Genomic DNA, 72,089 nt, shown 5'->3' with positions numbered 1-72,089 from the left:
CTTTTAATAAAGCATTAAAATGGATTAGGTACCCGATAACTAACAAACGTGACCTTCTTAAAAGGACTCATAAAGCTAATATTTATTACAAGTTGATATGAAATCAGGATTTTGGCAAAGACAAATTGTAGAAACAGATAAATATAAAATAATCTTCAATGTTTCTTTTGGACAATATGAATGAAATATAATGCCTTTTGGACTTAAAAAGGCTCCATCTGAATTTCAGAATATTATGAATAATTTATTCAATCAATATAGTCATATATATATATATATAGTGTATATAGATGATGTTTTAATATTTTTCGAGGATATTGATCAACACTTTAAACATCTCCAAACCTTTTTAAAACTTATCAAACAAAACGGACTAGTAGTCAGTGATAAAAAGATTAAATTACTCCAAACCTCTATTAGATTTATTGGTCATGATTTATATCAAGGAACCTATAAACCCATCTGTAGATCCATAGAGTTCTCCTCTAAGTTTCTAGATGAATTAACTGATAAAACCTTGCTTCAAAGATTCTTAAGAAGTCTCAATTATGTTACAGATTTTATTCCTAATATTAGACAGGTTTGTAAGCCCCTTTATTAGCATCTTAAGAAAAACTCAGTACCTTGGGGAATAGAGCAAAATAATACAGTTTAAAAAATTAAATCAATAGTTCAAAAACTTCAATGTCTAGGGATACCTCATCCAGAGGCTCTTATGATTGTAGAAACTGATGCCTCAGCATAGGATATGGAGACATCTTTAAATAAAGGATTTCTAGAGAGTCTACTGAATAATTAGTAAGATTCACGTCAGAAATCTGGAATGATGCTAAAAAACTAGAGTACTATTAAAAATGAAATGTTGTCTATAGTACTATGTATTACTAAATTGTAAGATGATTTAATAAACAAAGAATTTTTACAAAGAGTGGACTGCAAAAACACCAAAGATGTTCTACAAAAGGATGCTAACAATTTAATTTCTAAATGGTTATTTTTCCAGATCGCAAGCTTTATTATCTAGTTTTGATTTACAAATAAAATTTATAAAGGGAGAAAACTATTCTCTCCCGATTTCAACAATTCTCTCAAGATTTCTTGACTAGAAAATTTCTACAGGGAAATACTGAGACCTAAAAATATAAAAACAAGATCGTTGAAGCCCCCATTTCAACCTGAATATTAAGAGATATTCAATATTGGCAGAATTTCCATCTCTGCAAAAGAATCCATCACTAGTTACTACTATTTAAATAAGATTTTACCAATAAAAATGTTTCCACCCAGAAATGTTTTACAAAAATTAATAACTTTGCCAAATTAAAGACTTTAAATGGTAGGATTTAGAAACCCTTTTGAAGCCATAAATATCCCTATTATAAGATTCTGTTAGATCTACTAGTATCTTTTAGATAACTAAACTTTCTAGTTTTCTAATATATAAAATTGTATTTTGCAATGAAAAGAATTGATGAATAATTACTTTTGCATTTATCTATTCGGTATGAATTACACAGATAATAATGTAATTTTGAAAAGTTTCGCACAGAATATCTCTACACCATCAAGATATCAAATATTTTTCATATATTATTAGTCCATTTTCAAAGTCAAAATTAAAGGATAAACACCATCAGATAAATCTACACCAAGTTTTTCCTCGCGAAAAGAATCCCTCCTTTCAAAGCAGATAATGAAGTTAACAGATACTGCGCTAACAACAGAGACATGGAGAATAAAGAAAAAGAAGAGACAACACTTCTTATAGATTTAAAATGATAATACACAACATAAGGTGGACCTTTTGATATCTACCCAAAAAATCATGCAATAGAAGGACGAAACAACACAAACCTTCATGTCACAAAAGGACAAGGACAAGGACAAGGACACAAAAAATAGCAAGAAGCATAAATCTTCATAGCACAAGAAGACAAAGACTTTTGGCAGAAATCTTAATAGAAGAAAAAGGCCAAAAATCCTTTCAAAAATATTCAAAAGAGACATCTCAGCAAAGGCACGATCAAGATAAGGTTCAAAGACATTTGAGGAGCAGATATATAAATTGGTGTAAAATAAATAGCATACATTAGTGTATGAACAAATGTAAAAAAGAAGAGTGTTTGTTAGATATTAGTTAGCACTTTTGAGGCCTATTTAAGGATTTCAACTTGTAATAGCGGAGGGCATTCTGAATTTTTCATAACTCAGATAAACTCTCCACTATTTCCATATTCCCCATCTCCCTCTATAGTCTTTATAAATTTCCCTATTCAACAAATTTTTTTTTGTAATTATAAATTTTTCTCTTTCTATACTGTTTTAATTAATTTTGTTTTGCATTACTTTGTTCTTAATTTGTTGTTTTAAACCTTATTTCAGAGTTTAAATTAATTGTAAAGTATAAATTACTTTAAAATATTATTTGGCTGCCCGTTTTACTGATCCGTCCTCCAAATAGTATTGGAGACAAGTTGCCTGGGAGGGAGTGTGAGTAGAGCAGGAGCGGCTAGAGCGTTATGCTGTCCTAGAGCCGATCAAAATTAGTGTTACTCTTGGAATAATTATTGTTTTATTAGTACTTACTGTTGTTCTTCCTCTATGTTCCTAGTTTTATTCCTTAAGTTGGGTAGCCATTTAATAGCGGTTTAGATATTGGCAAACCTGAAATTTTCTGTTAGATTAGCTTTGAGTATGTGGTAAAAATAGAGCCAGACCCGGAGGGTGTTCCCGTCGCTAAGCCTATAGGAATAAAATAAAGGAATTTTAGAAGAAGAAAATTAGTAATTACTGCACTCAAAAATAATTATTGTAGAAGTAACATCTAAAGTAGATTTTGGTCCTAGGATAGTGTTTTCTCTCTCGTCTGCAAAAATCCTAATGAATACTCCAACCAACCAAAACACAATAAATAGTGTTAATATTTCTGATATCTTTAGTAAAATAACTAAAATAGAAAGTGATTTACAAAATTTAAATATTTCAAAAGAAAGTTTTAATAGTCTATAAAACTGGATACTTTGATTTTGTAAGAAATTATAATAATAAAACTTTCGAATCCACTGTTGCAATTAATAGAAATATTGAGACTATTAAATTATAAGCAGTTGAAGATATTAATAGATATAGAAAAAATTACAAGTTCCTTTACATAGGTCTTGTTCAATTGATAGTTAAACCATTATATAGATTAGGATTAGATGTTCCTATATGTCCACTTTTAAGAGATAATAGGTTATTAAATTTTGATGATTCATTATTAGAATTATTACAGAGTAACCTCGCTAATGGACCAATATACTTTTACTTTTATCCTAATTTTTCTTTAGATATTAATGATCTAAATGTTATGGATACATAAACCTTAAATGTTAAAATAAAAGACATGAATAGTAAGGTAAATACTAGAAAAATAGCAATAATGTATAGAGTATATTATAGATTAATGAAAACAACCTTAGCCCCTAAGGTTAAAATAGTTAGTAATAAAGGAGCTACAATGCTTATGGAAGCTAATCATAATTACAATAATACCTTTGTCCCAAAAATGATAAAATAGGATGATTATTAAAAATAGATAATTGGCATTTCAACCCCATAATGGAGCCAGAAATAGTAGAAGAAAATTCAAATATTAAACAAGTAGTATAATATCCAGATGGATCTATAGGTTTAAAATTCCTCAGATCACAATTGTCCTGACCCGAATCTAGGCCTTGGCAGTGACGAAAATACCGAACCATGAAAGCCAGAGAGACCCCTTAGCATGTAATCATAAGCATAACTCATATGATTTAAATGTGCAAAAGATGAACTAAAAATTTAAGGAAAATTTATTATACAAATTGTATCAACAAAATATGAAAATACGTCACTCAAATACCATCTAAAAAGCCTCTACTGAATACTAACTCTGTAGGTTGGGACAAGGTCCTCGGCTGGACTATAAACTTAATTAGACAAACATATGAATAATCATGCTTTCCGAAAGATGGATGGCTCACCAACTCTGTCATTATCCCATATGATCAACTGATGTGATGGACCCTGGGACTGAACCTCAGAACCTATAGATAGGGTGACAATACTCGAAAATACTGGTACATAGAACAACCCAATAACAAAATATATTTTAATACAAAATAAGTGAGAGCATTTCATAAAAACATGTCTGCATAAAACATTTGAAAATACATAGGCATAATTTGATAAACTTTAAAACATTTGACTTGGAATCATGACTCTACTCTTTATTTTACTTCTGAGCTAGATGGAACACTCTACAATCTGTATTTCCATGGGCTATATGGAATCCTCTCTTGACTTGTCGACCGAAGCCCCAACCCAAGTTTTCCACAAGATTTGGTATCTCTACATTTCTACTACGCCACAGGGTCGTTACCAGGGTACAATTCCTATTTTAGGGCAATATGAACCCGTGTCGGCAAATCACAATTTTGGGTAGTGATTTATCTGAACTCGTTCCTTCTTCGGGTAATCATCTAACTCTCTTAAGCCCAATTTGAGACTCTTAAAAATATGTCTTCTTCTTATAATTTGTTTCTTTCTTATTCTGTTTAGGGCATAGCATACTAGGGTATTGTCATACCCAGACTTGCAAGTCCTTCATTTCATACCATAACATCTGTACTACCTTTCTTATTTCAAAACGTATTATTAACCACCTAAAAGATTTAAAAGTCAGGCGTAAGTTCATACTTTGAGAACACATGAAAACAAAACACTTTCTCTCTTTATTACTTTATCTACGGTGGTTAGTTCTTTTATCAATTACATGAAATTTTCAATTGGCAATATGAGAATTTATAAGTCAAAGAAACACCCCTTTCAAATTCTTTCATAAAATATTAACAATCCGCAAACGTTGGCAAGACACTTAAACTCAACTTTCAACCATGTATGTAAACAATCCACGACATTGTCAAATAATAGATTTCATAACAAGAGAGGAAATTTACATAAACATTGCTCTCATACAACTTTCAAATTAATAACACGTGCATACATGAAAACAAACTAAGTTTGGGGAAACAACCTCATAATTTATGCAAGATTTCATCATAAAATGGATTTATTACACATATTCTTCACCCAATTAAAAATACACTTCATGTAGAAAACAATATACATTTAAAGTTTGTTTGAACAATAAATTTTTTATGCTCACGAAGTCTCGAATATCCCCAAGTACCTTAAATTGACGGAAACATTGAGAAACTTTGACTCTTGAGGCTAAATCTCTCAACCCTGGGTTGTTTCCATCCTCTTGTGCTTAAGGAAGATGAACTAGGGATTTGTGGGTGTTAAAACATGAATAATGACCCTAAGGAACCTATTGCTCTTAAAATAACATAAAAAATGGAGCACTTTTGGCATGTGCAATAACCCAGTCGATGCCCAACAGATCGCTCAAGCTAAGATGGGCGTTACATGGACAATCTCCTAGCCCTTAAGTCGGCATCGCATAACCAATCACACACCCTTTCCAGTGGCCTTTTGTGATTTGTCAGGTGATGCACGACCCTTTGCATGGCCATACTATTTTGTTCGGGTATCGAATTAAGGCAAAATTGGTATCGTTGGAAAGATAATTCAATTATCTATAATTTTGTGTGTCTTAAGATGAAAATTTCCATATATGAAAAAAGTTATACACATTCAAAGCTGACACATGTAAAATCATTAACTAAAAGTCAATTGATAGGAAAATGCTCAACTTAGCATTTGCGCTAGGAGATTCTTACAACGTATATTCATATCCAAGGATTTTCCACATTAAGTAAATGTTAATCAAACTTATTTCTAACTAGAAACCATTAGATTTGGTTCTATATACATCAAAAAGATGGTTCAACTTTAGCCCAAAAGTGCGGGATGTAACATTTTATCCCCCTTAGGATCATTCGTCCCCGAATGATGGGTAGGAACTTGTTGAAGTTTTAAAAGTATGGAATAAATATGTAATTTCGCATTGAACATTCCTCCTTAACTGAATATGCAAAGGCATTAAAAGAGCTTCATGATAATCCCTAGTGAAACATGTAAGCACAAAGCATGAGATAATAAGAATTAACATAGAAGTGACCTCGCACATGAGTTCTAGGGTCATGATCATCACAATATTTGGTATGAGTTTATTGGTGATCACGGGCCTGATTTACACTAGTACTAATCATGAAATAAGATTTTGTGGAAGATAGGAATAGAAGCATTCTCCACGTTACAAGTTGAAACAAATAGACCTTACACTTAGAGATACTACTTGTCTATGCCTCAAACATAAATAACATACTTCATCAATCCCAACTTACAATTCTCCCATAATACACCTAACTACAAGAATTTGAGTCCCACTACATGATGAGTGGCAAGTTTACCACTCATTCACACTCATTTTATGTGCATTACCTTGTTTTAAATGAATACATAAGACAACAACTATGGGTGGACTCACTAATATGCACTCTTTATAGGCATAAAGTTGAGAAGACCAAAAGAAGTGGATTGGAGCAGAAAATGATAAGAAAAGAACAAGAAACAGTGCAGCTAAAGACCTAGACTACATCAGCCTCAGTTACTACAACCGCGGTCCTTTATCCACGATCGCGGTCAGTCAAGATAGTCAAAGCAATGCAATTGCAGTACGAAACTGAAGTCACGAGGTCGTGGTCGCAGATAGATGTTTGATATCGTGGTTACGTGGGAATAGGCCCAGGGGATGATCTGTAAAAGTACTTAGACGCATCCCAAGTCATATTTAAGAAAAAACCCCTTTGTTTTTAGCATAGCTTAGCTCATAAGATATCTTGGAATCCAAGACTTGAAACCCTAATATTGGGGAAAGTGTGTAATTAATTTTGGAGGATCAATTTGTTAGTTTCTTGTTAAGGAATGGATACTTTGAATGATTCATATGGTATATCTCTCTTTACTTTCTTTATGAGTAAATAAATAATTTAGTCTTGGGATTATATTGAATTAGTATGTGATTGTGTGTGAGTATTGTTGTATTTGTATGGATTTTAGTTGTGGAGTATGGGTTTCACCATTGCTTGAGCTTATGAGTTGGGATTTGATGGGTGAAAACTTTAAATTTCTAAATGGGTTTGATGGGTGAAAGCTCCAGGATCTAGAAACCCTTTTTCATCCTTGAAAGAGAGACTTAGGTCAATATTAGGTAACCCATAATATCCTCAAAAAAAGGGTTATTGGGGGACAAGGCAATGGTGAGCAACTAAGCCTATGGGTTACTACCTTTTGCAATCTTAGAAATAAGTGTTTAGGGATTGTAATTCATGTCAAGAGCATCATCCTAGAAATAGGGATGCTTGGTTGAGGTTTTGGATGGTTGTACAAATTCCACACTTGTTAGGTGCTCGAAAGAGTCAATGAGTGAAATCGTTGGGGTTTTATTGAAAGATTGAGCTCAGTGACCTTCGACTTAGCCTATCCATTAATTAAACACTCAATTCCATACAAAACCAACACTATTCCACATGCTTCACCTCGAAGGATAAATGACCCCAAGATTCCTCCAAACCTTGAATTCAATTCAAAAATATCATTTACTGATCACTTGGTAAAGGTAGTAGTAAAAAAGGTTCCCAAACAAACCCTCTATTTAATTATACATGGCTTTTCATTTAGTATTCCAGATGACCTTATAGTGATTGTAATACCCATAGGCCTGAAGTCTATAGAATTCACTCCTCGAGATTCGACCCTAATTTATATTGGGTTACTTGACGACGACGGCCTCACCCTTCAATTATGGGATTGAGTTGGGCGTTATCAATACCCCATGAGTCATATAACATAAGTTTGGAATCAATGAAGTCAATGATTGAGACAAGAATTGATACCTGAAGTTATTGCCTCTCATATTCAGAGTGAGATAGTCATGAGTTTGAATGAACCTTATCACTTTGGCTAATCATGACATAAAATGAATTGGTAACGCAGAGAAAGCATAGTTTCTTAGACCCAAGCATTATGTGAGACATGGATTTTATTGATCATGAGAAACATAACATAGAGCTTGGATACTTGGAATATTGGATCACTGAGGGACATTATTGATTCTTGTTCGGAGGTCGGAACATGACATACGTTACATAGAGATCTCAAACCTTAGACATGGGTAGGACTTGAATTCATAAGAAATTGGTAGATGTCCATTCAAATTAAAGGAGGAGGAGATTGCTTGAATAGGAATTGATTAATTGTGATTCTTACTTGAAACTTGATGCCACAAGAAAATTCGGGAACTACCTTAATTCATTATCTCCCCCTTATCATGATTCATCTGAAAATGCTACTCTTAACTTTCGCTAGCCTCTATAGCCATCACCCTATAACTCACTCTCATGAGTATACATATCCATACCCCTTATCACATAACAATTTATTCTCCATCACTTAACATACTCATATTAAACCTCTAATTGCATAACTTACAACTTAACTAAATTTGTAAATTTATACCAAAGGCACATATGGACGACCTATATTTTCTCAATTCAACTCTAAAGAACACCATACAACAACTCCCCATACTTCTCCATACTATAAAATTCAAGAACATGAACTAGGTACACATTACACTTCTACATATAAAACCTTATCTAACAACATGTTACCCGGGGGTTTAACTTATCCTTATATACTTACGCCCTTATCCACTTAATGACTCAACCACAATTCATCATGTTTAACACTAGTCCTCATGACTATATACTTATCACACTTATCCACTCCTTAATTCGCAAGTTGCCAACTTAGGCTATTTCAAACATTACACCAAGCCAACTAATTCATTGCCACAAAACATGCATTATCAATCTTGAGATACTATTCTTACCACTACACTCTACATCTAATATTCAAACCTATTTTGTAACAACACTAATCATATGGATCATGCCATATACTATACAAATCAATCGAATAGAAATGTTAACCGAAGTCTCTTATTTTACTTAACTATGGCCCATAAGTTCATCCTCTCCACGACATTACTACTACACTTCAAAATCTACTACATACCTTCTCACATATAGTACTATACTAGCTTACAATGACTAGAGAAAAGACAATCAACGTGGTAAAGTCACATAATAGGGATAGTCCATCTTAAGCTTATATTACTACCCATTATGATCTTATCAGCATATTCCACTTTCTCACATTATATTTACTTACCCATGCATAATTCCCATTATCTTCAAATTCCATAACACCAATGAGTCTCTACCTATAACCTATTGACTAATACACTCTTTTTTATTTACCATCAATAAATGATTTCTACAACCACCAAAACTATCCACTCTAGGCTCTTTTCCTATTTTGAATAAATAACAACATAGCCAATCACTTTCTTAATAGACTACCACACAATCTATAAATCTTGCTACAACATTAGTCAATTATTATAAAAAGGCAACTCATCCCTCAAGCAATAGTTATACAACTAAAACCAACTTCTTTATTCAAAAATCACCCTCACTCTAAATTCTAAACTTGTGACTTTATATCACTAACTTCTGGACTATCTTACTACCAACAAGTCATGACATATTAATATATACTACTACTCAGGTGGAAACACTGTTCCAACATTCTACTACAATCTCTTCCATTAAACATGACATCTGCAATAAGGATTCTGAAAGGAACTGAATACACTTCGTACTTTAGGCTGAAAAACACAATTTCATTTGGATAGAGGTATACACTCAAATCAATACACTTTGAGTAAGGAAAGAATTTGGATAACTTTTGTATGGACGACGCTATAGCATGAACTAGAGTATGAAAGAATGAGAAACAACTCCTCGATGCTCGGTAGCCTCCTAATTATAAGTGTGGTGTAAAACACATTCATAAATAAGACTATACTAGACATGACTTCGTAGACACCCCGAGACCATGAACCATGCTCTGATACCATGTTTTTCACAACCCAAATCAAGGCCCTGGCCATGATGAGAATCCCAAACCATGAAGGTCCGAGAAACCCCTTAGCATATAATCATAAGCATAACTCATATGATATAAATGTGTGGAAGATAAACTAAAAATTATAGGAAAATTTATAATAAAAATTGTATCAACAAAATCTGATAATACATCACTCAAATACTATCTACAAAGCCTCTACTAAATACCAACTATCTAGGATGGGAAAAGGCCACCAACTGGACTATAAACTTAATTAGGCAAACATATGAATAATCATGCCTTTTGGAAGATGGATAGCTCACAAACTCTGTCATTATCCCATATGATCAACAGATGTGATAGACCCCAGGACTGAACTTCAAAACCTATAGATAAGGGGGCCAATACTCGAAAGTACTGGTACGTAGAAAAATTCAAAAAAAATATATTTTTATACAACATAAGTGAAAGCATTTCATAAGAACATGTTAGCATAAAACATTTGAAAATACATGGGCATAGTTTGATAAACTTCAAAACATTTTCTTGGAATCATGACTCTACTCTTTATTTCACTTCTGAGCTAGATGGTACACCCTATAATCTGTAATTCCATGGGCTATATTGAATCCTCCCTTAACTCAGTGACTAAGCTCCCATGCCAAGTTTGCCACAAGGGTTGGATTCTCTACATCTCTACTACGCCATAGGGTCATCGCTAGCGTACAATCCTTATTTCAGGGAAACATAAACCCGTGTTGGCAAATCACAATTTTGGGCAATGAGTTATTAGAAATTGTGCCTTCTTTGGGTAATTATCTAGCTCTCTTAATCCTAATTTTAGACTCTTATAAACATGTCTTCTTCTTATAAACCATTTCTTTCTTATTCCTTTTAGGGAACATCATAACAGGGTATCATCATACCCAGAATTGCAAGTCCTTTATTTTATACCACAACATCTCTACCGCCCTTCGTATTTCAATACGTATTATTGACCATCCAAAATATTTAAAAGTCAGGCGTGAGTTCATACTTTGAAAACACATGAAAACAAACCATTTTCTCTCTTTAATACTTTTGTCTATGGTGGTTATCTCTTTTATCAATTACATGTTATTCTCAATGAGAAACATGAGCAGTTATAGGTCAAAGAAAAAGCCCTTTCAATTCTTTAATATAGCAGTAACAATCCGCAAATATTAGGAAAACACTTAAACTCAACTTTCAACCATGTATGTAAATAATCCATGACATTGTCAAACAATAGATTTTGTAACAAGAGGGGGAATTTACATAAACATTGCTCTTATACAGCTTTCAAATCAATAACACATGTATACAAGAAAAAAACTAAGTTATGGGAAATAACCTCATAATTTATGTAAGATTTCACCATAAAACAAATTTACAATACATGTTCTTCACCCAATTAAAAATCCACTTTGTGTAGAAAAAAATATACATTTTAAGTTTGTTTGAACAACACATTTTTTATACCCATGAAGTTAGGAAAGCCCCACTTCCCTTAGATTGATGGAAATGTTGCGAAACTTTGACTCTTGAGGCTAAATCTCTCAACCCTAGGTTGTTTTTCTCCTCTTGTGCTTAAGGAAGATGAACTAGGGATTTATAGGTGTTAAAATATGAATAATAACCCTAATTTCATCTATAGATCTTTAGGGGCAGTTATGGAATGCATAAGGACCCTATTTCCTTTAAAATAACACAAAAACAAAGCACTTTTGGCATGTGTAATGACCAAGGAGATGCCCAGCCAATCGCCCATCCCTTAAGTGGGCATTGTATAACCAATCACACACCCTTTCCAGTGGCCCTCTGTGATTTGTTAGGAGACGCACGACCCTTTGAATGGCCATGACTTTTTGTTTGGGTATCGGATTGAGGCAAAATTGGTATCGTTGGAAAGATAATTCAATTATCAATAATTTGGTGGGTGTGTTAAGGTGAAAATTTTCACATATGTAAAAATTTATACACGTTCAAAGATGACCTATGTAAAATTGTCAACTAAAAATCAATCGATAGGAAAGTGCTCAGCTTAACATTTGAGCTAGGAGATTCTTTCAACGTATATTCATCTCCAAGGATTTTCCACACTAAGTAAATGTTAATAAAACTTATTTCTAACTAGAAAACATTAGATTTGGGTCTATATACATCAAAAAGATGGTTCAACTTTAGCCCAAAAGTGGAGGGTGTAACAACAATCCTTTAATCAAGTATCTTCAAGTAAAAGAATGTCCTTTTCTAGACCTTCAATCTCCAAATCTGTAGCAGAAAGAAAAGTAACATTAGAAGATATTGAAAGGAAATTAAAAGTAGTTGATTACTTAAAAACAATTCCAAAGTAGAATATGAATCTACAAATTTAAAAACTACAAAATCAATAAGTCCCATTGCTATGCTAAGAGTAAGAGATTCCCTATGCATGATTAGGTCAGATGTAATATTTGAACCTAACTTTGAATATTAAGATAAATTATAGAATAGCCTAGAAAATTCTATTTAAAAGGAATAGTATAAACAAAAATATTCATTAAAAGAAAGATATAAAAAGATTTAGATGTAATATTAAAATTTTTAAATGTTTTGAAATCACAGGAAAGTTAGATGATCAAAAGGATTCGTTAAACATGATTGTTAGTAAAAGGTATAGTACTAGTAATAAAGTTGTAGAATCAGTAATTCCTCCATTAGAAGAAATTAGTCTACCAGTAAATGGTAGAGTTGTTACTGCCTCATCTTTTAAATTAGATATAGTAGATACTAAACGTCATCCTACAAATAAGGATATAAATAAGATACTCCAAATAAAAAATTATACAAATCAACTATTACATGTTGTATCGAAATAGATTCTTGAAGCCGAGAATAAATCAACTTTTAAAGATAAACCAAGTTCTTCTCATCAAGATAAAAAGTTAACAACTCATCTAATTTTTAAATAACCAGAATTCTCAAAAGATAAATTTTCTAAATTTGAAGAAAAATTTGAAGTAACAAATGATATTTTAGGAGAAATTAATGAAAAATTAACATCTAAATTAAAGGTCACAAATGACAAGGTTGTAAGAACTCTATCGGAAAAGAATGATAATGAAATTAACAAATTAAGATCTAAATATTTGATAAAAATGAATTATTATAAAAAAAACCCACATTTTTGGACATCCAGTATAAAGAAAATAAATTTTTATGTCATACTTCACATTCTGGAAAAGAAATTGTTGAATGGAATATAGATGGATTAGCAAAACATCAAATATATGATAAACTACATGAAATGGGAATGACCATTGTGGCCTATAAAATTGCTAGTGATAAACAGGAAACATTTATGATTATATCAGGTTTTAGAGGTACTATAAAATATTGGTGGGATAATTACCTCACTGATAATAATAGACAAAGTAGTCTAAATACTACAACTATTACTCAAACTATTAACACAGAGTCAACAGGACAAACAGTTGAAAACAAAGTTTTAGAAGATGCCACCGCCACTTTAATTTACAGTATAGCTAAACATTTTATAGGAGAATCTAAACTTTTTCATGATTGAAGTTTAGAAATATTATCAAATTTATCATGTCCAAAATTAGACAATTTTAGATGGTATAAAGATGTTTTCCTCAACAAAGTCATGGTTAGAGAAGATTGTAATCATGGTTATTGGAAAGAAAAATTTAAAACTGGTTTACCAACTTTATTTGCAGAAAGGTAGAACAAAATTAAAAGATAGATTTGAGGGAAAAATTCCTTATAGTAATTTAACTTATAATGATAGTATAAGTTTTATAAATGTCACATGACTTGAATTATGTACAGATATTAAGCTTAAAATTAACTAAAATGAGATAATAAAATAACTCGAAATGACATAGGAAGCTTTTGTCAAGATTTTGGATATATAAACTTATCAGCCCTTTCAAAAGAAGCTACCAAGAAGATTAAAAGGCAACAAAAAAATTATAAAGATAAATCTAAAAAATATCATTATTATAAAAGACGATTTAAACGATCTAAAAAAGCTTCTAAAAGTGAATACAAAGCCAATTAACCATAAATATGTTAGAATTAGGAAATGAAGTTAAAGATAAAGTATTTTCAATTCTTGATGAAAATGAAAATAATTCTTCACTTGAAGAAGATCTTAGTCATGATAATCAACTTAATGTAGCATACAGTTCAGATAGTTGAAAATTAACCGACCATTGTAATTGTAGCGGTGCATTTGCACTTGCGACAATCATTCTATAAATGTTGTCACCAATAATAATAAAGAAAAGAAGGCCTAATTTGATATGATAGATCATCTAGATTATCCAACTCTTAGGAGAAAATATTTAATAGCCTTAAAAGATATTGTTCTTAATCAACAAGTTGATAATATAGAGACTATTGAACCCTTTAATATGAAAATGTATTAAATAAATTTAAAGAACATAAGTCTAAAACAACAATACAAGATCTTCAGACAGAATTATTATACATAAAAAAAAAAACTTAGGAAAGTTACACAAAGACTTAACAATCTAGAAAAAGAAGCACTTGCTAATAAAATATTAAAGGATTTAACTTCTAACCAAGACCCCAATTCACATTAGCTTGATCTTTGTGAAACATCGGGACTAAAAGGTACCAATAAGGATATAGAGTCTCTAGAAATATAATCTCAAGAAAAACCTCCTACAAACAAATCAGGAATTAATACAATTACTATAGTTAAACCATAAAGTTACCACATACCAATTACTATATTTATCATAAAGATTATAAAATTCATAAGATTGCATTATTTGATACAAGTGTTGATGAAAACTGCATTTTATAAGGATTAATTCCTATAGAGTACCCAAAAAAAGGTGCTACGCGATGATTCTCCGCAATAGGAGAAAGATTAAAAATAAATTATAAACTCTCCAAAGCATATATTTGCAACGGTGAAGGTTGTTTCATTAAATATTTTATAATGACTAAAGATAATAATGAAGAAATAATATTAGGTATTCATTTTATAACTCAAATTAAACCTTATATTGCCGAATTAGATGGCATCCACATCACCATTTTAGGAAAAAGAATTATTTTCCCTTACAAAATAGTATATCAAAAGAAGAAAGTGTTTTATAAAAGATAAAACTATCTTTTGGATAAACTATCTAAAAAGTCAAATAAACATTAAAGAATTAGCATTTTCGAAAAAGGTCATACAACGAGAGGTTTGTTCCTAAGAAACTCAGTCCGAAAGAGTTCTAGGAATTTTCAACTATGTTGTAGATTTTATATTCTTATTATTAAATAGGTTTGTAGGGTTCATCTCAAGAAAAATTCAATTTTGTAAAAATTAGAAAATATCGATTTACAATTAAAAGGAAATTTTATGATATTATGAGTTATCAAATTTCAAAATTCCTTAAAAAATAGCCAAAACTATTTTACAAAATATGTCAACATTTTAATTTTAGGGAGAAATTTCCTACCAATAATTTTAACAAAAATTTTTCTACAGGGAAATTATGAGATTCAAAACACCAAGAATAAGGCTAAGACCTTCATTTTAGCCTTTTCATCCAGTAGAAAAAATGAAAAGACCCTTCAATGAAGATGATAAAAAGTTTGAAAATAGATTTTCAGTCCTGACAGAATTTCTATCCCTGCCAAAACCTACCATTCCCCTACTATCAAAAGAATCCATTACTAGTTTACCCAGAATGCAACCTCTTAAACAAATTTTTAAAGAAGAATACTCCTCAGCAAATAAGAATATCGCTATCCAAACCAAAGATAGTTATGCGATGAAACCACCGGAGACATATTCACAAGCAGTCTCCCTAGCCACTCTGCAAAAGAAGGAAGAATAAAATATTCCTGATAAAACATAATTTGAGATAGTAAATATTCAGGTAGTGTCAATAATGACACTTGATAAAAAATATGAAGGTTTTTTAGTACAAAAGTTGTTAAAACCTTGTTATACAAATTGGGAATAGGTGGACATAGAATATCCCCTCAAGACCCAAAGATATTATGAGTTCATAGTAACAGATTCTGATTCAGTAGAAATTGAGAATAAGTTAGAAGATACAAATTTTCTCAATAGTATTCAATACTCAAAAGTTTACAATTAAAAGGATATTAAGTTCATTTGAATGGTATGTAGATCATCTACATACACCTATACCTCTGTCAAGAAATTATCGACCTCAAACATATAATTGGTATGAATTTAAGGCATCCGGGTACAATTTTATGTATGGTAGGCCTAAAACTCACTCATGGTTCATTAAATACTCAGACCAAAAGAATACTACCATAATTACCTTATGGTTCTATGATTGGTGGAGCCAATTTGGAGGAAATTAACATGTAATGTCAACTCAATTTCAAAAGTAGTTTGAAAATTTTCAGATAAAACAAAATATTTCTACACTACTGGAGAATGTTAAATGGTGTAAAATTTTATTGCAATTTTTTTATATATTATTTATTGGTCCTTTGATATTCACAAAATTGAGAGGATCAAATACTTAAGTAAGACCATCAAGATTAAGGGATGGAGTCCAGTAGAGAAACCAACGACAAGTTCATCCTCACAAAAGGAATCACACCCTTTTAAAGAAGAATTAAAGAGAAGACTCAAAGAAGCCTTGTCACATTTAGATAATGAGAATAATTCAAAGCAGATAATGGAATTATTAGATACTGCATGTTCACATGCTTGTGAACCTAGAAATAGTGACATGATGGATTCATAAGGGATAGCACAAGCATACCTCCTCAATTAAAAGAAAGCTTCCCGCACCCCTTTAAAATTTGAAAAGCTACTTGATGGACCCCATAGAAAAAATAAAGACTAGAAGACAAATGACTTGAAGAAAAATCCAAAATCTTCTCAAAATTATCAAAAGACACATGTTCAAGATAAAAGACAGTCAGAGATACATGCAGAACAAATAAATAGGCATCGGCTACTCCTAAATAGGTGTAGAATAAATATTATATGAACAAATGTAAAATAGATCATGTTTGTTAGATATTAGTCAACACTTTTGAGGCCTATTTAAGGATTTCAACTTGTAATAGGAGAGCATTCTAAAATTTTCACAACTCAAAAAAACTCTCCACCACTTTCATATTTCCCATCTCTCTCCGTAATCTCTCTACATTTCCCTAATCAATAATTTGTTTCTGTAAATATAAATTTCTCTCGTTCTCTCCTGTTTTAATTAATTTTTCTTTGTATTTATTTTGTTCTTAATTTGTTGTTTTAAACCTTATTTTAGACTTTAAAATACTTTTAAATTATAAATTACTTTAAACTATTATTTTGCTCCCTGTTTTCTTGATCCGCCCCCCCAAAACTACTATTAAACGGTTACCCAACTTATAGAATAAAACTAGGAAAATAGATGAAGAGCAAGAATCATCAAAATTTAATAACCCATTATCTCTTAAAAGTAGACATATAGGAACATCTACATCGACTATTAAATATATTCTCCTAAGAGTTGGATCATCTAGATGATCTATCATATCAAATAAGGCCTCTTTTTCTTTATTATTATTGGTGAAAACATTTATAAAATGACTGTCACAAGGGTAAATTGCACCACTACAATTACAATGGTCTGTTAATTCACTACTATCTAAATTGTATGCTATATTAAGTTGATTATCATCACTAAGATCTTCTAAAAGTAAAGAACTATTTTCATTTTCATCAATAATTGAATATAGTTTATTTTTAACTTCATTTCCTAATTCCACCATATTTATCTTATCTTTCTTTTTATAGTAATCCGACAATCTTCATCCCTATGACCAGTTCTTCTATAGTTCCAACATATGTCATTATTGTCTTTGTATTCACTTTTAGAAGCAGTTTTAGATCTTTTAAATCGTCTTTCATAATAATGAGATTTTTCAGATTTATCTTTATAATTTTTTTGTTGTCTTTTAATCTTTTTGGTAGCTTCTTTTGAAGGGTCTGATAACTTTATATTTCCAAAATCGTGACAACAAACTTCCTAGATCATTTTGGGTTATTTTATTATCTCTTTTTAGTTGATTTTTAATTTTAATATCTGTACATAATTAAAGTCTTATGACATTTACAAAACTTATAATATCACCATAAGTTAAATTATTATAAGGAATTTTCCCTCAAATCTATCTTTTAGTTTTGTTCTAACATTTTCTGTAAATAAAGTTGGTAAACGACTTATAAATTTTATTTGCAATAAACATGATTACAATCTTCTTTAACCATCACTCCTCAGCCAATAATAATATTGCTATCTAAACCAAAGATAGTTATGCGATGAAACCACTTATTTTGCTTCTCGTTTTTCCGAATTGTCCCCCAAATGGTATCAGAGCAAAGTTTTCCGGGAAGGAATGTGAGTATGAGTAGGAGTAGCTAGAGCATTATGCTATCCTAGAGCTGATCGAAATTAGTGTTACTCTTGGAATAATCATTTTTTGGTTAGTAGTTACTGTTGTTCTTCCTCTATGTTCCTAGTTTTATTCATTAAGTTGGGTAGCCATTTAATAGCGGTTTAGATGTTGGCAAACCTGGAATTTTCGTTGGATTAGCTCTGAGTATGTGGTAAAAATAGAGACGGATCCAGAGGGTGTTTCCGTTGCCAAGCCTATAGGAAAAAAATAAAAGAATTTTAGAAGAAGAAATTAGTAATTACTGCACTCAAAAATAATTATTGTAGAAGTAACATCTAAAGTAGATTTTGGTCCTAGGATAGTGTTTTCTCTGTCATCTACAAAAATCCAAATGAACACTCCAACCAACCAAAACGTAATAAATAGTGTTAATATTTCTGCTATCTCTAGTAAAATTGCTAAAAGAGAAAGTGATTTATATTCTAAAAGAAAGTTTTAATAAAGTCTATAAAATTGGACACTTGTAAATTATAATATTAAAACTTCTGAATCTACTGTTGCAATTAATAGAAATATTGAGACTATTAAATTATTAGCATCTGAAGATATTAATAGATATAGAAAAAATTACAAGTTCGTTCACATAGGTCTTGTTCAATTAACAGTTAAACCATTATATAGATTAGGTTTAGATGTTCCTATATGTCTACTTTTATGATATAATAGGTTATTAAATTTTGATGATTCATTATTAGCAGTATTACAAAATAACCTCGCTAATTGCCCAGTATACTTCAATTGTTATCCTAATTTTTCTATAGATATTAATGATATAAATGTTATGGATACATTAACTTTAAATGTTAAAACAAAAAACATGAATAGTAAGGTAAATACTAGAGAAATAACAATAATATATAAAGTATATTATAGATTAATGAAAACAATCTTAGCCCCTAAGACTAAAATAGCTAGTAATAAAGGAGCTACCATGCTTATGGAAGCTAATCATAATCAAAATAATACCTTTGTCCCAAAAATGATCAAATGGGATGATGTATTAATAAAAGATAATTGGCATTTTGACTTCATAATGGAGCCAGAAATAAAAAAAAAATTCAAATATTGAACAAGTAGTACAATATCCAGATGGATCTACAGATTTAAAATTTCTAAGATCGTAATCCTTTAATCAAGCATCTTCAAGTAAAAGTATGTCCATTTCTATACCTTCAATCTCCAAATCTGTAGAAGAAAGGGAAGTAACATTAGAAGATATAGTAAGAAAATTAAAAGGAGTTGATTTCGAATAAACAATTCCCAAAGTAGAATATGAATCTACAAATTTAAAAACTAAAAAAATCAGTAAGTCTCACTGCTAGTGAAATGCTAGGGCCAAGAGATTCCTTATACATGATTAGATCAAATATAATATTCGAACCTGACTTTGAATATCTAGATAAATTATGGAATAGCCCAGAAAATTCTATTAAAAAGGAATGGTATAAACAAAGATATTCATTAAAACAAAGACATTCTTTTAGAGAAAAATGGTGCAATGATATGAAAAGATTAAGATGTTATATTGAATTTTTAAAATGGTTTGAAATCATAGAAAAATTAGATGATCAAAAGGATTCGTTAAATATGATTGTTAATAAATGGTATACTACTAGTAATAAAGTCGTAGAATTAGTAATTCCTTCGTTAGAAGAAATTAGTCTACCAGTAGATGGTAGAGTTGTTACTGCCTTACTTTTTAAATTTTCATTTGGTAGATACCAAAGGTGATCTTACAAATAAGGATATAAATAAGATACTCCAACAAAATAATTCTGCAAATCAATTATTACATGTAGTATCTAAACAAATTTTGAAAGCCGAGAATAAATCAACTTTTAAAGACAAACCAAGTTCTTCTTACCAGGATAAAAGGTTGAAAACTCACCCAACATTTAAATGATAAGAATTGTCCAAGGATGAAATTCCTATATTTAAGAAGATTCTAAAGTCACCTATGACATTATAGAAGAAAATAATAAAAAAACTAGAATCTCAATCAAAATCTACTAATAATATAGATAATAATGGTACATGTTGGGACTATGAAAAAATAAGACACAAAAGGCAAAACTAAAGATTTTAGAATCCTAAATAAAAAGAAAGACATGATAAATCTCTTAGAACTAAGAGAAGAAATGAATAATGATTTATGTTGTACCTTTAAAGAAAATGAAAATAATTCATCTTCAAAAGAAAATATTAATAGCGTTTGCGGTAATAAATTAGCTAACCATTATAAATGTACCAGTACATGTTGCACTTGCAATAGTCATTCTATAAATGTTATTACTAATAGAAATAAGGAGAAAGAAGTCTTATTTGATATAATCAATCACTTAGAAGATCCAATCCAGAGAAGAAAATATTTAATAGCCTTAAAAAATATTATTCTTAATCAACAGTTTAATAAAAAATTAATTAAACTCTCTAACATGATGGATATGTCAAATAAATTTAAAGAACAAAAATAGAAACAACTACACATGACCTTCAAATAGAGTTACGATACTTAAAAAGGGAAGCCAAAAAAATTAAGCAGGGATTTAACAATAAATCACTTGCTTATACTAATAATTTAACTTTTAATTAAAAAATCAGAACCACATCAATTAGAGCTTGGAGAGACCTCAAAAATAAAAAAAGAATGATAAAGATATTAGGTCTCACGAAAATCAATTAAAAATTGACAAAATTACAAAGGATAAAGCACAAAGTTATCATTTATACATTACATTAGTTATAAATAAAAATTACACATTTCACAAATTGACATTATTAGATACAGGAGGCGATCGAACCTACATCATTGAAGGAATGATCCCTACTAAGTATCTTGAAAATTGTACTACAAAATTATTCTCTGCAACAGGCGAAAGATTAAAAATAAATTATAAACTACACAATGCACACATCTGTAATGATGGAATTTGTTTCATAAATGACTTTGTGATAACCAAAGATATAATTTTAGGTCTATCTTTTATAAATCAAATAAAACCTTATACTACCAAATTAGACGACATCCACACCACAATTTCGGGGAAAAAGATTATTTTCCCTAATCTAAATAGTTTATCAAAAGAAGAAAGTGACCATAATAAAAATAAAATGGTCTTTAAAATCAATTTTATTTCGCAACAGATAAATTATTTAAAAGATGAAATAAAAAAATTGAATTCTATTTTAAAAACTCGAAAGTAGAAGCAAAGATTAAAAATCTACAAGAAGTCATAGAGTGAGAGGTTTGCTCGGATTTTCCCAATGACTTTTGGAAAAGAAAAAGGCTTATTGTTGAATTACCCTATATTGAGGGATTTGACGAAAGGATTATTCCAACAAAAGCAAGACCCATTCAAATGAACTATGAATTAATGGAATACAGTAAAAATGAAATTAATAATTTATTAGATAAAAAAATTATTTGGCCTTTTAAATTGCCTCGAAGTTGTTTAGCCTTTTATGTCAATAATAGTGCTGAAAAAAAGAGAGGTGCCCCGAGACTAGTATCATTATAAGCCTCTTAATAAAACATTAAAATGTATTAGGTACTCGATACCTAATAGATGTGACCTTCTTAAAAGAACTTATAAAGCGAATATTTATAACAAGTTTGATATGAAATAAGAATTTTGGCAAATAGAAATTGCAGAAAAAGTTAAATATAAAACAACCTTCAATGTTCCTTTTGGACAATATGAATGTAATGTAATGCCTTTTGGACTAAAAAATGCTCCATCTGAATTTAGAATATTATGAATATTATATTCAATCATTATAGTCATATATCTATAGTGTATATAGAGGATGTTTTAATATTTTCCGAGGATATTGATCAACACTTTAAACATCTCCAAACCTTTTTAAAAATTGTCAAACAAAATGGACTAGGATTAAATTATTCAAACCTCTATTAGATTTCTTGGTCATGATTTAAATCATGGAACCTATAAACCCATTTGTAGAGCCATATAATTCTCCTCTAAGTTTCCAAATGAATTAACTGATAAAACCCAGCTTCAAAGATTGTAAGGAAGTCTAAAAAATATTGTGGATTTTATTTCTAATATTAGAAAAGTTTGTAAGTCCCTTTATCAACGTCTTAAGAAAAACCCAGTACCTTGGGGAATAGAGGACACTAATATAGTTCAAAAAATTAAATCAATAGTTTCAAAAACTTCCATGTCTAGGGATACCACATCAAGCAGCTTTCATGATTGTAGAAACCGATGCCTCAGACATAGGATATGGAGGCATCCATAAGCAAAGAATTTTCATAGAGTCTACTGAACAATTAGTAAGATTCACGTTGGGAATCTGGAATGATACTCAAAAAATTATAGTACTATTAAAAAAGAAATTTTGGCTATAACACTATGTATTACTAAATTTTAAGATGATTTAATAAAAAAAGAATTTTTACTAAGCGTGGACTGCAAAGCAACCAAAGATGTAAGGAATTTTTACTAAGAGTGGACTACAAAGTAGCCAATAATGTGTCACGACCCGAGGCTACCCCTAGTCGTGAAACGGTGCTTACGGTCAAAAGTGACCACAAGCTAACCCATGAGTGGGTACCTGCTGTGAGCATTAAATAAAATAGTAAAATGGATATATGCAGAAAACAATTGAGAAAGCCATAAGGTCTAAATACTGAAAATATGATCAAATCACAAGTCTAAACATCTTATAAAAATATTGAAACACAATTGATAAGACTGATCAACTGACTAGCTGTCTAACTGACTGTCTAAAATCTTCTAAACTGACTGAGATATTGATAGGACAGGCCCCAACTAAATCTAACTAACTAACTGAAAATATATGGAAATAACTAAATAAACATAGTAGGTCCTCAAGATATAAGGACTCACCACTGCTACTATTACTGAAGCCCAAGACTATCTAAGTACGATCTGGAAACTGAGCTTTCAAACCTATGATATAAGACATCATAGCACAAAGAAGAGTATACGGTCAGTACTTTAAATGTACTAGTATATGAGATGAGGTTAAGCTGAAATGCAAGGGTTAACTATGCAGGAAATTATGACTAATTGAATAGCATAAGATAATTGAGTATGCATGAAAAATGAAATATCTGAGAATACAAGACCAAGCATATATATACATTTCTGAAATAATCCATAAATAGAAATACTAAAATCTGACAACTGAATACCTAAGAGTATGTATGCAATGGTCAAGCAAACCTGAACTAAGATTATACTAAATACTATACTGAGACTGTGGAAGGCATCTTCTAATTGACATACCCGAATATGAGCTAATCGAGGTCCAACCTGTAACCCCAATTGGAAGGGTGTCAGTACCGTGCCACGGGTACTAACACTGGCTGTGTCGATATAGTAAACTGTAGTCCACAAGGACTGAAGAGTCACCCTATAATGGCAGGAAACTCATATGATATGTGTCAACCCTAAATTGGCAGGAAGATATCTCAAACCTACGCTGGCTATGTTGTTCTATAACTCAGGGATTGCTACTAAGGGTCAAACCCTAAATTGGCAAGAATGCCCCCATCCTTTGGTTCGCTCGGTGCTGAATCCTACTCCCAACTGAATGACACTATTTACTAGACTGAACTAAGATTAACGAAGCGAGCAACTGATCATAATAACTAACTAAATGACAATGCTCATGGTTTACCTGAAATTATTCTATAGATACTGAAATTACGTAAACAACTAGGTATCTGATATTCATAACCTACCAACACTGAAAGGAAATAACAATAAGGACATATATAAGATTTGAAAAACTACGATAGGGAATCATTATTCAAAATCCATAACTTTGGCATTTCATCAAACACATGGAGATTAAGACTTTAACATGGGGATGCTTTTAAACATGATGAGGTAGCATAATTACATGACAAAAAACAAAAATTAGGGGTTTATCTTGAATCGCATGAACATGATATGGGAACTACAACATTTAAAACATACTATAATCCATCCTACTTGAAAACAGTTATAATCTTAACTTAAAAATTGAAATAGCAAGATATTCATGGAGATAGTTCAACATAATCATGTAAAAATTTATAATTTAATATTAAAAAGAGTTTTTGGACTCCTTGGGTGAAAAGGGCCCATCGATGAACATCACACATACCTTAAACCCTTAAGCTTGAAAGAGAAGCACCAATCTTGATGATTTCTTGAAGGTTCTTGGATTGGGAACTTGAATTCTTGGTTTTCTTGGTGTAAAAGTAATGGAATTTGATGATCTTGGGGGAGTACAGGGTTTGTTATTGAGAGGAAATTAGAGAAGATAGGTAAATAATGCCCTAACTGGTGTTATAATTCGTGATTTGATAAATTAGGTTGAGGGTAATTGACCCTCAGGAAATTATATTTGTAATTGGATTGCGGTTACATCAACACCGTGATGCGGTAGGTTTCCGATCACGATTAGCACCGTGATGCGATGCTATCGCGCTGAGCTGTTGGAATCATGATCCAAACATGACCCAATCCTCATCCGAAAAATCTAAAACTTCTCCAAGACATATACCTTACAACCCTGAACATGAATTAACTCAAGACCAATATCTCTGGGTTGGGAAGACCGATTTAAAAAAGCTTAAAGTTAAGAGGCCTTAAAAATGACCAAGTCCCCAACACTTGGTAAAATTTTTAGGCTTTAAGCCTCTCATGCATGCTACTAGGAGCTGAGCTGCGCTAAGGACAATACGAGGTATTACAATATATCCACTTGTTAACATTCATCTTCGAATTAGACTGATTAAGTTGAGTTCTAAACTAAGGCAACTGAGATCACATACTGAACATGCATAGCTGAAATCAAGATTGCATGACTGAGTTTGAAGTATGATACATGAATTAAAATAAATTTGTGAATGCATACAATGACATGAGAATGATTACGTAGCTGGAACTGAGAATGGAAAACAAACAATCTAGGGAAAACTCTTACCTTAAGTTGAGTCTGAGTTTGCAGAGAAAAGATGAGGGTACTTGGTACACATATCTGCTTCTGCTTCCCAAGTGGCTCCCTCAATGGACTGATTTAATCAAAGAACTTTGACCAAGGGAACTTCTTTGTTCCTTAGTCTACGAATCTGACAATCAAGGATCTCGACTGGGATTTCTTTGTAAGAAAGGCTATCCTGAATATCCGTGCTTTCTAGAGGAACTACAACAGCTGGATCACCAATACACTTCTTTAATAAGGGAACATGAAATATCAGATGCACTGATGCCAAATATGCAAGAAAATCAAGCTCATAAGCTACCTTCCAAAAATGGCTTAAGATTCTTTAAGGGATAATATATCGGGGACTAAGCTCCACCCTTTTGCCAAATTTCTTCACTCTCTTCATGGGTGAGATTTTCAAATAAACCAAATCCCTAACTTCGAACTCACGATCTCTCCTCCTCACATTTACGTGAGATATCTGATGACTTTGGGCTATGCCTCTCCCTGATTAATTAAACTTTCTCCATTGAATCAAACACTGAATCTGGCCCTATCAACGCAGCCTCACCTACTTTAAACCTACCACCATGAGATCTACATCTTCGTCCATAGAGAGCCTCAAATAGAGCCATATGAATACTGGAGTGATAACTGTTATTGTAGGCAAATTAAATCAAAGGTAAGTGGTCATCCCAAATTCCTTTAAAATCAAGAACACATGCCCTAAACATGTCCTCCAGGTTCTGAATGGTCCATTCTGCCTGACATTTATCTGAGGATGAAAAGTCATACTAAGATGAACTTGGGTACCAAGACCCTTCTGAAAAGCTCCCCAAAAGTGAGAGGTAAACTGAGTACCTCTATATGATATGATAGACAACAGGACTCCATGCAACCAAACCAACTTCTAATATAAAACTTGACGTAGTCCTTGGCTGAATAAGAAGTATGAACTGGCAAGAAATGATCTGATTTAGTCATTCTGTCAACAATCACCCATATCGAATCATACTAACGATGTATAAGAGGTAAACCTATCACAAAATCTATGTTCACCTCTTCCCACTTCCAAGTGGGAATGCTGAACTTATGCAATGTGCTACTAGGCCTCTGGTGTTCAACCTTGACTTACTGATAGTTAGAACACTTTGCTACTAACTCTGTGTCACAACCCAAAAATGAGGGCCATGATGGCACTTGTTGCGTTGCACCTTGACAAGTAAGCCTATCACCCAAACTGATACGAAAAGAGGAAAATATAGAAATACCCTAAGATAAGGACTCTAGAACGAAGCTAAACAATATAAGTAATCATAATAATGCGAAAAGATCTTATCCAAAATACCAATCATGTCAAAAACTAGGTGTCAATAGTGTAAGAATTACGAATACAATCCAAGAGTCAAATACATCGGAAAAATAACCACAAAGGAATAATATCTATATCCAAAGACTAATAAAGATATAACTACTGTAGAAAGATAGAGGTGAACTTTGGATGCATGAATGTCCAACTGCTACCATAGAAGCTCTAACAATCAGCCGAGTCAATCAAGCTGAGGCGTACTCGAGCTAAGAACTACACTGAAAGGGCGCAGTAGGAATAAGTAGGTCTACTTGTACTCAGTACGTATCATAGTCTGACCAAAAAAAGTAGTAAATAAAACAAACAGAATAACACTAAGGGGACATCACCTGCAATTAAAAAATGTCCCACAATGATAGCCTACACCTCTTGGACTAATAGTTCTAATATATCTCACATATATTGCAATATCACACCAAGATAGAACATATAAGAAGAACAAGGGGGAACATGCATATACTAGATCATCAAATACAAGTAAAAGAAGATACGATAAACACATAGATGACAAGTCAATGTGGCAATACAACACAACATAACACGATAAATTAACTACAATGTATATGATGATGAAGATAATGATGATGATGCACGAGGTCATCACACTACCTCCGGGATCATCCCACAATCTCCGTATACACCTACAGAGGCAAGCCTCCCACCACAAGAACCATGGGGGTTCGACAATCCGTATACAATCCACATATCTCATATCTCCTTTCTAACACATCCCTCAAAAAAGGTTTTATAAGGTGTTATAATATTTTCTCCCCGGCACATCTCTTAGGGAGGGTTTTTAAAAAGGTGTTGCTAGTGTTTCTCATATGTTGCCATGGTGGTACCAATGTTTCATGAATGAGTATGATATGAGGATGTAATGCTCACAACTAATCATAATGAGTATTTTCACAAACAACCACAATGTTACATTTTCCACAACCATGTGAGCCAATATCCACTCATTGTTTCAGTTTCATCTATGAATTTCAACGTCTCCTATGTCAAATAAAGTATGAATACAATCACAATACACCAATGGTACCATATTAAGCATCTTAACAACATAATATAATTATTCACATCTATTTAAGGCTATTAATATCACATAGGACCCCATAGGGTCACACATATCACATAATAACTCAATTTCGACAATTACATCACATATAGACCCCTACACGGGTACAACACATCAATAGCCATTTTTTATGATTAGTTCTCACCCTTAGCATGCATTTTGTATCATCATTTACTATCCAACCCAGTCTGAAAGAGTTAAGTCATAAACTACCTCAAAAGCCGAAACCGGTCCATTACACTTTGAATCCACGACCTTACTTTTCACAAAAAATATCAAACTCTACTAAAAGCATCAAATATGAAATATTCACATCAAAAAACACCAATGACACCCATATTGACTACCTTTGATTCGGGGTCAAAATGGATACCCAAAACGAGTTTCCAAAAAGAAGGGAAAAATCAGAACTTTACTTCAAAAATATGTTCCTCATATGTTAAGGAACCTATAGCTGAAACCCTAAGTTAAATCAAGTCAAAAATGAGTTTCAAATCGAAGAAATACCATTTTTGAGCTTTACCGGTTAAAATCTTTGAAATTCGAGTTAAAATCAAGAATCAAAGTTATTTTGATGGTTAAATTGATGAAAAAATAGTAATTATAAGATAAAAACATTATTCAAGTGAAAAAGAGTGAAATTGAAGTTTAAAATCAAGCCCTAAGATTTTTTGGGTTTTGAAAATTTATCAAGAAATGACTCAGAAAATGGTGAATTCTTATTTTAAATCCGTAATAAAATCAAGAAATAAGTGTTAATCTAGCTTCCCAAGCTCCCACTAGCTTCACTTTTAAGCTCTCTTACTATTTTAGGGTTTAACTCTAAAGAGACAAGATGAAAAATTAGGAAAATGGGCAAAAAGAGGATAAAATCAGCAATATACAGCTGAAAATCTGCTATGACAATAGTTTTTTCTTTTAAAGTCCAACTTGGACTTCTATGGGGTGCTCGGGATTCATTCATAGTCTGATATATGCAAACAAACTATGCAAGCATGCTCGGGATTCATTCATTCATTCGATGTTCCGGACGCATTGGAGAAGTCAAATTTTTGAGAAAACATCATTTTACAATGTTAACCCAAGAAACCCGAAATCATAATTTTCTAAACTGAGGATCGAAATGAGATTTAAAGGTTGTAAAATCATACCAAACATTCTAACACCCTCAAATCGACATTTTGGATCTACTGGCGAAGTCATATTTTCCATCTGAGGTCGTTTCGATCAAATATGGGTCCCACACCTATGTTTTAATTTTTTAACTTTCCGATCAATAGGTCGAAATGAGCTCAGGTGCATCGGGACCCAAACCAAAGGTCTACCTAGCATAAAATTGATATTCCAAAGCTGCTGGCGTAGTCCGTTCGTCCATCCATCGTACGGATCAAAATATATCCTCATAAGTCTAAAATAAGGCTTTCGAAGCCATCAAAAATCACAATATCGCATAAATGATACCAAAATGTATTGAAAATTATGCCAATCACTCCTATACCACAGAAATACCGTAATGCAATTATGAGGAGGGGTAAAATAGTCAAATCACATAAAACCACAAATTTTACTTATTTCATCAAATTTTTAGGCTGTTACATCATCCACCACTAAAAATCTAGTTCATCCTCGAACTAAGGCAAAGAAATACCTGAATCAATAAAAAGCTAAGGATAAGAACTACGCATATCAGACTCGACTTCTCAAGTAGCTTCATCTACAGGTCGATGTCACCACTGGAACTTAGCCACAGGGATCAATCAAGGGCACAATTGCCTAACATCCCTAGCTAAAATGGAAACCAGCTCCTCAACAAAAGACACCCGCTCATCTAACTAAACCTACTACCAATAAATGACATGAGACTCATTAGGAATATAACGACGAAGCATAGAAACATGAAAAACTAAATGAACAACTGATAGATCAAGGGGTAAACTCAACTCATAAACCACATCACCAACAATCCAAAGAATCTCTAATGGACCAATATACCTGGGGCTAAGCTTGCCCCTCTTCCCAATCCTCATCACACCTTTTATAGGTGAAACTCAAAGAAAAATATGATCTCCAACGCTAAATCTCAAGGCACGAAGTTTACAATAGCTATAGAATTTCTTCCTACTCTAAGCTGCTCTAAGGCTATCTTGAATGACTCAGACTCTATCCAAAGACTCACGGAGCAAGTCTAAATCTCGAGGTCTCATCTCTAAAACATCAAACCAATCCACTAGGGAGCAACAATGCAGACCATATGACTCCTCAAAAGAAGCTATATCAATACTGAAATGGTAGGTATTATTATATGCAAATGTTGCTAAAGCCAAATGCTGCTCCCACTGGCCACCACTATCCATCACCCACGTGTAAAGCATACTCCAAAACCTGGATAGTCCACTCTGAATGGCCATTAGTCTGGGGTGAAATGCTATGCTAAGATCAATTCGAGTACCCAACTCATCCTAAAAAGTCTTCCAAAAGTGAGATGTGAACACAGAACCTCAATCTAAAATAATAGACACCAAGTACCATGGAGATGCACAATCTCACAAATGAAGATAGGAGCCAACCTCTCAGCACTAAATGAGACCCAAATTAGAATAAAATATGCTGACTTGGTTAATCGATCCATGATGACCGAAGCACTGTCAGAACCATGAGATGTATGTGGTGAACCAGTCAAAAAGTCTATGGTGATCTATTCCAACTTCCACTCGGGAATGGTAACCTCTAAAGCAATCTACCAGGTCTCATACGCTCGGCCTTCACCTGCTAACAACATAGGCAACGAGCTAGAAAATATGCCATATCTCACCTCATACAACCCCACCAATAGTGTTTTCTTAAATCATGATACATCTTAGTCATAAGTGGATGGATAGAATATCGAGAATAATGGGCCTCCTCCAAGATCAACCTAATTTAGTCACCCACTCTCGGCATAAAAACTAGGCCCTCAATTCTCAAAACTTTATTTGAATCAAGTGACGTTTTCTTAGCCTCCTCACTCAATACTTTATCTCGAATCAACTTCAATCAAACATCATCGAATCTGCTTTATCAAAGAAGATCTAGCATACACAAATGCCAAAACATGCCCCAATGTCAAAATATCAAGACTAACCATCTGGTTAGCTAAAGAACAAACCTATAAGGCCAAAGTCCTCTCTCGATCAAAAGATGCGCCAAGCTACCCATGCTAGTTGACTTTTGGCCCAAGGCATCTGCAACCACATTAGCCTTGATTGGATGGTAGAGAATAGTCAAGTCATAATCCTTAAGTAGCTCAAGACAATGGCACTCCTCATATGAAGATCTCGCTGGGTAAAGAGGTACTAAAGGCTATGATGATCTGAGAAGATCTCATAACGAACTCCATACAAGTAGTGCCTCTACAACTTCAAAGCAAACATAATTGGGCACAACTCTAAATCATGGGTAGGATAATTTCTCTCATGAGTCTTCAACTGACGAGATGCATACGCAATCACCTTGCCCTCCTGCATCAACACAACACCCAAACTAGCACTGGAAGCATTACAAAATATGAAAAAACCCACGCTTTCCTTGGCCAAAGCTAATATAGGAGTTAAAGTCAAAAAATTCTTGAGCTTTTAGAAGCTCGCCTCACAAGCATTAGACCACTAGAAAGAAATCTTCTTCTGAGTCAACTTAGTTAATAGAGCTTTAATGGATGAAAAATGCTCAACAAAACACTAATAATAGCCTGCTAAGCCAACAAAACTCTGAATCTCAATGGGCGAAGTAGGTTTAGCCCAATCACAAACTACTGAAACCTTGGACGGATCAACCATAATACCTTCCTTAGTCACCATATAATCCAAGAAAGAAATAGACTCCAACCAAAACTCACACTTAGAGAACTTTGCATACAACTTCTCATCCCTTAATCTCTGGAGTACAATGAGCATATGCTCTAAATAAACCAATATATCATATATAAATACAAAAATAAATGAGTCGATATACAGTTAAAACACCTAATTCATCAACTCCATGAATGCGGTAGGGGCATTGGTAAACCCAAAAGACATGACCAAGACCTCATAATGACCATATAGTGTCTGAAAATCTATCTTTGGAATATCCGAAGCTCTAATCCTCAATTGGTGATAGTCAAACCTCAAATAAGTCTTTGAAAATAGTACAACACCTAAAGCTGATCAAGTAAATCATCAATGCAAAGAAAAGGACATCTATTCTTAACCATCACCTTATTCTACTGCTGATAATTAATACATGACCTATCATTTTTCTTCACAAACAAGATAGGTGCACCCCAAAGAAAAAAACTAGGTTAGATAAATCCCTTATCTAATAACTCCCATAACTAATCTTTTAGTTCCTTCAACTCTGTCGGGACCATACTATAAGGAAGAATTGAAATAAACTTAGTGCATGGCTCAACATTAATACTAATTCAATTTCTCGATCCGGAGGCATAAAGGTAAGTTTGTAGGGAGTACATCTATGAACTCATGGACAATACGAACAAAATCCAAGGAAGGAGGCGAAACAACACTAGTATCATGAATATGGGCCAAGTAAGATAAATATCCCCTCTCAACCAATTTACGAGCCTGAACATAAGATATGACCCTCTTAGGACACGAATAAAGTAGACCTTTCCAAGCTATCCTAGGCATACCCAGCAATGCTAAAGTCATAACCTTAGAAAAACAATCTAACATAACATGATAAGGAGCCAACCAATCCATGCCTAAAATAACTTCAAAATCGACCATACCTAATACAAACAAATCAACCAAAGTCTTACGCATGGCAAAAGACAACACAAGATCGATGTGCTCAATCCACCACTACCAAATCACTTACCGGGGTAGATACACAAATAGGCATGGTAAAAGGCTTACTAACAAAATCAAAACCTAAAGCAAAATACACAGACACATAGGAGAAAGTCAATTTAGGATCAAATAATATAGATGCAGATCTAAAACAAATGGGGATGATACCTGTAATCACAACATCAGAAACCTCTGCCTCAGGTCTAGCTGATATAGCATAACATTAACCACGACCACCAACTACTTGGTTGGCCCCATGACCACCTACTGCCTGAGTTTCCCCACGACCACCCCCTCGAGCTCCAATACATCTACCCTTTGCACTTCTAGTAGTAACCATACCCCTCAAAGTTGAAATAGAAGTAGCTCGAATCACCTAGCAGGAGAAATCCCTAGCCACATGGCCAATCTTATCATACATATAGCAATCAATACAACCAGTCTCAATAAGAGAAGGTACAACTAAGCCCGAATGACTACCTTGAACTGCTGAACTAGAAGATCCACCACCTAAACACTTTAAAGTTTCCTGCACTAGCTTACAATGGTATCCACATAAACCTCTAAAATCTCTGCCTCAAGAAGTCTGACTACAGAACTCACCAAAATATTGTGCCTTGTTGGAGATTACCTAAGATGCACTACAAATATCCTCTATCATCTTAACATGATCCACAATACTCTAAAAATAAAGCCCCAAACACAACTATCTGAGATATAGCCAACCAAAGAGAAAATATCCAAACCCTTCACGAACTTCCAAATCTTCTCAAACTTGGTGGAAATGCTATTGTAGAAATATCTAGACAGGATATGAAAGCATGCCTTATACTCAGCAACTATTATGGAGCAATATTCCAAATGATCAAACTCATCCCACATACGATCTCTCGAACTGAAAGGCATGAATCTCTCAAGAAACAATAGGCCTAAAACCAACAAATTATATCCACTAATCACTCATAGTATCTCTTAACTGATATGTAGTATGAGCCACACCTTCCGTGCAGAAAGAGAGAAACACAACTCAGAACATAAAGTATGAAAGAAATCACACGATAAGGAATAAAATAAGGGATGTTTCCTAAAGATATCTTATAGTTTCTCAAAGATTGATACGAACGTCTATGTATCAATTCGCAAGACTCTATTAGACATCCTGTTCTTATACTATTGAGACTAATGAAATCGGTGCTCTGATACCATTTGCCATGACCTAAAAATAAGGTTCATGATGGCACTTATCGTGACACATCTTGGCAAGTAAGCCTATCACCCAAATCGATATGAAAAGAGAAAAAGATAGAAATAAGAACTACTAATATGATCTAAGAGATAAATACATCAAAAAAGTAACCATAAAAGAATAATATCTATCTCTAAATACTAATACAGAACTCTATTAGACATCCAGTTCTTATACTATTGAAACCAATGAAATCTAGTGCTCTAATACCAATTTTCCATGACCTAAAAATAAGGGTCATGATGGCTCTTATCGTGACACATCTTGACAAGTAAGCCTATCACCTAAACCGATACGACAAGAGGAAAAGACAGAAATAAGAATTACTAATATAATCAAAGAGATAAATATGTCAAAAAAATAACCACAAAAGAATAATATCTATCTCTAAATACTAATACAGACATAACTAATGTAGAAAGATAGAGGTGAACTTCGGATGCGTGAATGTCCAACCACTACCATGGAAGTTCTAACAATCACTCGAATCAATCAAGCATAGGAGAACTCGAGCTAGGACCTACGCCAAAAGGGCGTAGTAGGCATGTGTACGGTCCACTTGTACTCAGTAGGTATCATAGACCGACTAAACAAAGTAAATAAAGCATACAGAATATGCACTAAGGGCACCTCACTTGCAATAAAAAAATATCCCACAATGGTAGCCCACACCGCTTGCACAATAGTTCTAATATATCTCACATATATTGTAATATCACACCAAGATAAAACAAAAGTACGTATTATAACACATAAATTGAACAAGCGGGAACATGCAAATACAAAATCATCAAATACAAGTGAAAAAAGATACAAAAAATACATAGATAATAAGTCAATATGGTAATACAACACAATATAACACAATAAATTAAGTTCAATGTATATGATGATGAAGATGATGATGATGATGCACGAGGTCGTCGCACAACCTCCGTTGTCGTCGTACAATACCCATATACACCTACGGAGGCAAGCTTCTCAACTCAGGATCCATGGAGGGTTTGTCAACTCGTATACAATCCATATATCTCATATCTCCTTTCTGGCACATCCATCATAAAGGGGCTTATAAGGTGTTACAATTTCTCCTCCCCGGCACATCCCTCGTGGGTCTTATAAAAAAGTATTGTCAGTGTTTCTCAGATATTTCCATAGTGGTACCAATATTTCATGAATGAGTATGATATGATGATGTAATGCTCAAAACCAATCACAGTGAGCGTTTTCTCGACCAACCACAATGTTACATTTCCACAACTATGTGAGACAATATCCACTCATTATTTTAGTTTTATCCACGAATTTCAGCGACTCATACGTCAAATAAAGTATGAATACAATCACAATACACCAATGATACCATATTAAGCATCTTAACAACACAATACAAGTATTCCCATGTATTCAAGGCTATTAATATCACATAGGAACCCACACGGTCACACCTATCACATAATAACACAATTTCGACAATTACATCACATATAGGCACCCCCACATGGGCACAACACATAAATATCCATTTTTATAATTAGTTCCCACCCTTAACATTCATTTTGTATTATCATCTACTACCCAACCCAGTCTAAAAGAGTTAAGCCATAACCTACCTCAATAGCCAAAATCGATCCGTTACACTTTGAACCCACAACCTTACTTTTCATGAACAATATTGAAATCCACTAAAAACTTTAAATATGAAATCTATGCGTCAAAATAAAATCAATGAAATCCATATTGACTACTTTTGGTTCGGGGTCAAAATAGACCCACAAAATGAGTTTTTGGAAAAGAATGGAGAAATTAGAACTTTACTTTAAAAATATTTTCCCCATATTTTTAGGAACCTATAGCTGAAAACCCAAGTTAAATTGAGTCAAAAACAAGGTTCAAATTAAAGAAATACCGGGTAAAATCTTTAAAATCAGGGTTAAAATCAAGTATCAAAGTTATTTTGATCGTTAAATTGATGAAAAACTAGTAATTATAAGATAAAGAGATTATTCAAGTGAAAGTGAGGGAAATTAAAGTTTAAAATCAATCCCTAAGATTTTTGAGGTTTTTAAAATTTACCAAGAAATTACTAAGAAAATGGTGAATTCTTACCTTAAATCCGTAATAAAATCAAGAAATAGGTGTTAATCTAGCTTCCTAAGCTCTCTTATAAGCTTCACTTTTAATCTCTCATACTATTTTAGGGTTTAACTCTCAAGAGACAAGATGAAAATTGAGGAAAAGTGGGCAAAAAAAGGAGAAAATCAGCAATATATGCCTGAAAATCTGCTTTGACAATAGTTTTTTTCTTTTTAAAGCCCAACCCGGACTTCGATGGGGTGGTCGAGATTCATTTGGAATCCGATATATGAAGAAAAACAATGTAACCATTCTAAATTTGATGTTCCGGATGCGTTGGCAAAGTCATATTTTTGAAAAAACATCACTTTCATAAAGTTAACCGCCAAAACCTGAATTTACAATTTGTAAATTGAGGGTCGAAATAAGATTTAAAAGTCATAAAATCAAGCCGAACATGATAACACCCTAAAATCGACATTTTGAATCTTTTAGCAAACTCAAATTTCCCATCTGAAATTATTTCGATCAAATGTGGATCCAGACCCATATTTTCAATTTTCTAACTTTTCAATCAATAGGTCGAAATAAGTTCAGGTGCATCGGACCTGAACCAAATGTATACCTAACCTAAAATCGATATTTTGAAGCTGCTGGCATAGTCCGTTTCGCCATCCATTACACGGATAAAAATATATCCCCATAAGTCTAAAATAAGACTCTCGAAGCCATCAAAAACTACAATATCGCATAAATGATACCAAAATGTATCAGAAATCATGCCAATCACTCATACACCCCAGAAATATCATAATGCAACTATGAGGAGGGTTAAAATAGTCATATCATACAAAATCACAAATTTCACATATTTCATTAATTTTTTTAGGTCGTTACACTCTATAATATCCCTCTTTGTACCACTCCACCAACAGATTTTCTATAAATCATGACACATCTTAGTGTCTCCGAGGTGAATGGAGTAAAATACACCATGTGCTTCTGCTAAAATCCACTATCTCTACTCATTAATACATGACATACACAGCCTATCCTGACATTGCAACATACCATCTACTCATTAGGAGAAAACCTCTATTTTCTGATCTCTAACTGATTCCTTCAACTTAACCAAACTGGAATACCTATCTTGCTTTTCTTTTACTTAGGCAACTAAAGAAGATTCCAAACTATTCTGAACCCATATACTACCCTCAACCGAATCAACCAATCGTACACCTAATTTAGTAAGCTAATGAACCTCTCTGACTAAATTCCTTTTATCATTCTCAACATGAACAACACTACCCATAGACAATCTACTAAGGGTGTCTACCACTACATTTGACTTGACTAGATAATACAACACACTCATATCATAAACTTTTAACAACTCAAGCCACCTTCTCTGATGAAGATTTAAATCCTTCTGTGAAAATACATACTGTAAACTTTTATGGTTAGCGAACACATCAATGCGAACTCCATAAAGATAATGCGTCCAAAATTTTAAAGAAAAAACAACAGTTTCAAAATAAAGATCATGGGTAGGATAATTCTTCTCATGGGGTTTAAGATATCTAGAGGCATAGGCTATGAACTTACCTCTTTGCATCAAAAAACAACCAAGACCAACTATGGAAGAATTATAGTAAACAAAAACCCATTTGAACTATCTGGCAAAGTCAAGACTGGGACTGAGGTGAGTTGAGTCTTTAACTCCTAAAACTCTTTTCACAAGAAACTGACCACTAAAATTTGAGTTTGTTCTGAGTTTATCGATACATAGGAGATTTAATAGACGAATACCCTTTAACAAACTATCAGTAATAACCAGCTAAACCCAAAAAGCTCCTAGTGTCTGATAGATAGATGGGTCTGGGCTAGTTTCTCACTATTTTGATATTTTGAGGGTTAACTCTAATGCCATTACTGGAAATAATATGACTAAGAAAAGCTATCGATCTTAGCCAAAATTTAAACTTTATAAATTTGGAGAACAATTGATGGGCTCTAAGAGTTTGCAATACAATTCTGAGAAGGTTTATATGATTGTTTTCACTACGGGAATTGTAAGAACCCACAAAATTCTCTCATAGAATGAACCTTAGGGCGTGTCAAGTGAAGCATGATTCCGGCCATAAAAGATTGAGAAGTGACTTCCTAAGTGAGTATTATGTTAACCATATAGAATTTCCCTAATTTCAACTTTTTATCACATGGGAAATTTGATAAGCTTTCCATCGATATAAGATTCACCAAAATCCGATACTCGAGAAAGAAGTTATGGCTAATTTAAGTCTTAGTATAAAACAATGTCATTTTGGTGCTTCGCGCATCGCACAGAGGGTCTATTCGACAATTGTCAATTTTCAGTGGAACTGCATGATAGTGGCACATTACGAAGGACCCCAATTTCTTAATAGTCAATTTCCAGTGGCCTGGCGCAATTGTGACACGTCGCACTGAAGTTCCAAGTCCCAACTAGTGGGACAGCGTGATGGCTCCACATCGCGGTGACTCCCAGATTCCTATTTGTCAATTTCCAGTGAGTCACCTCGATAGTGGTGCATCATGGTGGCCCATGAAATTGGGTCCCATTTTAATTTTTCCAACTTTGTACAGATGTTAAAAAGGGTAGTTTAGACTTTTTTGAAGCCTCTTAAACCGTGCAAACACCAAATCAAGGTCATTTACAAGCATTCTATGAAGTTTCTCTCAAGTTTTCTCTCAACAAAAACCCTAAGTATCAAAAACCTCTTCCAAGAATCTTAAGAATCCACCATAGATTTTCTAAATTAAGTCAAGATTCAATGTTCCCAAGTCAAGGGCTTCAAGAACCCTCATTCAAGAGTACGAATAGAGTTCCAAAATAGAGAGTTCATCCAAAGCTTCTAATTCAAGGTATGTGGGGTTTTGAACAAGGGTAATCCTTTCACCCTTGTGCCCAATGGCTTATTTAAACTACAATTCTCTACAATTTATGAGATTTTTACATAAAATTGAATTAGGTTGTTTTACCCATTGTTATTGGTTGCAAGCTTTTGATGTTTCCCTTGAATTGAGAGTCTCATGGAATGATTTTTACATGTTTTCTTGAGAAATTACAGCTGGGTCTATACCCCATGATTTTAATCCTTGTGAAGTTAATAGTTGAAATGTTTGAAACATTGAAGTATGTGAGTATAAGATTTTGAGATAAATTGCTGTAATTTCAAGATTTCTACATGAGTTATGAATCTATATGCTATCTATTATGCTTTTGATGAGTTTTAACTTGAGATTGAATTATGGGTTACTAAGCCCTACTTGAGACTTGAGATATTATGAACTATTGTGCTATAAGCACCCATGATTTGAGTATTTTGAGATTATTGAGAAATGTTTTGACCTAATGGTCATTGAGTTTTGAAATCTACTCTACTACATGAGATTACATATTTGATTATTGGGTTCATAGTGAGCCACGAGATTATTTCTAAAAGTGTATTTTTAAATGAGATGAGAGCAGATAATCTAAAGGGAGTAGTATTTAGCACCGAGCAGGTAAGTTATATGGTTTCTTACCCCAAAACTACGTGCCACCGTAGGTTGGGACTAAGGTCGAGTTTATGATTGGTATTGGGCCTAAGGCCGAGTTGATATTGGGCCCAAGGCCAAGTTTGTTTAGTGATCACTGGACCTAGGTTATACTCCTTGGCAAGAGTATGACGCCTCTCCCAAACTTGAGGTCTCTTCCTTAGGAGGACAAAATGTTGGACTCCATGTAGCTCTCATGGTTTATGTTGGTTAAGAGAACCTTCATTGACATTTAAATTCAAGACCAGTTACCTCCTTAAATTAAAGTATTTTTCATTGAGATAAGATATTTTCCTTTTAAACTAAAATACTTTCCCTTGATATGAGTATTTTCCCCTAATACTTGAAATGAGATATTTTCCTAACGTGAATGAAATGCCTTCAAGTATGTTCCAAAGTTATATGATTTCAAATTCTAAGTATTTGAGTTGAAAAGAGTTATTAGTTCTTGAGAATTAAAGGAGTTTTACTCTCTATGAGACATATGCATGAGTTGAAAGTATTGCTTAAAGTTTTCTTTAGCCTTGAGTAATAAGAATAAGAGAAGAGTACAAGTTTCAAAGCTAAAAGTATAATGACTCCCAAGATTATGTTACATGTTCCATTTTACATGATTCATGAGCTTTGCATTTTATACTTATTCAAGTCATGTGAGTCATTACTTATTGCATGCATGATTTGATTAAAGAGTATTGATGTTGTTTTTATAAATGCATGCACCTCCACATACTCAGTACGTTCCCAAGTGCTGATCCACATATATGTCTACATGCTAAATTGTCTTATAATGTAGGTTCAGGTGCTCAGTCCCAGCCTTGTCAGTGACTTTCGAGTACCTCTGTCTATATTCCTACAGTGGTGAGTCCTCATGGTTCAAGGACCTATCTATAGATATTTTTGTATTTGAGAGACTATGTTTTTACTTTCAGTTCATATTGAGTTAGTTGGGGAACTGTCCCAATTGCTCTCTAGTTCATGGATTAGTTGAGGCTTTGTCAGACTAGTTATCAAATTGTGGTTATGTTGAGGTTTTTGGTATTACTTGGTCGTTTGGACTGAGTATTTTCTTCGTATTTCCTTTCATATGATATGACTTTGCTAGTGTTTGAATTATTTTATCTTGAAATGAGTGTTATTTGTAGAAATAGGCTCAAAGGGTTAGCTTAGGGCTACTTGTAGCCTCAATCACCTTGTGACATCCGAGAGGCGATTTCGGATCATTACAAACTTGGTATCAGAGCCTAAGGTTTTAAAGGAGTCCTAGGAAGTCTGACAAGCCACTTGAGTATAGTCTTGATCATCAGTGTGTAGAGCATCATATCTATGAGAAAGAGGATACAAGACATTTTAGTAAAAAGTTATTTCTTTCTTTTGGATTCTATCGTGCCTACAGTTGTCCCTCTCATCTAATAATTCGTGCTCTTCTATTTCAAAAAATTCGTCTTCGAAGAGAGAATGCCTGCAGGAACAATGATGAGCAACCCCCATCTGTTGATCCTTTGAATGAGACTATGTCTTATACCGAGTTTTGGGCGGCCTTTCAAGTGTTAGCCCAAGCAGTCACCGCTAATGTTTGGGCCAATAACTAGGCCACAGTTGCTAATCAGCAGGGAGGTAATATAGCCGCGGCTAGGATCTATGATTTCATATGGATGAATCCACTAGATTTTTATGGGTCCAAGATAGGTGAGGACCCACAGTTATACCTGGAGGAGGTGAGAAAGATCATATAGGTAATGCATATTTCTGAGGAATAAAGTGTTGAGTTGGCATATTACAGGTTGAATGACATAGCATATGACTGGGTTGTATCATGGAGGAAGTATAGAGGTGAGAATGCTGCTCCTATGACTTGGTAGGTGTTCCAAGATGCATTCTTAGACAAGTTCTTTCTGCTTAAGATGAGGGAGGCAAAGATTGAAGAGCTTATGAACTTGAGGCAGGATCCATGACTATTAAAGAGTACTGCTTAAAGTTTAATTAGTTGGCCAAGTATGCTCCTGATTTGATTTCTGACACGCAGGCTAGTATGAGCAAGTTCATGACCGGTGTTTCTAGGTTAGTACTAAAGGAGTGTAGGACTGCGATACTGCATATGGATATAGATTTGGCTAGGTTGATGATGCATGCCCAGTAGATAGAGATGGATAAGATTAGGGAGAGAGATCGAGTGAGGAGTAACAAGAGGGCTACATCTGAGCAGCATGAGTTTAGCTAGCCTAGGTTCCATGAAGGGAATCGCCCTCAATTTCAGAGGCGTCCATCTATGCTAGTGCCTTCATCAGCTAGTGTTACCATGATTAGAAGTAGGTAGGAGCTAGGGGAATATCTTTTATGTCTAGATCAAAAAATAGTATTAGTAATAGGCCCCGGTATCCTCCCCATGCTAAGTGTGGTAGGAGTCATCTCAGAGAGTGTTTTGTAGATCTAAGGGTTTGTTTTGGTTATGGAAAGCAGGGCCACAGACTTAGAGATTATCCTTATGCTAGACAGGGCAATAGAGATGCCCGACCTCAGGCACAGACTACTAGTGCACCAGCTCCTGTACCCCATCTCGCCCCTATTCAGGGCGCTTTATCTAGCACTGCTGGCGGTCAGCGCTAGAACAAATTCTATGCCTTACCATCCTGCTAGGAGTAGGACGACTCTCCCGATGTTGTTATAGGTATGCTCCATGTCTTTTTCTTTGATGTCTATGTGTTGTTGGACCCCGGGTCAAGTCTCTGTTTTATGACCCTACTTGTAGCTATGAATTTCAAATGAGTCCTAAAAAGATTCCTGAGCCTTTCCTATTTTCTACTCCCATCGGGGAGTCAGTTGTTGCTAAACAAGTGTATAGAGATTGTGCTGTTACTATTTTTCATAAATTCATACTTGCTGATTTGATAGAGTTAGACATGGTGGATTTTGACCTTATTCTGGGTATAGATTGGCTTCATTCTTATTATGTGTCTATAGACTGTCGTACCCATGTAGTCAAGTTTTAGTTCCTGATGAACAAACTTTTGAGTGGTCCGAGAGTTTCGTATCTCCCAAGAGTTATTTTATCTCCTATTTCAAAGCCAGAAAGCTAATATCCAAAGGTTGCATCTATTACTTAGAGTCAAAGACACTAAGTCTGAGGCTCCAACTATTTAGTCAGTTGATATTTTTAATGAGTTTCCAGATGTTTTTTTGGATGATCTCCCAGGGGTACCTCCCGATCAAGAGATAGAATTTAGGATTGACCTTCTTCCTAATACTTCGCCTATTTCTATTTCTCCATACATATGGCATCTGCTGAGCTTAAGGATTTGAAAAAGCAACTCAAATATCATTTATACAAAGGTTTCATAAGGCCCAATATTTCTCCTTAGGGCGCGCCTGTCTTATTCGTGCGAAAGAAAGATAGTTCTTTGCGTATGTGCATTGGCTATCATCAACTTAATAAGGTCACAGTAAAAAATAGGTATCCTCTTCCAAGAATTGATGACCTGTTTGATCAGTTGCAAGGTGCAAGTTATTTCTCCAAGATAGACCTTAGATCCAGCTATCATCAACTTAAAGTGAGGGAATATGATATTCCAAAGATAGCCTTCCAAACCCACTATGGTCACTTTAAGTTTCTAGTCATGTCCTTCAAGCTAACCAATGCCCCATCTGCCTTCATGGACCTCATGAATGAAGTGTTCAAGCCATATCTTGATATGTTTGTCATTTCCTTATAGATGACATCCTTGTATACTCCCATAATGAGAATAACCATGCGAATCACCTTAGAGTTATCTTGAAAACTCTTAGAGATCACCAGGTTTTTGTCAAATTTAGTAAGTATGAATTTTGGCTAAGGTTTGTAGCCTTTCTAGGTCATATTATTTCAGTCGAAGGCATTAGAGTTGACCCCCAAAAGATAGAAGCTATAAGAAATTGGCCTAGACCTATCTCTCCATCTAACATTAGAAGTTTCTTGGATCTAACAGGCTACTACCACTAATTTGTTGAAGGTTTCTCTTCTATTGTGTCTCCCATGACCTGGTTGACCCAAAAGAAAATCAAGTTCTAGTGGTCAGATTCCTGTGAAAGAGTTTTCAGGAGTTGAAGACTCGACTTACTTCATCCCCTATGTTGACTTTGCCTGATGGTACAAATGGTTTTGTGGTATATTGTGATGCCTTTAGAATTGGTTTGGGTTGTGTATTAATTCAAAGAGGTAAGGTTATAGCCTATGCCTCTAGGAAGTTGAAGCCGTATGAGAAGAATTACCCAACCCATGATCTTGAGTTACCTACTGTGGTCTTCTCTTTAAAAGCCTGGAGACACTATCTTTATGGTGTTCATATTGATGTGTTTACTGATCATAAGAGCCTGTGGTATGTGTTTACTTAGAGAGAGTTGAATCTTAGGCAGAGGAGGTGGTTGGAGTTATTAAAATACTATGATATGAGTGTGTTGTATCACCCGGGCAAGGCCAACGTAGTGACGGATGCCCTTAGCAGATTGTCTATGGGTAGTGTTGCTCATGAAGAGGAAGGGAAAAAAGAGTTAGCTTGTGATGTGCATTGTCTAGCTAGGTTGGGTGTAAGGTTACTTGATTCAACCGAGGGGCGTACGTTGGTGCAAATTAGTTTTGAATCCTCTTTAGTTTTAGAATTGAAGGAGAAACAAGACAAGGATCCTAGTTTGGTTGGACTAAAAGAGTCAGTTCAGGACCAAAAGGTACAGGTTTTCTCCCAAGGGGGAGATAGCGTATTGAGAGTGCAAGGTAGATTATGTGTTTCATGTGTTGATGATCTGAGGTAGAAGATTATGGTTGAAGCGCCTAATGAGCGGTATTCTATTCATCCCGGCACCGCTAAGATATACCGCAACTTATGGGAAATCTATTGGTGGAATGGTACGAAGAAGGATATAGCTAAGTTTGTAGTAATGTGTGCAATATTCCTATAGGTTAAAGTAGAGCACCAAAGACCTAGTGGTATGATGCAAGAGTTTGGTATACCCACTTGGAAGCGGAAGGTGGTGAATATGGACTTCATGATCGAGTTACCTCTTTTGCGTCGTTATCATGATTTTATTTGGGTTGTTGTGTATAGGCTGACTAAGTCCGCATATTTCTTGCCCGTACTCACATCTTATACAGCTGAGGATTATGCTAGATTGTATATCTGAGAGATTATCAGGATGTATTGAGTTCCCTCATCCATCATTTCGTTTAGGGGCATCAATTTACTTCTCAGTTTTGGAGGGCGTTTCAGTAGGGCTTGGTACCTAAGTCCTTTTGAGTTTTGCTTTTCATCCAAAGACAGATGGCAAGGCTAAGAGGACCATTCAGACCCTGGAAGACATGTTGACGACATGTGCTCTTGATTTCAAAGGTAGTTGGGATGAGCATTTGCCATTGATAGAGTTTGCCTATAACAATAGTTACCATGCTAGTATCGAGATGGAACCATTTGAGGCCTTGTATGGTAGGAGATGTACGTCACCCATAGGGTGGTTTGAAGTGGGTGAAGGTACCATAATTAGGCCTGATGAAGTGTTTAAAGCTATGGAGAAAGTTAAGTTGATTAGAAAGAGGTTGAAGACCACTCAGAATCGCCAAAAGTCATATGCCAATGTAAGGAGAAGAGATCTTGAGTTTGTGATGAGTGATTTGGTGTACTTGAAAATTTCACCCATAAAAGGGGTGAAGAGGTTTGGTAAAAAGGGAAAGTTTAGTCCCCGTTATGTTGGTCTGTTAGAGTTTTGAGCCGTGTTGGTAAGGTGGCCTATGAGGTTGAGTTGCTCATAGAGTTGTCAGCTATTCATCCTATTTTTCATGTATCCATGCTTAAGAAGCATATTGGTGATTCCGTTGTAGCAGATCCCTCAGAGAGTGCTGATATTCAGAATAGTCTTTCCTTCGATAAGATTTCTATTAAGATCTTAGATTTTCAGATCCATAGACTAAGGAACAAAGAAGTTCCCTTGGTTAAAGTTTTATGGGAAAACCAGTCTGTTGAGGGTGCTACATGGGAGACAGAAGCAGACATACAAGCCAAGTACCTGCACCTCTTCTCTGCGAGTTCAGATCAAGCCGAAGGTATTATTCTTCCTTAACTTAGCCCTTCGAATCTATAGTGCAGCTATGTATCTAGTCTTGCATGAGTTCTTGCAATTTCTGAGGTATTAAAGAGTTTAGAGAGATTCAGCTATGTGTACTCTATTTTTCCTGTGTTCCTAGTCCAACTAGTGATTTTCGAGGATGAATGTTTCCAAGGGGGAGATATTGTAAGACCCCACGAAATTCTCTCATAGAATGAACCTTAGCGCGTGTCAAGTGAGGCATTATTCCAGCCTTAAAAGATTGAGAAGTGACTTCCTAAGTGAGTATTGTATTAACCATATAGAATTTCCCCAATTTTGACTTTTTATCACTTGGAAAATTCGATAAGCTTTCCATCGATATACGATTCACCCAAATCCAATACCCGGGCAAGAAGTTATGGCTAATTTAAGTCCTAGTTGTAAAACATTGTCATTTTGGTGCTTGGCGTATCGCAGAGAGGGTCTATTTGACAATTATCAATTTCCAGTGGAACTCTGCGATAGTGGCATGTCGTGAAGGACCTCAATTTTCCAATAGTTAATTTCCAGTGGCCTGGCTCGATTGTGACGCATCGCGTGAAGTTTCAAGTCCCAACTAGTGGGACAACGTGATGGCTTCGCATCGCGGTGACTCCCAGATTCCCATTTGTCAATTTACAGTGAGCCACCGCGATAGTGGCGCATCGCGATGGCCCATGAAATTGGGTTCCCAGTTCAATTTTTCCAGCTTTGTACAAAAGTTAAAAAGGGCATTTTAGACTTTTTTGAAGCCTCTTAAACCGTGCAAACACCAAATCAAGGTCATTTACAAGCATTCTATGATGGCTCTCTCAAGTTTTCTCTCAACAAAAACCCTAAGTATCCAAAACCTCTTCCAAGAATCTCAAGAATCCACCATAGATTTTCTAAATTGAGTCAAGATTCAAGGTTCCCAAGTCAAGGACTTCAAGAGCCCTCATTCAAGAGTACGAATAGAGTTCCAAAAGAGAGAGTTCATCCAAAGCTTCTAATTCAAGGTATGTGGGGCTTTGAACAAGGGTAATCCTTTCACCCTTGTGACTAAAGGCTTATTTAAACTACAATTCTCTGCAATTTATGAGATTTTACATAAAATTGAACTGGGGGTTTTCACCTATTGTTATTGGTTGCAATTTTTTAATGTTTCCCTTTAATTGAGAGTCTAGTGGCATGATTTTTACATGTTTTCTTAAGAAATTGCAGCTAGGTCTATACCCCATGATTTTAATCCTTGAGAAGTTAATAGTTGAAATGTTTGAAACATTGAAGTATGTGAGTATATTGAGATTTTGAAATAAATTGCTGAAATTTTGAGATTTCTACATGAGTTATGAATCTATATGCTATCTATTATGCTTCTGATGAGTTTTAACTTGAGATTGAACTATGGGTTATTAAGCCCTACTTGAGACTTGAGATTTTATGAACTATTTTTCTATAAGCACCCATGATTTGAGTATTTTGAGATTATTGAGAAATGTTTTGACCTAATGGTCATTGAGTTTTGAAATCCACTCTACTAAATGAGATTACAGATTTGATAATTGGTTCATGGTGAACCATGAGATTATTTCTAAAAGTGGATTTTTTTTACGAGATGAGCGTAAATAATCTAAAGGGGGTAGTATTTAGCACTGAGCGGGTAAGTTACGATGGTTTCTTACCCCAAAACTATGTACCACCGTAGGTTGGGTCTGAGTTCGAGTTTATGATTGTTATTGGGCCTAAGGCTGAGTTGATATTAGGCCTGAGGATGAGTTTGTTTAGTGATCACTGGACCTAGGTTATACTCCCTAGCAAGAGTATGACGCCTCTGCCCAACCTGAGGTCTCTTTCTTAGGAGGACAAAACATTGTACTCCATGTAGCTGGCATGGTTTATGTCAGTTAAGAGAACCTCCCTTGACATTTAAAATTTGAGATCAGTTACCTCCCTAAACTAAAGTATTTTCCTTTGAAATAAGATATTTTCCTCTAAAACTAAAATACTTTCCCTTGATATGCGTATTTTTCCCTAAAACTTGAAATGAGCTATTTTCCTAATGTGAATGAAATGACTTCAAGTATGTTCCAAAGTTATATGATTTCGAATTCTAAGAAGAGTGAGTTATGAGTTCTTGAGCATTGAAGAAGTTTTACTCTCCAAGAGACATATGCATGAGTTGAAAGTATTGCTTAAAGTTTCCTTTAGCCTTGAGTAATGAGAATAAGAGAAGAGTACAAATTTCAAAGTTGAAAGTGTAATGACTCACAAGATTGTGTTACTTGTTCCATTTTACTTGATTCATGAGCTTTGCATTTTATACTTATTCGAACCATGTGAGTCATTACTTATTACATTCATGATTTAATTAAAGAGTATTGATGTTGTTTTATATAAATGCATGCACCCCCACATACTCTGTACATTTCCAAGTACTGATCCACATATACGTCTATGTGCTACATTGTCTTATAATGTAGGTTCAGGTGCTCAGTCCTAGCCTCTTCAGTGACTTTTGAGTACCTCTATCTATATTTGTACAGTGGTGAGTCCTCGAGGACCTATCTTCAGACATTTTTGCATTTGAGAGATAATGTTTTTACTTTCAGTTCATTTTGAGTCAGTTGGGGACCTATCCCAATGGCTTTCTAATTGATATATTAGTAGAGGCTTTGTCAGAGTAGTTATCAGATTGTGGTTGTATTGAGGTTTCCGGTATTGCTTGGTCGTTTGGACCGAGCATTTTCTCCGTATTTCCTTTCATATGATATGACTATGCTAGTGTTTGAATTATTTCATCTTGAAATAAGTTTTATTAGTAGAAACAGGCTCAAAGAGTTAGATTGGGGCTACTTGTATCGTCAAGCACCATGTGACATCCCGGGAGGCGGTTTTGGGTCGTTACAGTAATAGACAAGTATATCATAAATGAAGTCTATGATGAATATGTCCAAGTACTGCTTTAATACTCTATTCATCAAGTCCATGAAAACTGCTGGGGTATTCGTTAGTCTAAAAGACATAACTAGGAATTCAAAGTGACCATTCGTTAGGTATATCACATTCTCTAACTCTGTGCTGATGATAGCTGGATCTGAGGTCTATCTTAGAGAAATAACTAGCACCCTGAAGCTGGTCGAATAAGTAATTAATTTTGAGGAGTAGATACTTATTCTTGATTGTGACTTTGTTCAACTTATGGTAATCGATGCAAATTCTAAGAGAATCGCCTGTCTTACGCTTGATAAGGACTAGATCACCCTACGAAGAAAAACTGGGTCTGATGAATCCCTTATCTAAGAGATCTTTCAACTGTTCTTTCAATTATTTGAGCTTAGCTGGAGCCATTTTGTAGGGCGAAATAGAGATAAGCTGCGTATTTGGAAGGAGATTTATTCCAAAGTCAATATCTGTCTCGGGAGGAATTCCAGGTAGTTCTTCATGGAAAACGTCTGGAAATTCCCTTACTATTAAAATTGACTCGAGACTTGGAGTCTCAGAACTAAAGTCTTTGACTAAATAATATGGTGAACACACCCCTTAGATATCATTTTTATTGCCTTAAGATATAAAATAATCTGACCCCTAAGCACTGAAGAACTACCCCTCTATTCAATAACTGGTTCATTAGAAAACTGAAACAGGACGACTCTATTTCTACATTCAACTGAAGCATAGCATGATGGAGCCAATCCATGGTGAGAATAACATCAAAATTAGTCATCTGTAACTATACAAGATCAACTGAGGTGACTTTTTGAGATAGTATACCCGGGTAATTTCTGTATACCCGTCCTGCTATAATAGATTTACCCACTGGGGTAGACACTAAGAAAGGCTCTGCTAAGATTTCTGGGCTGACACCGAAATTAACAGCTATATAGTGGATTACAAAAGAAAGTAAGGCCCCGGGTTCTAGAAAATCATAAACATGAGCATGAAATACCTGTAACATACCCATAACTACATCAAAAGCACTCTCTTGATCATGTCAGGACTGAAGTGCATACAACCTGTTATGGCATTGTCTGCTGGTTGCACTAGAAATGGCACCTTACTGATTCAGGCGACCAGATAGAACATGGGATCGACTGTGCTGACTATGCTGACCCACCTGTGGGCATTCTCTGACTTTGTTTCTTGGATTTCTGTATCCAAAACATAAATCACTGCCAGCCTTAAACACAACTTGATGATTCCTACCACGCTTCCCATAGAGTGGATTAGTATGACTACTGTTCATACTACCCTAGGACTTGGAGCCTGGCGCCCTATCCCAACTGTCATTCCAAAACTTTGGCACTGGAGCACTAACTGAAGATGGAGCTGGGGCTGAAAATTTTTGACAGAACTAAGAACAGTTACCACCCTTTAACCTCGGCTGAGAAAAGTTAAAGATACCTATTTTGAACCTTTTATTCTCTTTCTTTATGTTAAGCTTCAGTTCCTCAATTTGTTGAGCATGAACCATAAGACTAGATAGGTCCATCTCCTTAATCAACATAGTAGTCCTACACTTCTTGAACACAATCAACATAGTAGTCCTACGCCATAAACAAACTTACTTATTTTAGGCCTATTATCAGCTACCATCGAAGGAGCATACCTCGCCAACTGAGTAAACTTAAGCGATTATTCTTTCACACTCATATTACCCTGCTTCAAATTAATAAATTCCAGCACCTTAGCTTCCCTCAAATATAATGGAAAGAACCTAACTTAGAAGGCTGTGTCAAGCTCCTTCCACTCAACAGACCTTGCCTTAACACCTCTATCCTCCTTTCACTACGTATGAGCTACATCCAGCGACTGGTAAGTAGCCAACTCTACACTCTCGGTCTAAGTGACGCCCATGATATTAGTGACCTTCTAAACCATATCAAGAATCTGCAGATCTTCCTTAGTCTAGGATCCAAAAAACAAATGGGGATTTATTCGGGTTCAATCCCAAATCCTAGTTGCAGTTGTATTTTCAGCTGGGTTAACTGGGGAAACAACCTGCTGGTTATTCTGAGTAGATACTAAGTGAGCTAAGGTAGTAAATGTAGCTTTGAAATCCACATGAGAGACATGCTCATTCAGGTGATCTTTCTGAATAGGCGGAGGTGCGGGCTAATTTCTATTTCTTATTTCATTATTTCTTTTGGGAGGCATTATCTGTAAATAGAAGGAAGAATATGTCAGAAAGAGAGTTTTAAATAGAGCTTATGCTCATTTGCATGACCTGATTATTGAAAGAAGGGAAACTTTTCATAAAACATCTTATAGCCTCTTGTCCATAAGTGTGGCATGCTTCACACCCATGTATAAGAATTTACTCATCCCAACTTCTGACTCTCTAGGACACTATAAAACCTTAGGCTCTGATACCAAGTTTCTTTACGACCTAAGTCTACCCCCTAGTCAATAAAATGGTGCTTACAGTCACAAGTGAACACAAGTTAACCCATGAACTGGTAACTACTGTGAGCAGTGAATAAAATTGTAAAATGGACATATGTGGAAAACAACTGAGAAATCCAAAAGGTCTAAATACTAAAAATATGATAAGATCACAAGTCTGAATAGCTGATAAAAATATAGAAACATAACTGATAAGACTGATAAATTAACTAGTTGTCTAACTTACTATCTGAATATCTGAGATCCTCTAAACTGACTAAAGATTTGATAGGATAGGGCCCAACTAACTCTAACTGACTAATTGAAAAAAAATGCCGAAATAACTGATTAAATATAATAGGTCCTCAACATATGAGGACTCACCACTGCTACTATTATGGAAGCATTGGATTGTCTGAGTATGATCTGGAAATTGAGCATCCGAACCTATAATATAAGACATCATAGCGCAAATAAGAGTATGCGGTCAGTAATTTGAATGTACTGGTATATGAGATGAGATGAGGTTGTAATGCAAAGGTTAACTGTGCATGAAACTATGACTGACTAAATAGTATGAGATAACTGAGTATGCATGAAAACTAAAATATTTGAGAATGCAAGACCAAGTATAGATATATATTTTTGAAATAATCTGTAAACTAAAATACTAAAATCTGATACTGAGAGTTTGTGTACTATGGTTAAGCAAACTTGAACTGATATTATACATAGAATACTATACTGAGTTATGGGAGGTATCATCTAATCGATATTCCCAAATCTGAGCTAATCATGGTCTAACCTGTAACCCCAATTAGAAGAGTATCAGTAACATGCTTCGGGTACTAATATTAGCTATGTGGATCCACTAAACTGGTGTCCCAAAGGACTAAAGAGTCACCCTATACTGCCACAAAACTCATGTGATATGTGTCAAACCTAAACTGGTAAGAAGACATCACAAACTTACATTGGCTACGTAGTTCTGTAACTCAAGGATTTCTACTAAAGGTCAAACCCTAAACTAGGAAGAATGCCCCCATCCTTGGGTTCGCTTGGTGCTGATTCCTACTCCTAACTGAATGACACTATTTAATAAATTAAACGAAGCTTAACTGAGCAAACAACTGATCATAACAACTAACTTAATGACAATGCTCATGACTTATCTAAAATCATTTTGAAGATACTAAAATTATGTAAAAAAAATAGGTATCGGGTGTTCATAACCCACCAGCACTGAAAGAAAATAACAATAAGGACATAAACAAGCTTTGAAAACCATAATAGAGAACTACTATTCAAAATCCATCACTTTGGCATTTCATCAAACACATGGAGATTAAGACTTTAACATGGGGATTCTTTGAAAAATGATAAGGTAGCATAATTACATGACAAAAACCAAAAATTAGGGGTTTATCCTGAATCGCATGAACATGATGGGAGCCACAATGTTTAAAACATACTATAATCCATTCTACTTGAAAGCAATTATAATCTTAACTTGAAAATTGAAATAACAAGATATTCATGGAGATATGTCAACATAATCATGTAAAATGCATAATTTAATAATAAAAAGGGTTCTTGGACCTCATGGGTGAAAAGGGCCTATGGATGAACATCACACAACCTTAAACCCTTAAGCTTGAAAGAGAAACACCAATATTGATGCTTTCTTGAAGGTTCTTGGATTGGGGAACTTGAATTCTTTGTTTTTATGGAGAGAAAGTAATGGAATTTGATGATCTTAGGGGAGGAGAGGTTTGTTTTTGAGAGGAAATTGAAAAAGATAGGAAAATAATACCCTAACAGGTGTTATAATTCGTGATTTGGCAAATTGTGTTTAGGGGAAAATAACATAATTTCTCTTTAGGTAATTAAATTTGTAACTGGATTGTAGATTACATGGTCACCATGAAGTAGTAGGTGTGCCATCACTATTAGCACCGCTACACGATGCTATCGTGATGAGCTACTGGAATCGTGTTCCAAACATGACCCAATCCTTCTCCAAAAATTTGAAACTTCTTCGAGACATGTACCTTGCACCCCTAAAAATTAATTAACTTAAGAACCAATGCCTTGGGGTCGGGAAGACTAATTTAAAATCCTTACAATTAAGAGGCATGAAAAATAACTAAGTCCTCAATACTTGGTGAAATTTTCAAGCTCTAAGCCTTATTTGCATGCTACTAGGAGATGAACTGAGCTAAGGAAAATACAGGGTATTATAATATCTCTCTCTTGGGAATATTCATTCTCGAAGGAGACAGATTAAGCTGAGAGTTCTGAACTAAGGTAACTGAGATCACATACTAAACATGCATAACTAAAAATAAGATTAAATGGCTGAGTATGAAATGTGACATATAAATTGAACTGAATTTATGAATGCATGCAATGACATGAGAATGATCACATAGCTAGAATTGAGAATGGAAAAGAAACAATCTAAGGGAAACTGTTACCTTAAGCTGAGTCAGAGTTTGTGGAGAAAAAATAAGGATACTTGGTACACATTTTTTCTTCTTCTTCCTAAGTGGCTCCCTCAATGAACTGATTTCTCCAAAGAACTTTGACCAAGGGAACTTATTTGTTCCTTAGTTTAAGAAACTAACAATCAAGGATCTCTACTGGGATTTTTTCATAAGAAAGGCTATCCTGAACATCCGTGCTTTCTAGAGAAACTATAATAGCTGGGTCACCAATACACTTCTTTAATAAGGAAGCATAAAATACCGGATGTATTGATGTCAAATCTACAAGCAACTCAAGTTAATAAGCTACCTTCCTAAAAAAGCTTAAGATTCTATAAGGCCAACATATCGGGGACTAAGCTTCCCCTTCTTGCTTAATCTCTTCTCTCCCTTCATAGGTGAGATTTTCAAATAACCAAAATCCTCAACTTCGAACTCAAGATCTCCCCTTCTCACATATGTGTAACATTTTTAATGACTTTAGGCTGTCTTAAGCCTCTCCTTGATTAATTAAACTTTCTCCATGTAATACCTTATAATATTATTAGCTCAATTTAGCTTTTAGTTGCATGCTTAAGGGGATTAAATCCTGAAAATTTTACTGTATTGGGGGCTTAGTTATTTTAAGGCCACTTAATTTTAAGGATTTTTAAATTAGTCTTCCTGACCCCGAGAAGTTGGTTGTGAGTTAATTCATATTTAGGGATGTAAGGAGAATATCTTGGTGAGATTTTGGATTTTTTGGACAAGGATTGGGTCATGTTTGGATCATGATTCTAGCAGCTCATTGCGATAGTGCCGCATCGTGGTGCTAATAAAGATGTCACTCTTAACGCATCATGGTGGGGGGAGGGGGGTTGTTTCCAGTTCTTGATTTATAATTTTAATTCATGTGACATATTCTTTATCCTAGCATGTGAAGTGCTTATGAGGTAAAAAATATTCATAGAAATCACCTAAAACAAAGTTGAGCTAAGTGCCTTTGATTTGTCAAAAGTTTGGTGTTTGATCCTACTAGGGTGACCTTTGAATGTATATAACTTCTTACGTACGTAGAATTTTATAGATCAAAACCAACAAAATTGTATATAATTGAATTAGCTTTCCAACTATACCAATGTCTCACTAATCCGATACCCGAGCAAAAAGTTATGATCATTTTTGTCAGAACCAGTAAGCCACCGCAGTAAGACCACATCACGGTGACATATTTGCATCCAAAATTTTTGGTTTAAATGATTGATGGGAAATTGGGTCTTTTCCCACCTCAACCCAATCATTTATAACATAATTTGGGCACTAGTTAGGGCATTATTTGCCCATCTTTTTCAATTATCTTCTCAATAAAACCCTACTCATCCCTAAAGATCATCAAGTCAATTATTTTTTCTCTAAGAAAACCAAGAATTCAAGTATCCAAATCTAAGAACCTTTAAGAAATCATCAAGATTGGTGATTCTCTTTCAAGAATGAGGGTTTAAGGTTTGTGGGAGTTCATCCATGGGACCCCTTTCACTCATGGAGCTTAAAAAGATTTTCTTTAATTAAAGATATGAGCTTTCCCTTTTGTATATGAAGTATCATGTGTTTAAGATAAATTTAAACCATGATTTTCTTAGTAATCTGGCTAAATTCATGGACAAAGGATGTTTTCATGAAAAGTTAGGTTATCTCATGCTTTAAGTTTTGATTCCCACGATATATCCAATTGAATTTTATGTTATAATATCAAATTATGAACCTTCCTATGTCTATAAGGGTTTCTAAGTGATTTAATCCATTCATTCTTTGAGTTGCAAGTTTCCATGTTGTACTCCATCGATTCCATGTTAAATCCCCAACTTATGAATTTAGGCATGCACTTATGTTGCTTTCACAGGTATACCATATTCCTATGTTCACGTTCATGACTCTTATGTTTTTGAAGAAATATCAAAATGTTGGGTTTTGAGTAATGATCCCCTACTATGGGATTTAAAACTTGATATGTCATTATTTTTATTTCCATTCAGCGTTGGTGGTTTATGAACACCCGATACCTAGTTTTTTACATAATTTTTATATCGTTAAAATAATTTAAGATAAACTATAAGAATTGTTATTCAGTTAGTTATCATGATCAATTGTTTGATCCGTTAAGCTTAGTTCAATCTAGTAATTAGTGTCTTTCAATTGGGAGTAAAACTTAGAACCGAGTGAACGTAGGGATGGCATCTCCCCCTTTAGTTATACATGAGACAATTGCCCTCCCCCTCCCCCCCCGTCAGTTAAGCATGTGACTTTAGCCGTAATACCTAAGTTCCAGACCTACAATGCCACCGTAGTCTTTGAGGGGTCCTTTATCAGTTAGAAATGACACCTTAGTCCTTTGCAAAATTAAATTAGTGGATCTACACAACCATCGTTAGTACCTGTGGTATGATACTGACAACCTTCCAACTAGTGTTATAGGTTGGACCCCAATAATGGACTTGGGGCATGTAGGTTATAGTTAGCTCCCACAATCTCATATAGTATTTAGTATAGTTTCAATTTAGGTTTGCTTGACCAAAGTATAAATATTCTCAGCTAATTAGTTATCAGATTTTAGTATTTCCGTTTATAGATTATTTTAGAAATATGTATATGCTTGGTCTTGCATTTATAGATATCACAATTTTCATGTACTCATGCTCAATATATTTGTCTATTTAGATCCTTGAGTTATATTAGTTTCCACCCTGTAGTTTCAGACCCAGTATTCATACAGTACCCATGTTTTACTACCTCCCAACTTCAATTTTACTTATATTATAAAAGCAAAGTTTTAAGAAACTAAGTGTAGTGATTCACCATCTTATCAGATTATGTTATTACTCATGTTTTAAGATATTTTAGCTTTCAGTCTATTTCAATCTCTTGGTTAGTTTACTTACACTTAGCATGCATGCTTTAAGATTTACTATAAAATTAGTTTTACTTATTTCATTCACCCCCACTTACTCAGTACATTCTAGAAGTACTATCTACAAATATGTCTCTATGGCTATATTCTTTCATAATGTAGGTACCAGTTATAGTCCACACATCATGACCAGACAGTTGATGTTTCCAGCCAGCAAGTGATGAGTTTTTCTATTTTGGGGACTTTAGTTAGATTTTATTCATGTACTTTACTTTATTAATCATATGTATTGATTAATGATATTTGGAGGCATGTCCTAACTATTTATAACTGAGGCTTCATAGATGTCTGTTAGAGTTAGTCATGCAATTTCAGTTCTTTCTTTAGTTTTAGCAGATTGTAAATTGTATCAGATTATAATTCTTCTTAGATTTTGTCATGATTACATTTTTGCACAGCAAAAGTAGTTATTTAATATATTATAAATTAGTTTCTTTAATGTATGCCTATTCATGGGTTAGCTTAAGATCACTTGTGGTTCCAAGCACCGTGTTATGACTAGGGGGTAGTCTCAGGTCGTGACAAACTTGGTATCAGAGCACAAGGTTCAAGTGTCCAAGGGTGTCTATGAAGTCGTGTCTATTAGAGACTTGGAAAATAGTATGGAGATATCTGTACTTTTCTTTTAGAGGATATAGGGCATTTAAGAAATGTTTCCCGTATTTAAAGTCTCAGATCATGCAGTAGAAGTTTTCTCTATGGAAATTATGCAAATTTTTACGTTAATCTATTCGTGCCATCTCTACCTTATTCTTAAGGAAACAGAAATAGCTAAGCTTAAATCCTTAAAGATAGAGTTTTCTCAGACTATCCCCACAGATAGTTATAGGATTTCATGCATGCTCGAAAGTTTTCTATCAGTACTCTTATATTCAAAAGTTTTAAAGATTTTATTCATGATCATGAAAACTCGTGCACTAAGCCAAAGTCAGATATACTTTCAGACCCCTTCTCAAAATCCTATGATAGTATATGATCTAGGGTTAGAAGTATAAACCTAGAAGTTTAGCAGGAGTAGGATGGGGATAGAGTTATATAGATTGAGCAGATTAGGTATCCATAAGGCTAGTTGTATGAAAAGTGAATCAGTAGGATTGAAGCAGTGTATGCAAGAATTTATGTATACTGACTCAAAATTATATGTTATTAATATTGGGTATATCGGTGTGATGGTAATCCTCATGGTTTAGCAAAAATGTAAGTTTAGAGATATGATATTAGTAAGATATAAAGGATATTAGTATGGTTCATTAAAGGTTTGGGGATATCCATGTTAAGTGTCAGAATCTAAGTTTGAATCTTTGAAGATCGTGCTAATCGAAAGATGAGTTGAAACCCTTAATAGTGGAGCTCCGGGTATGGTGTTACTCTTGAAAAATTCAAAGTTAGTCTTTGTTTATGCTATTGTATGATGATTTTTGGGGCTATAGAAAGATAAGAATTGTACATCAAAAGAAAGTACTAGTAGTGGAGTCTTTCAGGGTGAGTTTATCATTTATGTGTGTTATTATACCCCAGACTCTAGAGTAAAGTGGTTGCAGTTTAGTTAGAGTTTAACAAGTGGTTCACAGACTTATAATGATGGCTTAAAGCTAAGGGGGATATGATATAACAAGTAACTAAGTCAGGCTTTCAGATTTTAGTAGTGATGCTAGAGTATTATAGAATATCAGTTAAGGAGGAAAATGCCCAACCTATCCTTATCTTAGTGCAAAGTTTTGTTCTTTAGTCTTCACGATATCTACTCATGCATTACATGTCAGCTCCATGATCATAGTTCATGTTCATTCATATAAAAGAGAATTATGTACTATCCCAATCCCTAGTATGAGGAGTTCCAGTTCATTCAGCAGTATGAATCACATTCCAAGAATTCATGAACTCTAAACTTAGGTCATGTAGCTCATGACTAATGTACTCATGCTTTACATTATGTTCAGTTCCAGTTTCTTGCTCCACACTCTTAATGGTCAGTAAAGTTCTTATTATGTCATGTATATCCTCATTTTTTATCTCTGTAATGAATCCATGTCGTGGATACTCTATTTCTCAAGCCTCAATTAAGTGTCCTAGTTATGCATAGTATTTTTTCATGCTTCAGGTCCTCTTCTAACCTTTCAGTGACCTCTCCTTAGGTTAAGATAGTGATGATGAATAATTGTTTAGATGGGAGAGACAAAACATTTCTTTTTGGCGATAGACTGTTGTATGCTTTCTTTAGCTAAGGCTGTAAGTGTAAAGTAAGATTAAGGCCAAGTTTTTGATATATGGCATGGTTAGTTAAAATTTTTGTGTGTTTTCTAGGATAGTTCATAAAAGTTATTGACGATAAAGGATTGGAGGATATAAGAAAGATGCTTTCATGGGTGTTTGTTTAGAAGTGCATATGTGGTTATGATGATAGGTTTAAATATTATGTTTATATATATATAAGGATTAATGCATTGTGCGTCAGTGAATGTCTAGTAAGGGTTGAATGTAGTTGTTGAAGTGGTAATAGGAATAGTTCATGAAATGAGAAGTTGTGAATCCGCAGGGTGTATTGAATTCATGATTCAGACTAATGTTATGGTGTGATGTGTAGTACTTTGTAGATTCGAGTAGGCTTAAACTAGTGAGAAAATTTAGTTCAGCTCAGACTTAGTAGATAGAGTTATCAGTGCCCATGTGAATATTTTAAGTAGGCTTAAGTAAAGTGCATTTTTGAAGTGGAATGTATAGTTGAGTATAAGCTTTTAGTATAATTTAGTCCGTTTAGCCAGTAGTTCAGTTTGGTAGTTCGACAAATAATTTTCTATGGTTTTCCATCTTCCAGCCTAGTCTTTTTATCTAAAGTTTTATGAATATGGCCCTTCTAAGATATAGTTTGTTCGCATTTATTTAAATTATGAATCCAGTCCAATTCATGCATCTTGCTTCAAATTTTGATATTCGGTCATGATTCAGTTCTTAAGTGCCCGTGCATAATCTTATTCTTTCTTTAGTATTTCAGCTAAGTCAGTATTATTCAGTTAATGGAGTATCCTAAGGGGGAGATGTGGTGATACCCCAAGTTTTCACGTCCTAAACATCTCATCTTTTCTTCACGAAACCAAATCCAGGTGGAGGTAATGGTTACTCATAAGTTGATTTTCTCATTTCTATCTCAGCCTTATAATATTTCTATCGTCTTTTACAATCAGTTATGCAATTGTGTTCCAAGTCATGCATGTTCAGTACACGATCTCAGTCTCAGTACAGTACTCTCAGTCTAACCAGTCTTATTTGAGGATGAATGTTCCCAAGGGGAAGATATTGTAATACCTCATACTATTCTTAGCTCGATTCAGTTTTTAGTTGTATGCTTAAGGGTCTTAAAGCCTAAAACTTTTGCCAAGTGTTAGGGGCTTAGTAATTTTAAGGCCTCTTAACTTTGAAGATTTTTAAATTGGTCTTCTCGACCCTGAGATATTGATTTTTAAGATAATTCATGTTCAGGGATCTAAGGAGCATGTATCGGGGAAATTTTGGATTTTTTGGACAAGGATTGGGTGATGTTTGGATCACGATTCCAGTAGCTCATCATGCTATTACTGCGACGCGGTGCTAATGGCGATGGCACTCATATCGCATTATGGTGGGGGGTATTGTTTCTGGTTGTTGATTTATAATTTGAATGCATGTGTCATAATCTTTATCTTAGCATGTGAAGTGCTTATGAGGTGAAAAATATTCATAGAAATCACCTAGAACAAAGTTGAGTTAAGTGCCTTTGATTCATCCAAAGTTTCATGTTTGATGCTACATGGATCAAGTTTGAACGGGTATAAATTTTGATATACGTAGAATTTTTCATCTCAAGACCCACAAAATTTTAGATAATTGAATTATCTTTCGAACGATACCAATTTTTCCTTAATTTGATACTCGAGCGAAAAGTTATGATAATTTTTGTTAGAACCAGAAAGACACTGCGATAAGACCGCATCGCAGTGACATAGTTGCATCTATAACTTTTTGTTTAAAGGATTGGGGGCAATTGGGTATTTTCCCAACTCAACCCAATCGTTCATAACAAGATTTGGGCACCAGTTAGGGCATTATATGCCCATCCTCTCTAATTTTCCTCTCAAGAAAACCCTACTCATCCCCCAAGCTTTCTATCCAAGGAAACCAAGAATTCAAGCTCCCAAATCTAAGAAACTTCAAGAAAGCATCAAGATTGGTAATTCTCTTTCAAGATTGAGGGTTTAAGGTATATGGGAGTTCATCCATGGGTCCTCTTTCACCCATGGATCCCAAAAAGCTTTTCTTTTATTAAAGATATAAACTTTCCCTTTTGTTTATGAAGTATCATGTGTTCAAGATGAACTTAAATCATGATTTCCTTAGTTATTTGACTAAATTCATGTCCAAGGATGTTTTCATGCAAAGTTAAGTTATCTCATGCTTTATGTTTCGATTCCCATGATGTATCCAATTAAATTTCTTGTTATAATATCAAATTATAAACCTTGCTATGTCTACTAGGGTTTCCAAGTGATTTAATCCATTCATGCTTTGAGTTACAAGTTTCCATGTTCTACTCCATTGATTCATGTTAAATCCCCAACTTATGAATTTAGGCATGCACTCATGTTGCTTTCACATGTATACCATATTCCCATGTTCAAGTTCATAACTTATGTATTTGACGAAATGCCTAAATATTAGGTTTTGAGTAATGATCCCCTGCTATGGGTTTTAAATCTTGATATGTCATTATTGTTATTTCCATTAAGTGTTGGTGGGTTATGAACACTTAATACCTAGTTGTTTTACATAATTTTAGTATCTTTAGAATGGTTTTAGATAAACTAAGAGAGTAGTCATTCTATTGGTTATCATGATTAGTTTTTTACTCAGTTAAGCTTAGTTTAGTCTAGTAATTAGTATCTTTCAGTTGGGAGTAAAACTTAGCACCGAGTGAATGTAGGGATAGTGTGTCCCCCGTTAGTTAGGCATGAGGCACTTATTCCCCCCATCAGTTAGGCATGAGACGTTAGTAGCAGTCCCTCTAAGTTTCAGACCCGCGGTGCCACTGTAGACATTTGAGGGGTCCCCCGTCAGTTAGGCATGACACCCTAGTCCTTCAGGACATTAGATTAGTGGATCCATACAGCCAGCGTTAGTACCCGTGGCATGATACTGAAACCCTTCTAACTGGGGTTATAGGTTGGACCCCAACAATAGATTTGGAGTATTTCGATTATAGCTAGCTCCCACAGTTTCAGTACAGTATTCAGTATAATGTTAGTTTAGGTTTTCTTGACCAAACCATACAGATTCTCAGCTATTTATTTTTAAGATTTTAGTATTTAAGTTTATAGCTTATTTCAGAAATATGTGTATGCTTGGTCTTGCATTCTCAAATATCACAGTTTTCATGAACTCATGCTCAGTATATTTGTGTATTCAGATCCTTGAGTTATGTCGGTTTCCACCCCACAGTTTTAGAACTAGTATTCATACAGTACATATATTTTACCGTCTTCTAGCTTCAATTCTACTCATTAGGGATGGTAATGGGGTGGTGTGGGTGCGGGGTAGTATAAGATTTAGGCTATGAAGGGCGGTGCGTGTTTTAGATTATGTGGGTGCGGTACGGGTGTGGGGTAGGTTTAAGTAAGTTTTTTTAAATGGTGTGGGATGAGGTGGGGTGGGTTGTGGGTATATACAGGTTTAAACTAAGAAAAAGTTCAAAATTAGTATTTTTCTAGTAAATCTACCTAAAATCATATTTATTCTCCTCTTAAAATTTTATGATACTTACAACAACATGTACAACACTATAAATAAATAGTTTTATAACTTTTTTAATTTCTGTATTCATCTTAATGAAAATTTGATATTTGATCATTTACTTGTACACGTGATACTTTTCTGATAATCTTAGTGAAAAGTGGTATAATAGAAATTGGTAGTTGCTATTTCCTACTATTGAAAATTTTGTCGTTTTCAGTGAAGTTACAAATGTTTCAAAAAAGAAAAAAATCATAAAATAGGGCGGTGCAGTGCGGGTATGAGTCTGGAGCGGGTTTATGCAGATTTAAAGGTGATGCAGTATGGGGCAATTTTAAAATTTCATGGGTTTAGAAAAACCCACACCGTACCCATGCCGCATCGCACCATTTCCACCCCCACTACTTATATTATAAAAGTAAAGTTTTAAGAAACTAAGTGTAGTGATTCACCAACTTATCAGATTATGTTAGTACTCATGTTTTAAGGTATTTCATCTTCCAAACTATTTCAGTCTCTTGGTGAGTCTAGTTACACTTAGCATGCTTGCTTTATAATTTCATATAAAATCAATTTTACTTATTGCATTCACCCCTGCTTACTCAATACATTCTAGAAGTCCTGATCTATATATACGTCTGTGTGGATACATTGTTTCATAATATAGGTAGCAGTAGTAGTCCACACATCATGACCAGATAGTTGAAGTTTCCAGTTAGTAGGTGATGAGTTCTCCTATTTCAGGGACTTCAGTCAGATGTTGTTCATGTACTTTACTTTATTACTCATATGTATTGATGAATGGAAGCTGGAGGCATGTCCCAGCTATCTATAGTCAGTATAGTAGAGGCTTTATAGATGTCAGTCAGAGTCATTCTGTAATTTTAGTTCTCTCTTTAGGTTTATTAGATTGTAAATTGTATCAGTATTATAATTCTTCCCAAATTTTGTAATGATTACATTTACGTATAATAGAACCAGTTATTTAATATATTATAAATCAGTTGCCAAACAGTATGCCAGTTCATGGGTTAGCTTGTGATCACTTGTGGTTCCAAGCACCGTGTTATGACTAGGGGGTAGTCTCGAGTTGTGACACTCCATTGCATTATTACTGAGTCTTGCCCTATCAATGCAGCCTCACCTACTTTGAACCAACCAATAGGAGAACTACATCTCCTCCCATAGAGAGCCCCAAATAGAGCCATCTGAATACTGGAGTAATCACTGTTATTGTAGGAAAATTCAATCAAAGGTAAGTGGCTACCCTAACTTCCTTTAAAATCAAGAACACATGCCCTCATATGTCCTCTAGGGTCTGAATGGTCCTTTATTCCTAAACATCTGTCTTAGGATGAAAAGTTGTACTAAGATTAACTTAGGTACCAAAGACCCTTCTGAAAAGCTCTCCAAAAGTGAGAGGTAAACTGAGTACCTCTATTTGAAATGATAGACAACGTGACTCTATGCAACCTAACTAACTGTCTAATATAGAGCTTGGTGTAGTCCTCGACTGAATAAGAAGTATGAACTAGAAAGAAATGAGCCGATTCAGTCATTCTGTCTACAATTACCCATATCGAATTATGCTGATGACACGTATGAGACAACCCTGTCAAAAAATCCATGTTCACCTCTTCCAACTTCCAAATGGGAATGCTGAACTATTGCAATGTGCCACCAGGCCTATGGTATTCAAACTTGACTTGCTAACAGTTAGAAACCTTAGCTAAAAACTTTTCAATATCCCTCTTCATACCACTCCACCAATAGATTTTCCATAAATCACGATACATCTTAGTGGCTCCTGGATGAATACAGCAACATGCACCATGCACTTCTGCTAAAATCCGTTGTCTCAAATCATCAACACACTACATACATAGCCTACCTGACACCACAACAGACCATCTCCCCCTTAGGAGAAAACCTCTATCTTATGATCTCTAACTGATTTCTTTAACTTAACCAAGCTGGAATCCGTATCATGATTTTCTTTCACTTCGACAACCAAAGATGATTTCGAACCATTCTAAACCCATTTACTACCCTCAGCTGAATCAACCAACTGCACACCTAATCTAGAAAGCTGATGAACCTCTCTGACTAAATTCTTTTCTCATTCTCAACATAAACAACACTACCCATAGACAATCAACTAAGGGTGTCTGCCACTACATTGGTCTTGCTTGGATGATACAACACACTCATATCATAATATTTTAACAACTCAAGCCACCTTTTCGAATGAAGATTTAAATCCTTCTGCAAAAATATATACTGTAAACTTTTGTGGTTAGTGAACACATCAATGCAAACTCCATAAAGATAACACCTTTAAATTTTCAAGGCAAAAACAATAACTGCCAACTCAAGATCAAGGGTAGGATAATTCTTCTCATGGGGTTTAAGATGTATAGAGGTGTAGGCTATGACCTTATCTATCTACATCAAAACACAACTAAGTCCAACTTTAGAAGCATCACAATAAACAACAAACAGATCTGAACCATCTGGCAAAGTCAAGCTAGGGCCGAGGTGAGTCAAATCTTCAACTCCTAAAAACTCTTTTCACGATCACTGAATTTTTTCTTTCTTCTAAGTAAATTAAGATATGGAGGATGAAATAGATGAAATACCTTCAACAAACCATCAGTTATAGCCAGCTAAACCCAAGAAGCTCCTAATGTTTGATGGATATATGGGTCTGGGATAGTTTCTCACTGCTTGGGTATTTTGAAAGTCAACTCTAATTCCATCACCAAAAATAATATGTCCAAGAAAATATACTAATATTAGTCAAAACTCACACTTCTGAATTTGGTAAACAACTGATGGGCTCTAAGAGTCTGCAATACAATTTTAAGTTGGTTTGCATGATCGTTTTCACTATGGAAATAGACAAGTATATCATCAATGAAGACTATGATGAACATGTCCAAGTATTTCTTGAACACTCTGTTCATTAAGTCCATAAAAGCTATTAGGGCATTCGTTAGTCCAAAAGCATAACTAGGAATTCAAAGTGACCATACCGAGTTTTGAAGGCTATCTTTAGAATACCATATTCTCTTATACCTGAGCTGATGATAGCCAAATCTGATGTCTATCTTAAAGAAATAACTGACACCCTGAAGTTGGTCGAACAAGTCATCAATTCTGGGGAGTGGATACATATTCTTGATTATGACTTTGTTGAACTGATGGTAATCGATGCACACTGAGAGAACCATCTTTTTTAAGCATGAAGAAGACTGAAGAGAAACATTGGGTCTTATAAATCCCTTATCTAAGAGATCTTTCAAATGTTATTTCAACTTTTTAAGCTCAATGGAGCCATTCTGTAGAGAGGAATAAAGATAGGTTGGGTATCTTGAAGTAGATCTATTCTAAAGTTAGTTTCCCTCTCGAGAGAAACTCTGGGAAGATCTTTAGGGAAAACGTCAGGAAATTCTCTTACTAGTGAAACTGACTCGAGACTTGGAGACTCAGAACTAAAGTCTTTGACTCAAACAAGATGGTAAACACACCTCTTAAATATAATTTTTCTAGCCTTAAGATATGAAACAATCTCATCCCTTAGAATTAAAGTACTACCCCTCTATTCAATAATTAGTTCATTAGAAAACTAAAGCAAGACGACTCTATATCTATAATCAACTGAAGCATAGCATGAGTACAACCAATCCATGCCAAGAATAACATTAAAATCAGTCATCTCTAACTCCATAAGATCAACTGACATGTCTTTTTGAGATACTGTAACTGGGTAATTTTTGTATACCTATCTGGCTATAATAGATTTATCCACTATGGAAGAAACTGATAAAGGCTCAATTAATGTTTTTGGGCTGATACCAAAATTAACAGCTATATAGGGGGTTACAAAAGAAAATAAGGCCCCAGGATCTAACAAAAAATAAACATGAAGATGAAATACCAATAATGTACCGATAACTATATCAGTAGAACTTTCCTGATCATGTTAGGACTGAACTGCATACAACTTGTTCTAGTGCTATCTAATGGTTGTATTACAAGCGACACCCTGTTGAGTTGGGCCACCGGCTGGAACATGAGATCAATTATGATGACTATGCTGACCCACTTATGGGTATTCTCTAACTCTGTGGATTGGTTTAACACGTCCAAAACATAAATCACTACCATCCTTACACATACCTTGATGATTCCTACCACACTTCTTGCCGAGTGAAGTAGTAAGACTATTGTTCACACTATCCTAGGATTGGAGCCTGGCGGCCTATACTAATTGATATTCTAAAACTTTGGCACTAGCGCACTAGCTGAAGACAAAGCTAGGGTTGAAATTTTTTTATAAGATTGAGAATGGTTATAACCCTCCGACCTCGATTGAGAAAAGTTAAATCCACCCATTCTAGCCCTCTAATTCTCTCTTTTATTCTCTTTAATTTTTTATTCCTCAATCTTTTAAGCATGAACCATAAGCCTAGATTGGTCCATCTTATTAATCAACATAGCATCCTATATTCTTTGACCACACTATCAACTACACAACAAACAAACTTACTCATTTTAGACCTATTATCATCCACCATCGAAGAAGCATACCTCTCCAATTGAGTAAATTAAGTGAGCATTCCTTCACACACATATTACCCTGCCTCAAATTAATGAACTCTATCATCTTAGGTTCCCTCAACTCTAATAGAAAGACCTATCTATGAAGGCTGTGGAAAACTTCTCTTACTCAATCGGCCCTACCTCAACACCCTAATTGAAATATCATGGATTTTTACCATTAGAAAATTTGCTAGAAATCTATTTTCCGAACCTAATATAACTCATGGGTATGAGCCATATGCTGTGGTATAGATGGTATGGTCCTATTATATACTGACCAGTGTTAGTTGATGGGATGGTTTTGGTTACTGGAATGAATACAATATAGGGGTACAAGTGATATAGGTGGTTATGGATTATTTAGTTCCTTAAATTAATATTAGACTTGGTTACTTAAGTTGGATCTCAATATGAGTGGATCACCAAGAGCCGTAAGCCAGGGTACAAGTCGTACCCAGTGATCGTATGGTAAACAGTGTTCAATCCCCTCGATATTTTGTTTTACCAGGGATATGGGTCATGGATACAGATCATAGGTTGTGGTTACGACTTGGTTGGGTGAGTCATTTACTGTATAGTATTTGATCCTAGGGTTGAGGGTTAGATATGAGTGGTGGAAACCAATTGTATAGGATGGTACGACTCTTGAGGGCCAATCGTATCCCTGTAACTTTACTAGAGTAAATGTGGAGGAGGATACAAAGAGCTTCTGGGATGACATAGAAAAGATCTTTTGGGTGGTGTGGGCTATTGAAGTAGAGGGGGTTAACTTTGAAGCTTACTAACTCAAAAATATTGCTTATCAGTTGTATAAGGAGTAGGATAGGGATAGAGGTGATATGGAAGATGATATGTTATGAGAGGATTTTTCTAATGCCTTCATGGATCAATTCTTTCCTCAAGAGTTGGGGGAAGAAAATATGGAGAAGTTTGTGAACCCCAAGAAGGAAAGGATGTTTGTAAAGGAGTATACTTTGAAGTTCCATCAGCTATCAAGGTATGCTCCTAATTTTATGGCTGATATATGGTTGAAAATAAGAAAGTTTTCTTCTAATTTGAATAGACATTTGATTCTAGACAGCACGATTGCCTTGTTGATTAAAGATATAGATATCTTGAGATTGACTATTCATATACAGCAGGTTGAGAATGAGAAGAGGAAATAGATAAAATTTGGATTTAGGCAGGAAAAATAGAGTAGTTTTTTTTTATTGGGGAGGTGCTCAGTCTCAAGGTGGTAGAGATGGTGGAAAGTGGCAGAAAAAGAAGTGGGGAAGTTTGAGCTCCTTTTTTGCTAGTGCTCCTTACCCATAGTAGTCGGGAGACAGGCGTCATCACGGTGGTGATAATTCTTGGGAATAAGTTGCCCAATCACAAGTTAGTCAGTTTTTTTATATCCTTTTTGTCAATTATTTGGTCATCCTCATTGGGGTTATTACAAGGAAGGAATGGACAAATGCTTTAAGTATGGCTAGGTAGGCCAACGACTCAAGGATTGTCTTGTTAATAAGGTTTCTATGGGGGTGAATAAGATTTTTGTGGCTTCATCTTTTGCTCCTAAACCTGGTAGTATAGCATCTACTTCTATTATTGCTCCTAGTTCTAGTGTTGGTCAGAGCAGGTTGTATGCTTTGGCTTCCCGATAGGAATTTGAGGCATAACATGATGTCATTACTGGTAAGTTACATCTTTTCTCTTGTGACCTATATTGTTTGCTTGATCCATGTTTCACTCTTTTTATGTGACTCCATATATGGCTATGTCTTTTTGTTTTGGTTTGAAAGTTATTTTAGATCTTTTTTCTATTTCTACCCTGGTAGGTAACTCAATTATTGATAAGAGAGCCTATTGAGGGTGTGTGTTATCTATTGATAGCAAGCAGACCTTGGTGGATCTGTTTGAGTTGAATATGGTAGATTTTGATGTAATTTTAGGTATGGATTGGTGGCATTCTTGTTATGTACCTTTGGATTTTCAGACCCATAGGGCTATCTTTAAGATTCCTGGTGAACTAGTCATAGAGTAGGAAGGTAGCTCCTTATCTCTTAAGGGGGGAGGGTTATTTCTTATCTTAGAGATCAGAGGTTAATCTCTAAGAGTTGTATTTATCACTTGGTTTGGGATAAAGATGCTAACTCAAAAGGCCCTTCTTTGTCTTCATTCCCCGTGGTTAATGAGTTTCTAGAGGTATTTTCAGATAATCTTCCTGTTGTTTCTCTGAATAGGTAAATTAAGTTTGGTATTGATTTACTTTCGGACACTCGTCCAATTTCTATTCCTCCAGATAGAATGGCTCCAATTGAGTTGAGGGAACTCAAGGAGAAATTTAAAGATCTTTAATACAAGGGGTTTATTTGTCTTGGTGTTTCTCCATTGGGTGTCCAGTGTTGTTTATGCGCAAGAAGGATGGTTCCCTCTGGATGTGCATTGTCTATAGGCAGTTGAACAAGGTGATAGTCAAGAACAAGTATCTTCTACCTCGGACAAATGATCTATTTGATCAGTTATAGGGTACCAAGTTCTTCTCTAAGATATATCTTCAATCAGGGTACCATCAGCTTAAGATTAGGGAGGTAGATATCCCTAAGACGACTTTTAGTACTTGGTTTAGGCATTTAGAGTTCTTGATAGTGTCACTAGGGTTGACTAATGCCCCGACAGTATTTATGGACTTGAAGAATAGAATGTTCAGGTAGTATTTCAATCTCTTCATCATTGTGTTTATTGATGACATTCTGGTTTATTTGAAGAGTGAGGTGGATTATGCTAGTCACCTCTGTATGGTGTTGCAAACCTTGAAGGAACAATAGTTGTATGCTAAGTTTTCTAAGTATGAGTTTTTGTTGAATGTTGTGACTTTCTGGGGTTATGTTATTTCTAATAAAGGGATCATGGCGGATCCACAAAAGGTTGTTGTGGTGAAAAAGTGGACTAGGACCATGACTCCATCTGATATTCAGAGATTCTTGGGTTTTTTCGGGTATTATAGACGGTCTATAGAATGCTTTTATTTGATAGATGGTCTTTTGACTAAGTTGACTCAGAAAAAGGTTAAGTTTTCTTAGTGGATGCTTATGAATGGAGTTTTGAGGAGTTGAAGGATAAGTTGACTTCAGCTCTAATCCTGACCTTGACAGAAGGCAATGATGGGTTTGTGGTTTATTATGATGCATCTTGGGTAGGGATTGGTTGTGTTTTGATACAATATGGGAAGATAATTGCCTATGCATATAAGTAGTTGAAGGTATATGAGGGAAAATATCCTACTCATGATTTGATGTTGTTGGCAGTTGTGTTTACTTTAAAAATATGGTGGCAGTGTTTTTATGATGTTCACGTGGATATCTTTTCTAATCACAAGAGTCTTCAGTATGAGTTCACTCTGAAAAAGCTTAAGCTCAGGCAAAGGAGGTTTCTAGAGCTTCTCAAGGAATATGATATGACTCTTCACTACCATCCAGGTAAGGCTAATGTAGTTGTTAATGCTCTTAATAGGTAATCCATGGAGATTTTAAATCACTTGGAGGAAGGAAAGTAGGAATTGATGAAGGATATTCACCGCTTGGCTAATCTTAGAGATCATCTCTTAGACTCTAAGGATGGTGGTGTTATGGTATGAGAAGTGGTTCGATCATCTCCCGATGCAGAGATTAAGGAAAACCAAATGTTGGATCCTATCTTAATAAAAATGAAGGGTGATGTTGGTGGGCAAAAGGTAGTGGTGTTTCAGATTAGTGGTGATAGTACTTTACTGTACCAAGAGAGGTTGTGTGTTCCTGATGTTCATAGGCTGTGACAAAGGGTTTTGGCTGAGGTGCATGAGTCGTGCTATGTTGTTTATCTTGGCTCGACTAAGATATAATCTGATCTCAAGGAGATCTATCGATGGAATCATATAAAGAGGGATGTAGCTGATTTCATAGCCTAGTGCATGGTGTGTCAATAGGTTAAGGTTGAGCACATAAGGCCAGAAGAGTTGTATCAAGATATTATTTTGTCTGAATGGAAGTAGGAAATGATCAACATGGACTTTGTTAGCGGTCTTCCACGATCTCAAAATTAGTATGATTTTATTTGGGTCATCGTGGATAGGATGATTAAGTATGTCCATTTCTTGCCAGTGTGGACTTTCTTTTTGATAGAGTATTATTTGCGGTTGTATCTTCAAGAGATTGTGAAGCTGCATGGGGTACCTATTTCGATTATCTCTGATCATGGTACACAATTTACGTCTTATTTCTAGTGATCTTTCCAGAAAGGGTAGGGACTAAAGTTAGTCTGAGTACTATTTTTTATCCAGAGTCGGATGGGTCAGTGGAGAGAAATATTCATACATTGAAAGATATGCTTCAAGCTTGTGTGATTGACTATGGTGGTAGTTGGGTTTACCATCTGCCTTTGGTGGAGTTTTCTTACAACAATAGCTATAATTCAAGTATTAGTATGGCTTCTTTTAAGGAATTGTATGGTAGGAGGTGTAGATCTCTTATTGGGCTATTTGCGTTTGGAGAAATGGACATGTTTGGTCCTGATTTGGTTTATCAGGCAATGGAGAAGGTTGGGATAGGATTAAAACTTCCCAAAGTCACCAAAAGTCCTATGCAGATGTTAGGCATAGAGACTTTAAGTTTGAGGTTGACGATAAGGTGTTCCTCAATCTATCTCCCATGAAGGGAGTGGTGTGGTTTGGCAAAAAAAGGGAACTCAGTCGTCACTTCATTAGTCCTTATGTGATTATAAGTTGGAGTTGCCATCTATCTTAATTTTAGTTCATCCTATATTTCATGTTTCCATGTTGAGAAAGTGTCTTGGTGATCCTACATCGGTTTTTCTATTGGAAGGATTGGGTATTTTAGATTTTCTAACTTATGAAGAAGTCCTGGTTGAGATATTAGATAGGCAAGATCGTTGGTTGCTAACCAAGGATATGGGTATGGTTAAGGTTCTATGGCGAAACAATAAGGTGGAAGAAGCTACTTGGGAAGCAGAAGAGGATATGAAGTCCAAGTATCCGCATTTGTTTTCTGCTCCTGGGATTCGTGCAAAAGGTATGTGTTCTTGAACACATCTTTATTTTTTGAGTTTTTAAAGGAAAGATTAACCTTTTTGCCTTTTTTTTTTCAAACTTTATTAAAGGGATGTTTGATAATGTAAATGACTCTATATGTGGTTACCCCTATATTATCCATCATTCGGGGATGAATATTTCTAGTAGGGGAGACTAAAGCATCCTGAGGTTTGACCCTTAGAAAATTTCCT

The sequence above is a fragment of the Capsicum annuum genome, chromosome 4 (genome assembly GCF_002878395.1).
Source record: "Capsicum annuum cultivar UCD-10X-F1 chromosome 4, UCD10Xv1.1, whole genome shotgun sequence".
Classification (NCBI taxonomy): domain Eukaryota; kingdom Viridiplantae; phylum Streptophyta; class Magnoliopsida; order Solanales; family Solanaceae; genus Capsicum; species Capsicum annuum.
This window is presented reverse-complemented; position numbering follows the sequence as displayed.